This window comes from Musa acuminata, chromosome BXJ1-11, assembly GCF_036884655.1.
Source record: "Musa acuminata AAA Group cultivar baxijiao chromosome BXJ1-11, Cavendish_Baxijiao_AAA, whole genome shotgun sequence".
Classification (NCBI taxonomy): Eukaryota; Viridiplantae; Streptophyta; class Magnoliopsida; order Zingiberales; family Musaceae; genus Musa; species Musa acuminata.
The window spans coordinates 2,413,751-2,480,512 of NC_088337.1; the positions used below are offsets into that span (position 1 = coordinate 2,413,751).

Sequence of the window (66,762 nt, forward strand, 5' to 3'; positions counted from 1 at the left end):
GCTCACTCGGTCGATTGGTGTCTGATTTCACAGATATGAAATTAAAATTTCGAACATCAGAAGTACATGTAACTACACAAATTGATATCTAAATTATTGATGAAGATATGCAGAGTGTATAGTGACAAGGAGATCAAGTGTTGACGTTCTCTAATAAGAAATCTACTATCAGCTGAGTAAGATTCAAATTACCCACTATCCGTATGAGTGTACAAAAATTCAAATTTCTTTCTTTTCATGACAAGAAACATGATCACAAATTTTCTTCTCTAAAATTATAAACTTCTTTCTTCTTTTTTTTTTATAACAAATAACAATTGTTGATATTCTATAAACTGCAAGATGGGCAGTGCAAAATTGTTTCACTTGGGTTTGTTACTGTATTATCATGGAAAGTTTGATTGCACGTATGTTGGTAATGTATATTATTTAATATAATACAATATATTTTTAAAAATAGAATAGAATTTGCATAACATTAAATATGGAATAACTTTTTATTGAGTTTTTTAACACTAGTCACAGGTCATCAGTTGGCGATTGCCATAAAGTTAACATGGAGGATTGTCTAGCATCTGTCTAACGAGGGAGAGACTCCCCCGATCATTCCCTACTAGCCCCACTCCGCATGGGTTGGTACGACTCGATGCCACGTATAAATGCGTCGTAAGAGATACGATCGACTCTTATAGTCGTAGTTTCCTCATGTCGGCTCTGCACATATAAAAATCGTCCCCAACACCTAACGAGGGGATTAGTCCCGAAAAAAATCCCACCTGATATAGAACTAATTTTCCATCCGCTAACATAAGCATCATAAGGATTGGGTCGGAAATTTTACTTGACGTCGATATATTGTGCAGGGTCCTGGCGGAGATCGAATCTACTCTAGTTTCACCTCGGGATAACTTTATAATGGCCCTCGCTAGCTCTTGCTCAGTTTCATCCATTCCATCCCTCCCTCGAGAAGATTCATCTCGACGATTTCGTATCTTTGAGATAAGATCGAGCCATAACGATTAAGTTGTTAACAATTTCTTTATTAGGCTGCCTCATAAACTACGTGGCTATATCGGGAAGCGTAATAGGCAATCATACCACACCATCTCTGTGACGATGACGAAAACAGCTTACAACCACCTCGTCCTTTTACGGAGCTCAATGCCTCTAAATTTAACCCTAAAAGCTGGACTCGATTAATCCGTCTTTAACACCTCCTCATCGTACGAGCAAGCGTTACGTCTTCCATATCACGAAATCATTGTCTTCCGACCATGTCTTCGCTCCCTTTATATAGTTATACATTCATAGGTTTAGATAGCAGTGTAAGATTGAGTTTGAGGTCCATGGAGATCGTTCATGCCCTGCCGATGTGTCTTAGCCTCTTTGCTTTCGTTTCCTTCTTTTCCTATCCTTGCATGGTCTCCTGTCGCGAGAATCCTCATCGTAATACCAACCAGCTGCAGACGTATGTCATCCAATTGCAAACGTCGACCGCGTCCTTGGATGCTGACGGTCTCAACATCTGGCACAAATCCTTCCTGCCAGTGTCGGACGACGACTCCGATCGACGGCTGGTTCACTCCTACAGTCAAGTCTTCAGTGGGTTCGCCGCAAGGCTTACGGAGGAGGAGGCGAAGAGCGTGGCGAAGAAGGAGGGTTTCCTGCGTGTGTATCCGGACCGCGTCTTGCCTCTTCTTACTACCCACACGCCTGGCTTCCTCGGCCTTCAAAGTGGCGGAGGCACGTGGAGGGCTGCCAGCTTTGGCAAGGGGATCATCATCGGACTCCTTGACTCTGGTTTGGATCACGATCACCCTTCCTTCCATGATGACGGCGTGCCTCCGCCACCTACCAAATGGAAAGGCTCATGCAGATTCAAGACCGGCTGTAACAACAAGCTCATCGGCGCGAAGAACTTGCTCGGCGGCAGCAGCTCGGATGGGCCTATAGACGTTGTTGGGCATGGTACGCACACGGCAAGCACAGCAGCCGGAAACTTTTTGAACAACGCGAGCTATTATGGCTTGGCCGGCGGCACGGCGGCAGGGATTGCACCACACGCTCACCTAGCCATCTACAAGGTGTGCATAACTGGGCGATGCCAACTCTCCGACGTGCTAGCGGGGATCGACGCGGCCGTGGGAGATGGTGTCGATGTGATCTCCATTTCTATAGGTGGAGACGGCACCCCTTTCAATGATGACGTTCTGGCCATTGGGGCATTTGGAGCTGTCAAGAAAGGGATATTTGTCAGCTGTGCTGCTGGTAATAGCGGACCAGTCGAGCGTACCCTTTCGAATGACGCACCATGGTTACTAACCGTGGCGGCGAGCACCGTCGACAGAAGCCAAAGAGCGACCGTGAAGCTGGGCGACGGCCAAAAGTTTAATGGCGAGTCTCTCGATCAGTACCCGACCTCGAGTGGAAGTTTGCTTACACTTTTCCACATGGACACCGATCCCTATTGCAAATCCTTGAACAGCAGCCAAGTCGAGGGTAAGGTGGTCGCCTGCTTGGTCTATAGAACTCCCAACTACACAGCTACTCTTGTTAAGGCAGCGGGTGGCGTCGGCGTAATACTCATCTCCACTGAAATCGCGGGATACACTATCCTTGACAACAGATGCAACTTCCCTGCAGCAATAGTAAGCAACGAGGATGGCGATAGAATCACATCCTATGCCACTTTAGCGAAGCCTACGGTATCCATCACTTATGACGGCACCATTATCGGAACATCTCCTGCTCCGGTCGTCGCTTCTTTCTCGTCGAGGGGTCCTTCCAGAAATGGCCCGGGCATCCTTAAGCCCGATGTCTCCGGCCCAGGTGTCAACATTCTAGCGGCATGGCCTTCTGATGTGGTGGGTGGGGATGGGCGTATGGGTCGAATGACCTTCAATTTCCAATCAGGTACCTCCATGGCGACCCCTCATCTGAGCGGGGTTGCTGCACTCCTAAAGAGCTTGCATCCCGGTTGGTCGCCGGCAGCCATCAAGTCCGCGATCATCACCACCTCAGACGACAAAGACCGAGATGGAAATCAGATTATGGACCAACAACACACGACCGCCGGCTTCTTCGCGATGGGCGCAGGACACGTGAATCCGTCGAAGGCTGCTGACCCAGGTCTGGTTTACGACCTGGGTATCGACGACTACATAGCCTACGTCTGTGGCAAGTTCGGGAACAAAGGTGTCAGAGACATCGTTCGTGATACAACCGTCGACTGTGGGAAGATCAACAACATCACGGAATCAGAGCTGAATTATCCGTCAATTGTCGTTGCCCCAAAGAACGGAACCGCCGCGACGGTGAAACGGACGGTGACCAATGTCGGGCAGGCGAAGTCGAGTTACACGGTGGAGGTGGAGGTGCCGGAGACGGTGTCCGTGACTGTTAGGCCTCCGAGTCTAAGCTTCTCTGAAGTGAACCAGAAGATGAGTTTCTTGGTGACGGCAAAGTGGACGACGGCAGGGCTTCCCACGAGGAATGCGGAAGGAAACTTGAAGTGGGTTTCAGGTAAGCGTGTGGTGAGAAGCCCTCTCGTCGTCTCCATTTTATAGAGCTACCGTAGAGGCTGCTTTTCCTCGGCAATTTCAGATAACATAAATGTTCTTCACATGTCAAGAAAGATGCTCCGTGTACACCTTCCTGGATATACAATATGATGAAGAACTCAGCCGTATTATTCGTATGTATGAATTTGTAATCATTCACTGGCCTTTAAGAATTGACATATTATTATTATTATTATTATTATTCTTTTTTAGTCTAATTCATCCCAAACTCAATATAGTATGCCCAAATATGATCTAATGGATTTTGTCTTGTAAGAGGAGACTTTATTATAAGAGAGTGAACGTCCATACTGCTATACTGCTTACTGTGGTTGATTCGGTCATCCATCCGACGAAGGATTTGGGCTCGCACCAGTCAACGGAATTCGAGAAAAGAAAGCCGCAAATAGCATACTGCTCGAATCATTTTAAGATTCTGATTCGTTTCACCCAATCCAATCATCTTTGATTTCCCTCGAATTATATGGGACGGCAGAATTGTATTGACATATAAGTCGCACCGCGGGACCCAATGCCCCTTGCTTTGCACGAGCCCGCACACGGTTTTAGATTACAGAGAGAGAGAGACGTGCGACCCGTTCGCGCAGCGAGAGGATATTCCCCCTCCATGTGTCAAGCACACTGCACAAGACGTGGTCCCTCGTCCCCACCGAAAGACAGCCGCGGGTACGCGTGTCGTGTCCACCACGCGGCATCGCTCGGGCTGCCCGTGGAGACCACCATCGCCAAGACCACACGTCACCGGTCCCGGTGGGGTCCACGTCTCACACGATTCCCGGACTTCGGGCCCGGCCCGGCTGGCATCACGTGATGGACAGGTGGCGGCACGTGGACCCACCCTTCGCACTGGCTTCGATCCAACCAACGAACCAACACACGGGACCACCCGCAACCCCAGCCAACCCCGCTCACCGAGAACGCCCGCCACAAGAGCCGCCGACCCTCCCCACCCACCCACTCCACCGCCCCATACCTCGCACGTGCCGAGCTCGTGCTGTGACAGCGGAATGGCGAAGAGTAGTGGTATCATGGAACGGAGGCCATCGTGCTTTGCGTCGCCACTGAATTGGAAGCTGAACGGAGAGCAACAGCAACGATAAATAGAAGGAAAGAAGAAAGAAAAAGGAAGAGTAGGAGAGGGAGAAATCCCTCGGCTGATCCTAAATTCAATTCTAGTCTTCGGCGCTGCTGTCATCTTCGTCGTCTTCGTCTTCGTCGTCGTCGTCCACCTCTCGCGCTTGGCCGCGCTGAAACGTGCCAGGATCCGACATCAGTTGCAGCTCATGCTTCCCTCCCGCTGCCGGGGCTTTCGGTTGAGCGCCCGCTGCGGTCGCCACGTTGACGCCGGATACCCCGCTGGAGAACACCGTGTCGGTGGAGGCCGGCCGGACCGCGGCGAGGTGGATGATCTGCGGCGCCTGGGGGAACGTCCATACCTGCGACTGGCTCGACGGGCCTGCCGCTGATGATGGCGGTGGCAGCACCCACAGTGGCCCCGGCGGTATTACGCTGGCCCCTGCTGCGCTGCCCCCGAGCGTCCACATCGGCACCAACCCCTGCGCACCTGACCCCATCGGCGCCAAGCCCGACGACATCGTGATGGCACCGCCGACCGGGAGCATCGGATCCTGGACGGGGTAGTACCCGGCGACGACTGTGCCGCCACCCGTCCGCAACGGCTGGAGTTTCTTCCTCCGCTTTTTGCCCGCGCCCTCGTCGTCCACTGCCGTGTCATCCGCGGCCGCCGGGGTGGATGTGGAGGTCACTGGAGCGGAGGTCGGGGCCTCCGTGGGAATTTTTAGGGTTCCGCCGACATTGGTGGCGATAGCAGGGATGGTCCCGGTGCCAGTTGCGGCGATGATAGCCGGCTCCGCGTGCTCGAGGAGCCACTGTATGGTCTCCCCGTCGGACTTGTGCCCTAGCTCGCGCGTTAGCTGGAAGATGCGGGCGGCGCACGCCGCCGGCATCCGGATCCTCCGTCCGCGGCCCTCCACCTTCGTGTGCCGGTCCTTGGTCCGGCTAGCTGGCCTCCGGATTATCTGGAACGCCCCCATCCCCAACATCTCGAGAGGCTCCGGCTTGGGGACGATGAAGCGGTGGACCGGTAAGACCCCCGACGGCGGGACCGCCACCCCTCCTCCTAACACCCCACCGACGCCGCCACCGCCACCGCCTTCGGCTGTCTTCCTCCGTCCAACCTCTTCGTCGCGCTTCTGGGATTCCATATCTACTGCACCTTACCGTCTTCGAAAAAGCTCACATCTTTTGCCTTTCCCTCTCTTCTCCCCAAAATAACAGATCGCACGCACACTTGCACACACACCAACCCTAGAAGCCCACCCAACCCCTTCTTCTTTTATCAGCCATCCCGCGGCGAAATAACCGTGACTCGGCTCCGAGCTGTTACGACCGTCGGATCCCTGAGGGTCCACCAGATCAAGATTTAAGTGTACCCTAGAGCCTTAATAATTTGGGGAATGCGGTGAACGCGTATCTGTTTGATCGTTGGGGGAGGCGGAGGGGGCGTGCCGTGTGCGGATGACGATTCCGATACTGTTCCTCGCAGCAGTTTTCGTCGACCTGTTCGTTTCGTACTCAGATGACCTACCTGGCTTTTGAGTGGCGAAAGCTGTGACCACAGTTTAAGGCTCCGGCCTCCAATCACTAGCCAGGTAGGCTGCGGCTATTAGCCTATCACTTCCTTGAAACTTCTCTTCCTAAACTACGCTCGTATTTATACTCTCTTGAAGCACACTAACAGGACGCACCATCACGTGGGACCCGGATCCCTTAACTTGTTTGTCCTCTCCTGTATCACGTCACACTTTACTGTGGGTGGGGCTCACCACTACGCGAGCCGGGACCCATTTGCCGTCGCAGCGAAAACGAAGTCGGGTGGGGAGGGTTAGGAAAGGTGGGCCACTAGCGTGGGGCGGCTTTCGGCACCGGGGGGGGGGGGGGTTAGTGGCTCCCACCCGCATACGGTGGCCTTCAAACCATTGGGGCCCGGGACTCAGGCGAGCCGTAGGTGCGGCGCCGTGGAAGCCGAGCCTTGGGGCCTGGTCCCCCGTGCCAACTCTAGTCTATGCAAGTGGCGGGGGCAGCGTGGACCCTACGACACTGACGAACAAATGGTGGGGTGCGGGTTTTTTTTACAGTGATCGTGGGCCCGGGGCTGACACAATAGTGGGGCACCCGGTCCCACAATGGGAACAAGTGGCTGGGTGGTTCTAATTTAAATGGTGGGTCCAACTCGGGCCGACGCTAGAGCCCGAGTGAGACGGAAAGGTGAAGTAAAACACTCGGATCAGACGGTCATGGATGACGAGTTATGACAGCTGTAGACAACCGGGCGCGCGGCCACCAAGTCCTTGGAAAGGGTGAGAGGTGGACGGCAACAAACCGCGGAGCAGCTCTTCCGTCTTCTTATATCAAACTTCGCGAATCACGAAGTCGTTCTTTTTCTTATGTGCACTATTATGCTCTTTAAAAACTCTCACCAACCTGTCTTATCATTGGTGGTAAAGTCTTGGGCTCACGTGGGTCCCGATTCATTGTTGCCACCACGGGAATGGAAAGGTATCGAGAAGACAACGCCAGGTTTATTTGAGGCCGGTCTATCGTCATGGTTCCGGTGACCATTGGGTTCGTCTGTGTCCTTGTCGAACGGTATGCCATTGTTGACTTCAATTCGTGTTCGATTTCCCGGTTAAGAGGATCGTTTGATCGTACCAGTTTAGCTTGTGAGGAGTATTTAATTGTTGTTAGGTGTGAAGGAGACGAAGTTGCATATTTTTTTCTAGTCTCTGAAGGAACTTTCATGTGTAGCCTCCACCAGCTCCGTCTTCTGATCATGTTTCTCTAATTTGACGTCCAATTTATACGACTCGGACGAAGGAAAACGCATAGTTCAATTTGCTACCCGCACATGTTCCTTTTTAGAAGACAAAATTCATCACAGATTCCGTAATAACACACAACTCAAAAAGATAACGTTGTAAAAATCTATATTTGATTCTATTTTGCAATTAATGGCACAGTATTAAGTTGCTGCATGTTGGTTGGTGATGCCAATAGGTACCAAATCAAGTGTGATGATGGTAAATGATAGAATGATCTATGCCTCTACCATGGAAGAATGAGCATGATGGAAGAATAGCTTTAACCATCCATCTCGGAGATATACGGATGCACACATATGAATCTAATTGGATTTCAATTAATTTGTAGTCAAGCTTTATCTTCTATACAATTGATACAGAAGGAGGAAAAAAGATTTACAGATTAAGACAGTGATCGATTAATATAGAGTACTGTAAGTAAGAAAGGTGGCAACGATAGAGGCCAGACAAATGAGAAGAGAAGGGAATAGGGTGGCATTGAGGAGTTGGTCGTCACCCAAATAGCCTGCTATCGTTATCGTGCCATCCGCAAAAACCCGGGCCAAAGTTCCAGCTTCTGTTGACAGCAAGCCACCATTATACGTGCCACGGGCGAGCCGCGATGACATCACGCGAGATAGAAGTGATAGGTTAACCCCTGCATTGTTGAAACATATATGTTCATATTAGAACGAAGAAATAAATATTTTGTAGTAATAATGGTTGATGCATTGAAATCAATTACATGAACTGCAACTTCAAAGCAGATAAACAAAAAAAAAGGGGAAGCAGGGGAGCAAGAAATTGTAGTTACTGACCAACCAAACAAGGGAAACTGTGGTCCTTAATATCATAGAAGCCACTTAGTAATTTGTATTCATTTTTAAGTCAGACCTTTCAAGGTCCTCTATATTGGTTTGGGATGAATTCTTAGTTTTCTTTTTTAATTTTGTAAATTCAATTCAAAAAAACTGCTGGTTGTCAAATCCAAAATATCATATTTACTACTGGATTTTTTGCTAACCTCAGAACAAAGAGAGATACAAAGGAGCCAGTTTGTAGGTTCAATCCCATAAATATATTTTGCAATTTATCATCCATGTAAATTACCTTCGAGTACTTCAGCAGATACAAATATGATGAGCGCTGAGCTGACATATTGTGGCACAGAGTATAAATTGGTGAAGTGGAAGCTGAGCATTATACCAACCAATACCATGAGTTCAGATGCCAAGAGAATTTGCCTGCAAAATACAATAAATTTGAAAAAAAAAAAAAAAACATAAATATTCCAATTAAAAAAAGAATAAAATTAGTTGTCATTAAGCTATCGGGTAAATATATCTAATTAAGCACCTTCTTCAGATACTTATCAAAACAGATCTGCACATAGGCCATCAATCTTAAATGACATATGTCTGCTAGTTTCATATGTTCATTGCCAATATATTATGTAAACTTAAGGGCACAAAAGAGGAGAAATATTATCTTGAGTAAAAAATAATTTTTCTTGTGAAAACTTAAAAAACATGCATAAGAAAGGGAAAAAAAAACATCCATTTGTGATGCATAGCTAATGGTTGACTAGGGGAAGCATCACAACTTACCTCATTATATATCTTTAGTGGATACAGATATGCAAGGGAGCTTAGGAAATAAAACCTGGTTTCTCATTATATATCTCGTTAATACTATATCTGATGTAACACATAAGTAGATAATGACAGCTGATATTTGGAAATAAAACCTGGTTTCTCATTCTAAGGAAGCATAAGTTGGTATGTAAAAGATGAGGCATAAATTGTTCGAATCAACTCCTGGTATAGATAGCACCACGGTATATATGACATTAACCTCCACAGAACGCATAGTGGACTTCAGAGTTAATGTAATCACTAATAAACACCAAAGTTGCAGAGAATGAACATTTATGTGAAAAACATCAATATGTTTTACTTGAATCACAGTAATAAAATATACTAACTACTCTGATTCTCAAACAATCAAGTAATGGAAAAGCTAGAATATCATGCTTCTTCAGATACCTGTCCTCAAACATATTGGAAATGTAGCTTCCGACAACAGCATTTACTGGAAGAACTGTCAGTCCAAGGACTGCTAGAAAGATTGCTACTTTGCTTGTAGACCAACTAAAGTATATTGCAGTGATGACACTTGATTCTGAAAGTAATATCTCCATCGCATATTTAAGCATGAAATAGATTAACAACTGGACCTACAAGGTAGCAAGTCAGGTGAAGGTTATGCATCAACATTCTGCTTTGTCAAGATTGATATTGCAAGATATATTGAAACTAACAAGAATGTCAAGCATCATCAGCAAAATATAAATCAATAATGCAACATAGAGATTGAGAAAAAAATTAAAAGAAAATCTTATGGTTCCTCAACGTAATCTGCAGTGAAAAGTAAGCACCCCCGTATGCTTACAGGACCAAGTTAAAATAAGAGCTTCCATGAGTGCCAAAGGAGCCTTCAGCAACTATTTCTTCTAATGAAGCATGTTAATCACAGAATCGCTTATGATGGCTCCATCATGAGTCTACTTAGTATCATAATGTAGAGCCGGTTTGAATGGAAAAATCACAAGACTTCCATTACAGTTATATTCTTTATTTCTTTATGACTTGTTTACTTTAATGAGCCTCAGCTGAATCACGATCCACAAATACAAATAACTTTTATTAATTAAATAATAGTTTATCTGTACTATCTTATGCAGAATTGCATATCTGGTGTTGTTTTATGAGGCATTTTAAGAAATTTCATCGCTTCTAGCTTATAGCTTAAGCATCAGATATATACCTGAAATGGACGTAATACCAAGAAGTCTTGTAAATTTTGAACTATAGAAAGGACAATTTTAGTAAAATGTGAATTATTAAAGGGGTGTGACTTGACACCATGGTAAGCTTACTTATTTACTACATAGGTAAGGTTTTCAAGTCAAAAAAGCAACCTATTTATTTGCAAGGGTAAGAGACGAATAACAACAATCATCCCAAGTTGGATATTGGAGAGAGTTCCATGTGTTAAGCCACACGTCTAGTATCTAAATGTATAGTCTATCATTCAATTGATAGAACAATGGCTAAGAAATCAGAGTTTCATTGTTGCTAATGCTTGATAACTTAATCCAATTAGAGAATTCAAAATAATTAAAAAGAAACTAAATGCAACCTAATGAACCATAAAAAAGTCGAACCTTCACTGATGGTGTAAGCAATCTATAGGCCGAAGCAATTGATGTTACAGGCTTGTGGGAATCTTCAGATGATTCTTCGCTATCTTCAAAGTCTTGGTCTTCATCTTCATCTAGCTTATCTTTTGAGCTCAAGAGAAGAGGCTGAACAAGGCCATCTTCCAGGTTCTCAGTCTCCACATGTTCTGTTTTCGCAACAAAATGTACCAAATTTTGCATATCATATCGTAATTCTTCTTACTCACATTGTTGGTCTGATTTGCACATCTTTAACTATAACTGTTAGCTGACTAACATTCAAAATAAGAAACATGTCTTTATCAATTATTACCAGAATGCAGAAAGAAAATTCCAGGTGGTGCACATTAACAGAAAAAAAAAAAAAGATGATCTAGGATTAACTAACTAACAAAACTTGGACAGTTCCATATGAATTGAGCATAATTGTTTCGAGATATATAATTCTCACTAACCTCAATAATAGTCAATTATCAAGTCTATTTGACTCTCAACCAAGTTCTTCATATATTTATATCATCAACTAAGATGTAGACATAAAAGTATCACCAGGTTAATATAGTAAAGAAAATTCCTATTAATTTATAGAAGAGCCCAACCAATTGCAACTTATCTTAAAAACCCAAAATTCAACAGATAAATATGGAAGTGTTTGAAGCGCAGTCAATAGAAATAACATGCGAGGACACTAATCTTCGGATTTCTAGCTCCAGTTGGTTTCTTGGTTCATCAGCATTTTAACATAAACCTTCAAAAGTATATCAGCTTCTACATCAAAATTTTTTTCCAATATCATAGCTGATTATTTAGTATTTTAAACCACACTTTTGGAAAGGATTTCTTATCTCCTAAGGATCATCATTGCAGAAGAAAACTCAATCCACATGTCATATGCTAACCTTTGAAATAGACCATGTTTAGTTACATTGCATCTTTTTATTTTATTGGAGAATTTTCTGCTCATTTCAGCATATATTAATTTCTTAAACTGGCATTTAAGGTTTCTGTTTCCAAGTCATAGCACTGATTTTCTCCAATCCATCCAGTCTTCTAGAGCTCTCATCCTTTGCCTCTACTGTAGTTTGGGATAAGTTCTCTTCCTCAGCTTGAATCAATCCACTAACATTATATGGCAGCCTAGTGACTAGTTGACACTCGATGAGACGCAGCAATGAAATCTTCTTAAGAACAACATCTCCAGTTTTTGTAGAATATGTGCCATAGGAAGTCAAACGGCTTCTTGAACAAATACCAAAGAGAAATCCTAGGGCTAACTCTCTGTTACTGGATTACAACATATTGCATAGAAAAAGTAGGGTAACAAACGAAGATCACTTACCAGCATGTGCACTTGCTGGAATATGGTTCTCTTCTGCTTCATGAACTGGCTCCCGGAATGAAATCCACAAAAAAAGAAGATAAATAAGCCAAGCAAGAGCCATAAGCCACCCTGGTAATGTGTTTTGGTTGAATGTGAGTGTGTAGATCTTGAAATTTGTTTGAAGCAACCCAGCCAGAGCAGGACCACAAGCCATTCCAAGAGCACTGGCACTTACAAAACCTGCAGAAGCTTGCATGCGTATTTTAAGAGGTACACAATCGCTTATGTAACGACGATTTACAGCTCTTGCTGAACCTAACCTGCAAGAATCATAAACTGGCATATAATACAGCACTCGATGTACAGAGAAAAAGCTCAAACAAGATCATGGATGCAAAGCATTACAACACTGAGAATTTAAGATCACATGAGACAACAATTAAGATGATTCAAGACAAAACAATGGTAATCTTTTACAGCAGCCAATAAAAGATTAAGCATATCAACCATAGTCACAAACAACCTTACTAGTATGCAAGATGGCTACAGTTGATTGACAATCAAGAGATTGTAGAAACTTTAATACCAAAAGTTCATACGGGAAGACACGCATGCAGCAGTGCACTGTCCATAACTACATTACCAGTCAGGGTCTGCCATGAGTGTCAAAACAAAGCCAAAATTCACGTCCTTCAAAAAGGGTGATAAGTTTCTTGCATTTGATTTTAGAAGATGAAAATACCTTCAATAAACAAGATCTACAATGTCTCTTACCCGCATAAAAGACGACCGATAAGAAGAATCACTATTGATTTAAAGTCATAAGCCAATGCATACAGTATATTTCCCAGGAAAAGCATAATGCTGCTAAAGACTAGAGGCCTGAAGTATGACTTATTTGACCATGCACTGAAGTAGACTGAGGAGAACACTTGTGCAACAGCCATTGAGCCAATAATCACACCACATACAGTTGCTGCAGCTCCTAGGCTCAGTGCATAGTCGTCAGCGGTTGGGACAATGATATATGTGTTGACCATGTAGAGAAACGTATTTGTTAGATTTAAAATTAGAGATATAAAATGGTATTTGTGGTCATCGGCATGATCCTCTGCTGTAGTAGGTATGTCTTCTTGAAGAATAAGTGCATGCTGTCCTAAGAATTGAAGAAAATTTGTTGAATGAGTTAGTTTGTCCACTGATGCATTTATTTGATCTATAACAGGGTCCTGCAGTAAATACATACAAGGAGTTGTTAGTGCTGAGGACAAGTATTAAGGCCTAAAGTAACAATTTAATTGAATTTAACAAATAACCTTTAAAACTCTAGATGGCTGATCATAAATGGACGAGTAGCTCCCTTGGTGATCTTGAAGATCTGCAAGGTGACGAGACAGAGCACCCACAACAGCACCTATACCCTGTTTAGTCATCAATATGAGGAGGCCCATCAGAGTTCAGACTAGGTAATCTAATTGGAATGATGTGCTGAGAATCACTTCATTGAGCTCAGGGGGTATTATGAGCAATAGCTGGGAAAAAACAAACTGCTAGGTTTGTTTAGGTCAAACAAACATAGGGAAAAATAAGCTCGAGAGGAATAGTACCACATGCTTAAAGACCTGCTGCAGCTGAGAATAGGGGTGACTCGCTCGACTAGAAACATAGTAGTCTGTGAATCTAGAATGAAATCGTTTATCGAACTTCTTCAATATTTTACGAAGACCAGTAGCATTCATGTCCACAAACCTAAGAAGTTTAAGAAGATCATATCCGGTTGTTCTATAAGCTTCTTGAAGTTCAAATATTTGGGATATATCTGGCTTCTCTAAAAGAACTTTGTGCTGCTCTCCTAGTTCCTGAATCCTGCTTGCAAGAAGCCCTTGTTGTTCCAAAACAAAAAGGACAATCTTCTCAATCTGAAGAAACACAAAGGAAAAACTGAAAGATATCCCCAAGAGTATGCTATCTCATGAGAAACATTTTCCATAATCTTTATTTACAACATTATGTGCCAAAACTAGGCAAATTCCAGCATCCAAAATCTTAAAAGACAATTATCTAGCAACAGCAAAAATTGCATATAATGCAATTTCACGTTTCAGTCCATCTTCTGCATTGAAAACTTCAATAGCTATCACAACAAGAAGTGCTACAGTTTCATCAAGCAAGACACATTTTACTGAAAAATCACATCATCTGCTCTTATGTATACTAAGGTGACTAATCATGGAAATGAACTAACTAATGACCTATATAACGAAAGATAAAAAAAAGGGTCGATCTTGACTATTTGTTAGCCGCCTGTTCTCACATACTTCAAAAGTTCAAAACATTGTATGATTGCAGAACACTTCACTAAAAGAGTGTACTCCATTTGTGCACTCAACAAAATAAACAAACATATCCAAAAATGCGATATAGGGCTGTGCCACAATTCACAGTTCCATATGGTTGACAAGGAATAATATTTCAAATGAACTACATGGTATCTTGGCATATAAATTAAGAAAGCTAGTTGCCCAAGCACACCCAATAAATTCTATACTTTTCAGGTCAAACGTAAAAGGAAAACGGTTAATAAAAGGATCAGAAAAATATGTGAATGTCAAAAACATTAACTTTGTAAATATGTAAAATAATTACATTAAAAGAAAGGATTTATTTCTGAATGAGGATGCATATAATGGCTGATCATAAATATTTGAATAAGTCAAATGAAGTGAAATCATGTAGCAAGATCCAAGCATTATTTACCTAAGCACTTCCCCAAACCAACCACATAGAGCTAAATAAATTTCTTAAGCATTTCTGAACTAAAATCAGCATATGCATATAGAATATGCTACACTAACTCACACCGAGTAAATTCCTCTATGCTTTCATTGTTGTGCACGAGTATGCAAGAACACTTGCTAAAGGACTGCAAAAAAGCTCAAAAAAATACCATTTATCTTTTGTTCAACCTCCATCGGCCTATGAAGCTCGTAAACAATCACAAAGTAAAGCTGCTGAAAGTGCACAATATATAATGACTCCCGGTGAAGGCAAATAGATTGGTGATACCTGGTCATCTAGCATCTTGGAGAACTCTTTGATAACTTGGCGACGATCTTCCCTGCCTGCTTGAGTTTGCTGAACAAATTGCTTCAGTTTTTTCTTCATTAACTTGTAGTTAATATAGTACCTGGAAACAGTAATACCAGAAGGAACAAATGAATAAGAAACTAGAACAAGCATAAAATGGCAAAATAACTCTAGTATATATGTATATATATAACTTGTATTAAATTAGTCAATGGCACAAAACACTTCTTGGAATGAGATATCTCAGAATCACGTATGTGATTTCATGGATGCATCGAGGATAACTTTCAGATCTTCAACGAAAGTTAAGCGGAAAGTTTCTAATGAATTGGAAATTTTATTGTCTTCTAAGTGAAATTACACAAATTTATGGTTGAGACTAAGGTTTACTTGTTATTGAATCAAGAGAGATAAATGCACAATCATCAGAACAAGGACAGAAATATTGGGTTACTTAATATTGAGAAGAATATACTTTAAACAAGTACATTACCGTTTCCACTCCTGAATTTGATCTGCCATCAACTTTTTCCCAAAATTAACCATCCTGGAATTCTCTATGTTAATAACTGTGTCAAAGGAGCATCACACAACTTTCAGAGTCAGATAATATGATTCGAGTAAGGTTCCAAGAATAACAATCTGTGAAGGTATAAACGTTGTTACATTTTCTATAAGCTACACAGAATAAAAAAGGCTAACTCATTTGGCTTTCATCTAAATTTTTGCAGAAATCAAAAGATATGAACCACAGCAATAAATTAGTGACATATGCAATACAAGAATATTTGCTTGACGAAACAGTAAGATTGCTCAAACAAGAAAACAAAATGCATGGCAGAGAACATAGAAGTTCAATATCAACAATGTCCCTATCAATTTAGGTGCTTATTCTTTCATTCTGACGGCAAAATACATAACAAGTAATGATGATTTCTTAAAATCAATTGGTAGGATATATATAATATAACAAAAATTCTTGTAGACGATCTTGTAGCTTCGATCTTATAGACCATTTTCTAAAAACCATCAAGTGTCAAGGTTCCCCCAGCTAACAATAACCGTCCACATTTGAAGTATTAGAAACAGAAAGATTCATCTTGTAAGGCATTTTTAGCTTCATCATCATAACTATATCATCTTATATTACCATAGTTCATTTTCAAGTGGGATAATATATTATTAGAAGACATCCAGTAACTATTATTAGAAGCTATGATGGAAAAGACAAAACAGAACAAACATGTAAAAGGGCGATAAGTCATGGAGGTTTGTGTGTGAGAGAGAGAACCAAAAAACAGAACCGACATAATAGACAAAGAAAAGGCAATAGCTGTGGGAGCCAGAGATTTACGTGAAAGGAAGAGGAAAACCTTGTAATTTGTATATCTGAGGGTGTCAGAAAGCATCAGATAGAATGATCAGGAGGTACTTACTGATCACCGACAACATACAATCAGTAGAAATTCTTCCATTTTTCTGTTCATTTCTCGAGTGGACGGCACGTGCAGATAGGCAGGCCAAGAAGTTGTCCTTGTGCATTCAATGAAGCATTCAGATATGGACTGGGGTAAACAGGACTCTCAAATTTAACTCTTATTTAGCTGTACCGCTAACAGAGTGACCAACTATCTTAGGAATTATTACGACACGAATATGGAATCACTATCCTTCACCAAGAACTTCAAATTTCAAATCGCAATCGTTACTTTAGAACTCGATTTTGGTAACATATCTGAACCTAACTGGATCTATAGCAAGAGATTCTAGCATTAGAGTCAAACTCAGGTAAATCCTCACTTAGATTACACAAGAAACCAACATGATCGGAAAACAATGGCCATGGAGTTTGAGATCAGAGGTGAAGAAACAAGTCCAAGAGAAGGATAGTTAGTTAGCCACACTCCAGAAGTACACGAGAACCAAGGATTGAATATTTTGCATCCCCGAAAGCAGAGCCGTCGCATAGTTTACATAACAGTGGCCGGGACCAATCCCAACAACAAATACTCTATTGGAACCAATTCAATATCAGTTTCTACTTGACGGCAAACAAAATCAACAGTCAACTCAAGAACATTCGAGCATTACCAGGGACAAGATGAAAGATTCAGATCTTCCGCTCCGACGCTTCTTTGGCTCTTATTAGATGACCATCAACGAATCGCGAGAAAGATGCCGACCGCCGGAATTCAACCGAACATAAACCTAATTTTGAGAGGGAAGAAAGGGAGTAAGAAGAAACTGACACCACTCGAGCACAATGGGAGAGCGAAGAAGAGGGAAATAGCGAGAGAACGAAGTCGTACAAACAAGCCCATCTCACTAACCAACTGCACGACACGGAGAAACGGAAGGGGAACGGTCGAAGCACGAGGCGATGTGAGCCCGTTGTCTCACTCGTTATTTATAGGCTCGTATGCTGGTAGCGAGAGGGCGGGGGGCGGGGGGAAGGGAAGAGAGGGAGAACCACTCGAACCGTATCGGACGCGACGCGAATCTTGGTGTATTGTATGTATGTATGTGGAAGGGAAGGCAAGTCCCAACTCCGCACATCCGCATAAGATACCTCATGCGGTAAGTAACATCGCCTCATCGCATGTGACGTGTAATGAGACTCCTAAATATCGCGGACTCCTACCACTTCTATTTCGGGATTTCTTGTAAATTGGGTACGCGTCGTCAGAGAAGTGGCAGTCACGTATACGGGAACTGTGCGGGAATATGCGCATCCGGGAGCAACAAAGTCGCACGCCAGTTCGGCCGAGTTCTCCGAGCTGGTACACCAAATGGGCTTTGTTCATTACGGCGTTTCGGCGCGGGTTGGGTCGTCAATCAAACGGCCACGATCCATGGAAGGACCGACGGTCCTGATGTTCTTTGCCGGCGACCAATAGATGGGCACCTGTCCCGCGTGACCAAGTCCAAAACCTGACCCAAGTCTCGGCACCAGGTGTGGCGCCCGGACGTTGACCGATTTGACACGAAACATCAGCAAACGAGGACCGCCGCGTGGGATCAGGTAGCTTGGGCCACGTCATGGCATCCGATTGTCACCATCACAGCATTAAATAACACAGTTACAAACCGCAAGAGAGCTTAGTCTCGCCGTTCATTTGATGTGTCCAATCTCGGACGGTACAATACGATTCGGTGTCATACATAACAGATTGTCATGAATATAGCACGAGGAAGGGAAATATTATATTTATAAATAATGTTAAAATACTGATATATTTTATATAGTTTTTCTTTTTTTTGCATGAGTGTTGTGAGATAGTAAAAAAAAATTATTAATGTCCATTTTAACTTGTGATTTTGTTTATCGATCACTTAAGTCTTTATAATTTATTTATATCTAAAATAATTCTTATAGTTTTAAAAACATAATATATAAGTTCTACTTATCAAGTCTGAATAAACAGACGTTAGAGGCTGCTTACGTGATATATTAACTCATAATAAATTATTTAATATAATAATACGTATAATTTAAATTTTAAAAAAGATTCATTTTAGCCCTTGTGATTTTGGTCATGGACCACTAAAGCCCTTATAGTTTTGCTTATGTCTAAAATAGACTTTACATTTTTAAAAGCATAGCATATAAATTCCTCCAATCAAATCTTGGTTAACAGACATTAAAGTCCGTTTATGTGACACTAATAACAAATCATTAATATAATAATATATATAATTTAAAATTAAAAAATTGAGACCACCATCAATGACGAGAGGAGGCATCATCGTTGAAGCAACTACCAATTGCAGCACCTAGTTGTTGATACTTAGTTGAGTATTATACGCATATAGCCTCTCCTACATTGATGACAAGCTCATGAGCTTTCGATCTTACCTCATGTGGATATGTCGACTAGTCCAACGCTAGACATACAATGGTCTCATGGTCCTCTTCCTCCTTCTAGCATCTTTATCTCCATTGTCTCTCACTTCGTCCTCTCCTATACCCTCACCCTTCATGCCTATAATGTGGTGGTCCAGCTCTCCCTCACCTCTACTTTCAACATCTTCTACCTTTACCTCTCCGCCTTTGTCCATCGTTACGGTCTCCGTCACTTTCTCTTTCTCGATAAGATAGATATTTTTTTTAAACTTAAACTATATAGATCATTATATTAATGATTTATTATGAATCAACATATTATGTAAGCAGACTTTAATGACTGTCAACTCAGTTTTGATGAGACAAAGTCATAAGGGTTTAAGTAGTACATAATCAACATCATAAGGACTAAAATGAATCTTTTTTTTAAACTTAAATTATGTGTCATTATATTAATAATTTATTATGAGTCAACGTCTATTAATATGACGGGAGAGATTTATATGTTATATTTTTAAAAATATATGAATTATTTTATATGCGAGTAAAAGTTTAAGTGGTTTATAATCAAAATAATATTGGGTTAAAATGAATGTTAAGCTAAAAAAATTAAAATCAATAATTGAAGGTATCGAGGACAGCATTATGATGCTCTACCTAATCATACTCACCCAGCAAACTAAACCTCAATAGCGAGAGAGGCCAATTTCAAGGGATTGAATAAGAAGAATATGCTAAGTATATTCTCAACTCTCTCTACAAAAAGGTTACTGAACAGCAAACCGAATGGCACCGAAACTGTTGCAGATGTCAATCTACCAGTGAAAATAGAATATGCTAAGCATCTTTTCCTAAAGATAAATTGTGGCTACTGTGAGCAGGAAAAGTCTCTCTCGGGAGACGAGTTACAGACTATGACAGCACATGAAATCATCAACAGTGAGATGGGTATCGATTTCATGGGATTCAGTGGAAGAATATTCCAAGAATCATCCAAAGGTTGCAAAAAGTTGAGACTAGTGGTCATGAGATTATATATATATATATATATATATATATATCTTGGTTGGTTTTGTAGCAGCACTTCGTTTGATCACATGATGATCTCGTGCGTCCTCCTCTTTGTATGGATACGTCAATGTGCTCAGCCTAAGGACCGAAGTCTTCCTTATGCGGCGTGCTCATTTAGCCTATCAAGAAGGGTGATGAGGGTAATAAGACTCGGGTGATGTCAGCTACCCCAGATGACGCCTCGCACCTCTGTTGACCTGACAACATCTGGTCAACGCGGGCCGAAATGCCGACCAAGACACATTAACATCCTGCTCAAGCTCGATCCCTCACGCCACGCCAACGTCCATGTCAAACGCTACCAGAAGTACGATTCTGCTCCCTACGGGCAGGCACATCAGGCAACGGTAACCCCCACTATAAAAACCCTCGCGCTCCGAAGAAGGAAAGGACAAGAGAATAAGCCCCTACGACTATTCGCTAACTTGATCGTCGGAGGGGTCGGGCCGAGCTCTCCAGACCCGACTTGTGTGCAGGTACGAAAACGGAGGCCTCTCACTAAACACCCAAGCGAGGAGTTTCCTCCCGAAGGAAACGGCGACCCCGTCTCGATCGGACCACTGCAGTCTGTCGCCTCAGCGGTCCCAAGGGTCATCCTCGAAAGATCCCCTATCATCCGGACTCGAACCGAGCCACGTCGACCCCGAGGGTGAAGTCCCGAACCATCTTATTAGCCTTTTCCTTTCATTCCGCTGCAACTGTACCAAACTTGGCGTTCGCGAAACCATACAAGGAAACCATTAAATACATAAGTAACATGTGCGAGACCGAGACATTCCCCAATACCTGCCATGACAAAGAGAGAGAGAGAGAGAGAGAGAGAGAGAGAGAGAGAGAGGCACAAGCATCGAGTTTGGCCCGTCGATCGCAGCTCAAGTAATCGATAGATCACACGATGAAGAGGTAGGCGACTGTGCCCGATGGATCTTCTGCATTCGTTTAACGAGGCTATCGAAGAGAACGACAACTTAGGCGCTGCCGAGGGTGCTTGAATGCCCGGAAAGAAAAGCCCGAGAGGTGTAGGCAGTGAAGTGCCATTTTGGAGGTGAAATGTTAAATGGTCCTCACAGAAAACTACATACGTTGACGACCAAATGCATGACTATTGCAGTGAAGAAAAATGCAGCTCCAATCCACAACTTTGCAGCTGATGTTGGATCAGTGGAATCCTGTGTATGAAAAGCCCTTCCCACTCTGGGCCACATCACATACTGAAAGCTAGCAACCACTGCCATCCATAAAGTCTATGGTCCTCTACCTGTGCGGCCTTGAATGAAGTGGGATTCACGACCGACGGCGACGGAGCAACCACTGCCACATTTGCGATCCCCATCACCTACTGCGTCGGAATGTGGCTTCGACCGAAGGCAAGATAAGGACACCTGAAAGGGAAGGCAACACAAGGACGAACATGCGGGAGAAGAGGAGGAAAAAAGATCTCCCATTTGCATTTGATCGCGGCCATGCGAATCGAAGCGCTTTAGGTTCCTACTCGATGTGAAGTGCTGGCGATGATTGAGATAAAATTGGCACGAGTATATGCCCAGAGGCCGGAGCGATCGCCGCCACTGAGATGAACTGCTGCTGCTGCTATCTGGCTGGGGGGGATATCCTCTTTCGTCTGTGTCTCTCTCCTTGAAATGTGTGAAGCACATAATTATTAGAATCAATGGGTCTAACCATGTAAAGTGAAACCAGACAGTATGCCAGTTCGATTCGATTATTTGATGGAAGGCGTCATCTCGTGAGCAAGGATGATGAAATAGAAAACATTACGTCCTCTCCCTTATCAGACACACTAATCATTATATTCTTGTCTTATTAACCCAACAGAAACTAAGATTGGGTTCGTACATCACATTCAGAATTAAGAGGCCCGACCCAAATGCGGAATGGTTTTAGAGGCCGAATCCAACCCACTGGGGTCAAACACTCGGTCTGGGTTCGTAGATTTCTCCCCTACCAGCCATAACGTATTCAAGACGCAACAGAGAAAGCCTGGAAGAGAATAAGAGGCGGGAGAAGTGCAAGAAACTCGACAACGGTGCGCGGCACAAAGAAGCTCCAAACCCTTCCCATGAGACCCCTCTTCTCTCCCGTCCTCCACCATCTCGTCTCCGCCGATCCCTCTTTTCCCTTCTTCCGATCCCTGCCGAGTACGTACGGCTACGATCTCTTCTTCTTCTTCTTCTTCTTCTTCTTCTTCTTCTTCTTCTTCTTCTTGATCTTTGTTTGCCGATGCATTGTCAAAATCAATTGAAAATGTTTAAAAATCATATGGAACTCTTCTAAAATAATATTTATCATTCTTAATGTTATCGATAGTATGTTGTTCATTAAAGTTTATTTATTTCTATAAATATATTTTTATTTATTATACTTGGGCCCTACGAAATTTTTATAAGATTACACATATTGATCTATTTACTTATTAATTTAAATGAATATATATATATATATATATATATTTGAATAAATCATAAAAAAATATTAGAAGGATAAATTTATTATAAAATATTTAATAAATTTATAAAATACAATTTTATCAAACAAATGTTTTAGTACGTAATTAATAGATTAAAATGAAGTCTACATATTATTAGTAATTATTATAAAATTAAATCTTTTAAACTTTTCCTGATCATTTATCTTAATTATTTGTTTCATATAATTTTCAATAGTTAAGTCTATGATCCTTTCAATTGATCTGATCAAAATCTAGCACACTCAGCGTAAATTGTATATGCTTATGTTATTTAAAATCAATTAATCTAAAAATTATAGACCATTTATAAGAATGTAATAAAAGAAGTATCACTCTAATATAATGTTAATACTTTGAGTTTTTCAGTAAATATTAAACTATTGATATCACTTTGGGTATACAATTATATATTATAAAGATATCCAAAACAATATCATTCTATCCCATTATATAAATATTCGAAGCAAATTCTCTTTTGAAATTATCTAAATCTCATAATTATGTATGTCATTATGAATATTATTTTTTTTAAATATTATTTAAAATATTTTTTAAATATAATTTTATAAGTTATTAGTCTACACCACTTTGGTGGCTATAAAACCAATATAATAATTTAAATATAATTTAAAATATTTTTAAAAGATAAATATTTATTATAATTTACATTTCATAAGTTTATCATTCCAAACCACTTTGATAATTACTAGTCAGATAAGACTTAAGTATATAAGCTATAAATAATATTCATAAAATTTTTTAACCTAATTTATGTTGAAATAGTTTAATAATAATAATCATAATAATTATTGAATATTAATCAGAATAAAAAAATTATATGATAATTATAATCATAATGAACATAAATAATATAATTGTAGTCATAATGAACATAAATCATATCTCTACATGAAAAATAAATATTATTTCATAATTGTAAACATATATATGTGAATAACTAAACAAATATCTAAAATAATAATTAAAATTTTATCAATATTTCATATGAAAAAATTATTAAAAATTATAATTTATATTTTTTTAATTCTGCATGAAACCCTTATACTAATCAATTATATTTAATTGGACAAGCTAAGAATTAGTCTACCAAATTTTGGCTCATAGATTTAGAATAACCATTTGTTCAATTAGGCCCATCAAAATTAAAATTGATCAAAATTTTGACTTTCCTCAAATTTGATCGAAACTTAATTGATCGATAGTAGTCAAAATACAATAATGATCAAGTCTAATCAAAATATTTAATTAAAATAAATTTAATTAATTAATTTTATAATTGAGAACATAAGTAAGAATTTTTAATTTTTGAATAGTAAAACCATAATTTTGTTAGAATATGTAGAGAAAATATTCGAAGGACAGAATTATCAAAAGGATATAAGTTAAAATTAAAATATTTTATAAGGGTAAAACTATAATTTTAAAAATAAATCATAACTTTTCACCTTCGTAGCCTCCCTTGCAGACGCTGCTATTGTTTCCACCGTGCCTACACACACAATTCGATAATGCAGTGACCGTTCGTCCCTTACGCCTATGTGCCGCCCACTCCCCGTAGTGAGGCAACTTTCATCATGTGGTTGATCAAAGACCACAACGATCATCGTGTCGTACCGACATGTTTCTCATTTGTGGAATGCCTCCGTGGTGCACCGTTAATCGAGTGCCATCGACGGATCATCCCACCGGGCGATAATGCACACACGCCAACTAGCAACCCCCATGATCGCCACAACACATGGCTATGCTCGCGTGTTCTGCTATGCAGCCATTGGGAACCACATCCTTTGATATCCAATTGATGCCAATCATAGCCAGCAAGTGTTACTGTAACGGTATTGTTGCAACAATCACTGGTAGTAGTGTTACCGTAGTTGATGCATATAGCGACACTACTATTGTCGCATTGCTTAGTCGTCGCACCCCATGATACTTCCATTAAGTACGTAACCACTGCCTACCACTTGGCTGGTAGCCATCGAAGGTCACCACCCTAAATAATACTATTGCTAATAATAAACTATTGACAGCGATACATTAATCAAGCATGAGGAACCTCATATGAGATAGGGTTGATTAGATAAAAAAGTATATCAGCAATACAGATGAATTGTTCATAAGCAAACATGCTAACAAATAGATCTAAAGTACTTCGTTTCATAAATATAACTCTAATACCAATTGTAAGCATAAAAATAATCCTCATGCTACTTTTATACAAAAAAATTTAATGTCAAAAATCTGAAATCAAATAATAATATATCAAATTTATGATATGTACCTTTTGATCCCATTCATAAAGCTTTTATTTGATCTAAGAGTATACCATCATCGATTTGAAAATTGAAAACTGTAGCGATATCGATCTATAAAGAGAATAAGACTCACTTTCTCCTTTATTTCTATCGAACACGTGACTAAAGAGAATAAGACTCACTATGAGCGATAAATCAGAAACAAATCAAAAGAAAGATGAGAAAAGACTCTCATTAATTGATTCACGTGACTAAATAGAGATGAGATATCTATAATATCTAAATAATATCATATATCCATATATTTATATTAAATCTATAGAAGGTCGGAGTTAAAAGATCTAGGATAAATAATTAAATAATTCTTTCCGATGAAAATTGAATTATATCATAATTCATAATTTACCAGGATAACAAACGAACCTTTGCAAAATAAACGATATCACGAGGTCAGAAAGAGAGAGAGAGGAAAAGGGATCGTTAAAGAGTCAGAAAGATTAAGGAAAAAAAAAAGGAAAGAGAGATTATACCGTGGTGGCGATAACTATTCTCGCGCGGAAAAATGATTCGATTGGTGGAAACGAGAGGACCCGGTGGGACCCATTCTGTCGGGCCAAACAGGTCTAGTCCGTACTTGAAAGCGGGCGAGTTGATGGCATCTCACTCACCCGTAGTTCCCGCGTTCGGGTCCGCCGGGTATACTTGGTCAGGATCAAAGATAAGGCCACGAGTGACCACCAAGCTACTGGAGCCTCAAAATTAGCAGACATTGCTATTCCCTGCTGCAGAACTTAATGATTCTTCCTCCACACCCTTTCTCTTTCCCTTGCTACTTCGATTCTTTTCTGTGCAAACCAAATGAGTTCCAAGATCGGCCCTTCTCATCTTCCACTCTTCCACAAGTTGCCAGCCAAAAACCTCAGCTTTGAACCAGCAAAGCCTCTCAGATTCAGGTCCCGAGCATGCTCGCCCATCTCATCATCTTACACCGGCCCAAGCAAGCAGGAATCCACCGGAAGAGTTGTGCCGGCCCCCGATGCATACAGCGTCAAGTTCGAAACGTTGGAAGGTTGCAAACTGGGCATTTCCAGGTATCCGGACTTCGAGTACAACGCCAAAGGAGGCGTCGGCAATGCAGTGGGAAGAAAGGACAGGACCGATGACATGCTCTGCGTCTCCTTCGATGTCGGGACGCTGTACATCCCGCCGCTCACGGGTGCGACCACGAAGTTCTTGGGGTTGCCATTGCCACCTCTCCTAAAGATCGCGATTGTTCCAGTGGTCTTCCAGGGAACCATCAGCAGAAGGAGTGGGAAGGTGGTGGTGGAAACTACTCGTCAGCTGATGGTTTCGATTTCCAGCTATTAAACTTATCACGAAGCATGACTTGGCTCAAGAGTGATGACTGTTCTCTGCAGGTTGAGTTGATGTTCAGAGCCAGGTTCTTGTTCTCCGTGGGAAGCATCTACAGAGCTCCGCCCTTGATGGTGGAGACGACGCTCACGTCGGAGGAGTCCAGAGGATCGATGCGGGCAGGCAGGGGAGAGAGAATGGATGAAGAGGGACGGTGCAAGATGGTTGGTGTAGCCGTGGTGGATCCGATCAACGACGCCCTGATGAACGCCTTCCTTGGGCTGCCGACCGAATGCATCGCAATCCTCAACGCGAAAATATCGATCGCTGCACCTTGATGAGATGCCCCTGCAAATTACAGTGTGTTTAAAGTGATACAATCAATCTTGTTCATACGATTATGAACTCAAAATATACAGAAATTGGCGAATTCTAAAGCGACATTTGACAGGAAAGAGAAGAAATGTTTGTTCTTACATCAATTCTGAGACTTGGTCATTTGAATCTGGTTCTTGGTGCTAAAACGCTGCCTCTTTACTGAACTGGATGATGCAATCTAATTATTAGTTCTTCGCTTTCTCCATCAGAACCTATCTGCTGCTGACTCCACAAACGGAACAAGTAGATGCATATAGTAATAATAATCTACTATGGTTTTAAATCATAAAATATCCCAGGCATGATGAAACCGATTTAAGTTACAAAATGGACTACTAAAGCTGGTCTTGTTGACTAGAAAGTTGAAACAAAATTTCACCGTAGGACAGCTTCCAAAACAAACAATTTTAGTCATGTTTTCCATGAAGAGCAACTGTCATAGACTCAGCTTCATGCTACCTACAACAGATGCAGCGAGAACTTGGTTTTCATACCAGTTACGGAAAAGAATAATATCATCAACAACCTTGGGAATTGGGTTCGCATAAATCATATCTCATGTTACAGAACATTCTACATGTGAGAGCTCAACTACCTCATACTTTTAGTCAGATGGCGTATGATCTTTGAAAGCAGTTGCGAGCTTTGTAGTTTCTTCTTCGTTTTTCAACCTTAGGAGGTATGTACGAGCCACAATGTCCTTACTGTCAGCTCCGGCTCCATGTCCTCCACCCTGAGTCACACATATCATCAGTGTTGACAGATGGATTTAACTTGCAATTACCTAATCTTACAAAAGCACATCTAAGGAAAACAGGAGAATTCACAATAACAAATATATAGCCTGATCACTTATTGTCATATCAGTTATGGTATATGCATCAGTTAACAAAACACTTGCTCGGTTAGGGTAAGCTGTGTTTCTTTCACAAACGTAAGTGTATGGTAGATGCAAGTGCTGCCGCTTCACGTCAGTATGAAGTAAAAGAAAGCAGAGAGCGCCAGGTATAGTAGTAACTGGTATCGTAGTAAGTTACAGCACCAAAATTGAAAGTAACTTCATGATAGGTTACCGCTGTGTGAAATATCGAGGTGATGGTATTCTTTTGGATGTTCATCTTTATGCCATGATATATCAAAGCATTGACCAAGATTTTTCCCACCTGAATTAAAACAAGGACCAACTACAATTAAGCTCAGTAAGGAACATATAATTTCAAAAAAAGATGCAATGATGCTCTAAAACACATTAAAAAGAACCACAAAGGATAATTACTAATTTAACTTAAAACTGGTACATAGTTTATATGTTACACATACAGATATGAAACCATGTAAGTTACAACATGTAATCATAATTAAACTGCATTTCTGTTATCTCACATATCAATCAGCCATGCGATAATGATTCTTCTAGCATGATGAACTACACTACCAAAACATTGTCCAAAAATCAATTTTTCTTAGGTGGATTGCACTTGATTGTTTAAGTCTCAGGGTAAAAGTAATTCTATTTTAGAATATGGAGGGCACTATACCACCTATGAAGATTTTCAATAGATAAAATGAATCTAACATTAATTATCCAAACTTACGATTAGAAGAAGATTTTTCAGCAATGCTGCAATGCAAATTTTTCAGCAGTCTAGTGACAGACAGGTCTAGCTAACTTCAGCTCACCACAAGAGGAGCCTTGTGGCACTGTGGGTTCAGACCTGTATCAGACAAGAGGTGAAGCAGAAGGAAGAATACTTCTCAAGTTTCTAAAGTTCACTTCCATGTTAAAAGGCTCTCGCCAATGAAGAAAATCTCCAGAACAGGAGATGGAGTTTGGCAATCAAAAACCGGGTGACCTGAACCAGCCTCCGGATAGACCTGATTATAGAGCAATCCATAAAGCCTCCAAAACTTCACTTCAGCAGATAGCAATAATCCAACTCCTCGAGGGTACGTATCGGATTCTTGGACTCAAGTCATCAAAGGGAATGCCTTGGGAAAAATGATCTGGTAATTTCCTTTCATCATCTATGCAGGAGAGAATGCAAGGGTTCTTCAGTAGATTTTGTAATTATTGACAAACCTAAACTTGCCGAGTGGCGTAAACCATGACTTACAGCCCAGGAGAAATGTGTCTTAGGCGTCATCTGTCATTAGATGTGATATATGCTTTTCCGTTGATAGGCTATGGAACCTTCCGTCACCTCTTCTTATCTTTAATATGGCCAAATATTACTTCCCATTCCGGTTCCAAAGTAACAAAGGGTCAAGCTCCCAAAGTCCTAACCAAAGGACCATGGTCTACTAGAGGAGACCTAATAGCTAGTTCCACGGAGACCTAACCCGCGTTTGAACCCATAGAATATCGTAAGCAAGAATGTGCCTTTAGTCTAGCATTCTTATTAGGTCATTCTCTTCCGATAGATCTTTCTCGTTTGAATAACGTAGGTGCATTAGAGTCTGCAGAAATCGACATGTCTGTACCCTTTCAACAAGGAATTTGGATCAGTAAACCACAAGAAGGCATCTTTCAGGTGGCCTCATGTGAAACTGATGTTGATTCATTTCACTTGCAGTTGTGATGTTGAGCAGGCCAGAAAATCCCTGAATCTCCTAATAAACAGTCTTGTGGTTCATTTTAAAATGAGATAACAATAAAAGGTCTTGTTAAATAGTCTCCTGCTAACAGTGAGGATCTAGAGAAGATAAATGGGATAAATACATATTACTGTAGGAACAATCTATCTGGTGTGGAAAAAAGGGTACTCTGCCTGATAGTCTGGGGTACACATGTAAGGTGTGTGGTAAGCAACTTGGAACCCCTGCTTTGTAGCATTGATGCAATGGATGAAGACAAGTATCAGGGTAATTATGATGGAAATGATTTAACACTTGGCGACATAAATTCAACTAACTGGAGATCACCCAAGCACCTCTGGAGAAGGGGATTCCTGGTAAACCTCAACAAGATTAATAAAAAAAGGACTATGAAAAAAGAACAAGATTTGATCAGTTGGTTGAAAGAGTCAGCCCTTCACTCATGGATATTCAACTGTTCACAAAAGAAGAGTAGAGTGACACTGATAGCAAATTTCTCAGACTCAAATGAAACAAACACTTTCAAGCTAGATACGCACCAAACAAGGCCCAGCTTTCTTCAGGAGGAGCAGTGAAGGCTAATCTCAGGGCCATGTCTACGTTTCCCAAAAGAAAGAATTTATACCAAGCAAGGCCCAGCTTTCATCAAGACCAATGGTTAAGGCTAGTCCCAAAGTTCTACCTTTCTCAAAACAAAGAAACCATGCACCAGGAAACAACTTGATTTTCCACATGAGGAACTAGCATCCTCACTTGGGGGCCCTTGTCATGAGGGAAGTTCTTTCTCATTCCCTCCTGTTAAATTAAAATCAATAATTGATCTATAGAGGAGATAATCATAGACCTATTAAGGACTCCTTAGCTCAATGTATTTCAAAACATAATCCTAGCGAATTTGCTGTTGGAAACATATACAGACAAAATTAAAGCTGATCTCATCATTTGATCTATGGTCAAAATTGGAGAGGGTAAACAAGATGTGATTGAGGCATCAGGAAGTATCTTGCTAGATGGAATTCCAATACAATAAAACACCAGGAAAGAAAATGGGACATGTTTAAAACTTAAGAAATAATAGTTAGACTTCACACTCTGTACCTTTATTGTAATTTGTGGATCTGGAAACATGAATCCTTCCACTAAATCAACTTATACTGTTTTCTTAGTAAAAGGAATCTTCTTACTAATGCAACAAGTGCATGAGACTATAAAAGATTCCTATTTTGTCACATGTACAATATTTTTAATGGAAATTTACCTCATGAAGTTTACCATAGGCTTGTAAGTAGTGGTGTGACCCCATGAACGTTACCCTTATGAGTCGTGATGGGACTCGATTTGCTCTTAAGAGTTTCAAATCTCTTAGAACAAATTTCAATTTGAAGACTTCAAGTATGACATGTATTTAGGAGGGAAATAGACCAACTAATTAATTAGACAATTTTGCCAGAAGGTCAACTTGTAATTATGAGGGCGAACTTGCGTTCCAATTTAAACCCAATAATAAGCTCTAATTCACATTGTATTAGAACCTTAAATCAGTATATTTTTTCTTTTCTTGGAAAAAAATTCACCTCACTATGAAGTATAAAAACTTACATCATTTCGGATGACAATGGTCGGCCTCGAATCTTTTGTAGCTTTCTCCACACCTTCTTTACATTTAATAGAAAGATGACCCACACCCATATCTTTCCAAGCTTTGTCTGCAGGATCATCGGGCTAGATTTTGCAAAACGAGGAAAAAAGAGTTAGAAATAGGATTTGCCAACAACAGATGACAGCATGCAAGTTCTGACTACCTTATTAAAAAATATATATAAAAAAAGTGACATCAGATAAAAATAATGCAGTTTCCAACTAACTTATCAAACAGGAAAACAGTGAGTGACATCACATGAAAATAAATATCAAATTGCTTTTCCAATATCAGCAATGAAATGCTAGAACTTTAATAATGCACTTATAAGTTGTGCAGTTCTCTGTGGAACTACATCGATTTTTATTACATGGTCTCTGGGTTAAGCCACACCTTCTAAATGTATATTTCAATTACAAGTGATATAGCTCCACTTGGCATTATTGTGACAATTTCATTACATGGATTCACTACATTAGTGGTAAATTTTTAGTTATGCCTTTTGGACTTAGCTATAAGTCATACTTCCATTACTTTCACATCCAGTTTGTCTAAGATAACAAATAACTACATCACAAGCTTTCCTCGAAAGAAAAAAAAGGGACGTGAGTGCACAAATAGATACTCCAAACAAAAAAGAAGAGATGTGAAGCAATGCCTAGGTCAATTGATTGAAATTGGATCAACAATTTTTTTTTCTTCATTGCTTCTTAAAGTCGTGCAATTATGTAAACATCTTTCTTGGTACCCAAAAGTCTCTGATCACCATTACACTGGAAATATGTCGGCATATAAGAAAAACTTATTCTTATCAATCAGAATATTTGTGTATTGTAAAATACTTTTTGATTCACTGTACAATGTCAGGAGTCAGAAGAACTAGAAAAGCTGCAATTTTTTCCTCATTTTTAATGCATGCATGAGGTGTGAGGCCCAACCATTAGACTGAAAAACTATACTAACACAAGAATCAAACATGTTAATATTATCTCAATCCATGTTATCTATAAATGCATATATTGCATGGTTAGAAAATTTTACTAAACTGTATACATCAGTATATCTATAAATACTAAAATTGTATGTGTACATAGAGTGGTTATAGTGAATAAAGCCCAGGCATTTTAAGGATTGTTAAATACTCAGGCACCAGCACAGGCACCCAGGCGATCTCTTTTAGTAACAGCATTTGCAGCTAAGCAACACAAATATCACCACAATGAAAAAATAATCAATTTCTAAAAGAAAGTAAAATCTGAACTGTTGATCATACTTGAGTGATGATACCTGGAAATTCCTATATATGGAACAAAATATCATACAATGTGTGAATCCAAATAACTGACTGCTCTAGTAAGGGACATAATGTGCCCCATGCCAATAAGTTCATACACCAAGGCTTAGTTCAGGACAAATTTGATGCATGACTGTGTATGCTGTGAATCGACATGATGCAGCATTAGATACAACTAGCATGACAAAAACCACATCAGAAGCATTTTAATTTAGCTGGACCTTTAGGTCAGCTAAAAACTAAGGGAACAGTGTACCCTTCCAAGAGAACTTTTAGCAGTTCAGTTAAGATTGAAACCGGACTGTTAATAGAATTGGCTACCTAACCTTCTCTGTGGATGACAAGGAGAATAAGTTTTAACATGCATGAGAGCTACTAAACTTTTAGTGACTATGACTTTCCTTTCCCAACCTACACCTAAACTTTGTCACTTTGCAAGAACAAAACGGAAACTAAAATTACCATCATAAAAAGATGTTTTAATTTTTTTTTCAAATGGGAAGTGGTGAGGATGAGATTCAAACCTTTGACCTTTCTATCAAACAGTAAAGTCTTAACCAGCTGGCATCCTTGAATTTTAAATTAACTAAAATGAGGAGGAAAGAAACAACACTTAAAAATGCTCAATATTAGAGGATTATCAGATTATCTTATCTTATGATACAAAATCCATTATCTGCCTGATTTCTAAATGGAACAGAAAGAAACAATGCAGGAATAATAAGTACATATATACATACCCATAAGAAACTCAAGTGTAAAATAACCAATGATTAAAAAAGTGCAACCTTGTCAAATACCTTATGGTCTTCTGTCCATGAAAGGTTCAGAAACATACTTGAAACAAAACCAATAGATCTTGAATGAAGATCTTGAATGAACAGCAGATTTGTACATCTCATTCATCAATGAAAAATAAATTGTCTATCATCTAATAGAGTTGGTTGCTCCCATTAATTAACTTATTTTATTTTCTTCTTTTCTAGGTTCAAGAACAGAAAAGCAATAAGAGACTATATTACTATATTCATCCCTATATCTCCTTAACAATTAGAAATATAAGTTTTAAAATGTGATCCATTTTCCAAAGAAAATAATGGAATTGGCAGGCCATAGCAATCCAACAATGCCAATCTGCTCTACTGTCTCTCTAATATCATGCACATGAGATTATATATCAGATTACACTATGAAAAATTTTGAACTACAAAATATTGATCGGTTGTAAAGTACGAGTCTCAATTTGCAATTTTGCAGCAGTAAAATCAAAGTCACCAGTGTCTAAAAAATGAAATGGCAGAATTGCAGCACTCCGGCAAGCATAGCAATACAAGATTACAAGTACACAAAAAAACGCTGCTTTATAGATAGGTACCTTCACATACACCTTGCATTTGGCTTCATGAACAACAATAATTCCCTTCTCTTCAGCTTTCTCCAGAGAAGGACTACTTGGCTTCTTTTGATCATCTTCTGTTATTCACAAAAGAAAACAAAGAAAAGATATAAACAACCCCACAAACCACAATATTTCCAAACAATGTTCTATAAATTAACATACTCAGAGATTTATACATTTTAAACCTAAAGCCTCAGTAATTACATACAAATATTAGCCCGTTGATCCATGCACTTGGCATGCATTGCATTAGCAAGTGCCAATCTGATTCGTTTGGTTGTCTACATTTGTCTACATTTGTCTAAGTCGCATATAAAGATAACAGCCTAACATGTTGGAAATGGCACATCCAGCATGCGGCGTAACTGTCTTTTCAACATAACCCCAAATGCAGCACAACTATAGGAGACTTGTAAATGCTACATTTGTAGGAGAAGAAACCGAACTACTGCATTTAGTATTAATATGCAACATAAATAGATACACCCATAATATTTAGCAGAAACAGCTAACTATGCAGGGAACCAAATGCCATATCGTTCAAGTAAATGGAGCTTTGCATTGTCAAGTTTCTTTGATCAAAAATTAATATTTCCTAACTGTTCTTCCCCTGACAAGTAACAACCGAGTTTATACTTTCATGAAGACATCAGCTACAACAAATTTTTACTACCATATGTTACTTTAAGCAAGATCATATGCAAAGTCATATATGATCTAATGTTATGTTGCCCTTGATTTTCAACAAGTTACTATTTCCATTCTTATAAGTTACTATTTCATTCATGCAGGAATGGTTGTAAGAAGAAGAGACTCTGATACTAATAGATATTTCATTCGCACTCAATTACATTTTTACTTCATACAATTTCTTATAATATTATTACTCACAGAAAATTGTTGATAATCTTGTGTAACTTTTTAAAAGAAGTTGTTGTCAAAATGTAAATATTTCTACCCAAAAAAAGATTTAATATATCCGACGGCTACTCCCCCTACTGTCTCATGTCTATTATAGTAGCATAGTGGCAGCATGGATACAAGGTTCACTATTGGCCTCTCTCCTCTTCGTTATCTTCTTCCTCTCAATGTGTCTACCAGTTAATCATGTTGGGACCTTTACCTATTCCAAATGCAGTGATGTCTAACATGCAATACATGGAAATGCAACAATCAGCGCCTAAACTCCAAATATAGGTTGAAGGACTCAATAAGCAGTTCAATATGCAAATCATAGCACAATATTAACCAGCCCAGAGCAATTAGCAAAGTCATTGACACACCTAGGCATGCAATTCAGTGATGCTGGATAGCACAAGATGTGCATTGTGCCATCTGAACAATGGCATGGAATATCATATGCCTTTTGAGCTATTATGATTAATGACCATCGCATACTCTGTGTGTAACAAATACCAAAGATCAAGATCGATGTAACTATTGTTTTAAGGCCTTAACATCTTCACTATATAGGCCAACTCCAACTCAAAACCATCGCCAGATTACCACTGCATAGGGCTGACACATATGCTAACACACTGTACTTGCTAAAATTTGGCCAGTGCCGACTAGCATGACCCCATATCACAAGAATGCAAGCTCCATGGAAGAACATTTAGGGCCACATTATGCTAGTTATCTTTGGTTAAGCTAGTCTAGCTTAATTTCCTTGAATCATGTAATCCAGCAGTCAGTTGAGATCGGGACATTGGAATCCCATTGAAAATCATTGAAAGCCCCCTTTTGTCACCATGTACATGATGGGCTTTTTGTAACACTTCGAATATAAAACTAGTAATTGCTATGATACAACATTTTACTTAGAACAGAAATTAGAACTGAGTTATACCGTCCATATTGAATTTTAAAAAAAAAAGATGGTACAACCGAAAAATTGACGCCAACCACATCCCACAACATACCATGCCAGCACCAATCTAACATGCGGGGCAAGTACACTGTCTACCTTCACCCACACATGACAAGATGCATGCAGTATGCAGTGCTGGTATTAGTGTTTAACTGATAAGTGCAAGGACATGACATTTAGTCCTGGATAATAACACCTACCCAAACTACTGATTAGCAATAAACTCAAATATCTGATATCTCTGACATGTAAAACCCATGAAACAAACTTCACATTTACTACTAAGTATAACAATTAGATTGTAGTCCTTTGTCTAACCTTCATCATCCACATCACCAGAAACTTCGACTTTTGTAGCATCACCCTGCATTCCTGACAAAAAAAAAAAAAACAAGGACAACGGTTATGCAACTCAAGAAAAAAAATGCAAAGGATCTACAATAATTGCAACAACCATGAGAAAAACTATCTTGCTGGTGTATATAATTAAATGCATTATCCTTTTCATGGTCCTGATGCAGATGGCATGAGGTGCCTAATTTGCTTTTAGACCAAATTTTTGAATTTGATAACACATCTACCTTCAAATAAAATTGTTAAGTAGACAAAGGGGCACTTTTGTAGCATGTCATATTTCATCTCCCTATATAACAGAGACTACAATTTACCTGAAAAGGCTGGTTTTTGACTGAAGGAGAATAGACCACTGCTCTGCGAACCCGAATCATGAAAGCTTGGAAAACTAGCGGGTGTCATTTGTTTTACAACCCCGTTGGTGACATCTGTTGCTTTATTGCTCTCTGATACAGTGAACAAGCTCTTCTGACTACTAGACGAACCTGCAATGCATTCATTAAAATTGTGTATTTTACTAATAATTACAAACAGTCATGCTAACTTCATTGTAACAGAAAACCTCAATTACAATAAAAACCAAGAACCAACCAGCAAAATCTGGTTTTTGAGAGAATGAAAATAGACCAGAACTCTGTGGACTGGACTTCTGCAAACTCGGCATGCTAGCTGTTGTCTGCTGCTTTGCAAACCCATTGCTTATATTAGAGTGCATCAACTTTTTATTATTCTCAAATACATCCACCGTGTTATTATCGTCAGTTGTTGATCCTGCAATTGACACACTTTTTTGCTTTGCTGATTTTGCCTTAAGCCAATCAACAACATCCTTGAAATTCTCCTAAACAAGAGCACAGAAATTAAAAACCTTTAACCTGAGAGCAGTTTCAATGACATCTGTCATCAAAATCAGAATGAAATGAAATGAAAGGAACTAGAAAAGCACAAAAGATCAGTTGTTTATGAAAAGGATTGCCTAAAAAACATATCAAGATTGACATTTGAAACAGTGCCATGAGTGAATACAAGTATACAACCCCCATAATAAATACATCAGTCTACCACATCAAAGGTAGCCCAACAACTTACCCTAGATCATGTCAATCTCAAAACTATAATTTAAGTGAAACAGAAGACATTATATGAATGTTTTATAAAGATATAAAATTTATACCTAATCTCAGGATAGGTAAATCCTTGCATGCCACCACGTCTACAAAATTTCAGTTGCTTGCAGTTGTGAATCTCTCCATAAGGCAAAAGATGGTCTTATGGGTGGGCATGATAAACTCGTAAGGACTATATATCTTAAAAAATAATCCAATATTGAGAAAGATGCTCCAACTAATACTAATTGCCGAATCTAAGAAGCCTGAAGTTCCAAGTTGAAAAACAAAACCAGCAACACATATAACAGGGGGCCGAGATAGTCATAGTCTCCTTTACATACAGAAGAAGCTGTTTGTGCATCACTGCCTCATATGGTATATAATGACACATATGTAGTCATTCAATTGTGTTGCATGGACATATCCAATATGAGCCTGTACTTATACTTATGATATGGCAAGTAAAAATGAAGACACAAGCAGACCTAAAATGATTATAATAAAAAAAACAAATATAATAGACTGTAATACAGTGAAAATTGTGAAATACTGGAAGGTAAATTAAGAAGCCTTCAAATTAATAAAAAACCAACTCTTACATTTTAATATTGTATATAATAGAATAGAAAGATTGAAGAGTCTGACTTATGGAAGTATGGATATATATCCTACACAACATGTGGCTATCGACAAGAGTGTTTAAGTATAACACTCGATTCAACTAGCAAAACAACTTAGTGGATGACAGGTTTGATCGAGCACATCTAAACCCTGGGTCAAAGCATGGATCAAGAAAATGTCAACGTGACCGAACTCAAGTTGAGCTCAGTTTAAAGATCGGACAACCTGAACAATTCAACACAAGTTAGCCTAATAGATGTGTACATATAGAGATAACATATATGCATACGTATACTGTGTAAGTTGCCATTAATACGAACATGGTCCCATTTCAGAGCATAAACCCCCTTTGTGCTGGATTGTTATCAGTGGTTCACAATTAGTGTTGTGGTTGTGGAGTTGTCTTGCATGATATTTTGTGGAATCTAATGTAAATCGTGTTATTCTGTTGATCCAATACAAGGCCAAGCTTGTCCCAATGGAAAATCAGATGTTTGAGTTTCGGTTAGGCTCAAACAAGAAGGCGTAAATCAGGGAATGGTTGGTTTGGGTTTAGGCACAAGGTCAGGGTAGTCTCTTTGGACTGGAAATATGCATAGCCTGAGTTGCACAACTAAATTCAACACCATTTAGTAAAAAGCATAGCATAGGTTGGATGGCCAATTTAAATTTAACTTAATTTAGAGTTCAAATACAATGTCCACCATGGAAAAAAAAAAAAGGCGTGTTTATTGGTTTCTACACTACTCATCCCAAAGAAGTTGAAAGGGAATCCTGGAACCCTGGAGCCCATTTATCATAATCAATGCAAATTTCCCTTTTTTCTTATGATAACATGGATATGGGAAACCAGATTGAGAAATCGAAATATCCCCATCTCATTACCTTTTAAACTGTAAAATAGGCTACCTACCTTAGCTGGGCTCAAATTAAAGTGGTTAATATAAGGGGAACATAGTAAAAACAGGAACTTGCATTAAGTGAATGTGTATTTTAAACACTGAAAGGCCAACCCCACCTATCATAGCATGAGAATCACAGAGCTATATCTCTCACAATAATTGTGCCAGTATCGACATTTATAGTAGGCCTCCATTGTACTGGTTTGACTACAATACAACAGTAGACCAGCCTAGACAGACTTGGATACCAAATCCTAAAAGATGAATCATAAAAGTGCAAGGTTTTAAAGAACAGCCTTCTTGGCCGTAAAATCTGATCAGAGAACAGGAGGAAGTATACACTGGATGCCTGTAGCAAAAGAAACTGAGGATGGTAACAAATTCTAACAGACTATAAACAACTGTACTGGAAATCTTAGTATAATATGCCTATCGACTTTCAGCATATTTAAAATTGTAGATAGACATATTACAAGACAGAATTATTATATTAGCACAAAAATTAAGTTTCAAAAATGATTAATTGACTGGATATATCCAAGTAAAAAATATCTGAATAAATTTATTGTGAACTGAAATCGCAAGTGGTGTATTGAAAACTTACCATTATGTGAGAAGCATGGGATAGATAGTCACTCACACCATCTTCCCAAAGCTCATCAGGATGACTTTGTAACTGTAATTGTACCCAGCTGTTCAAAATTAACAAACAAATCCAATTAACCTCAGAGAAAAATGTATAAGATATACAAAGTACCTTGACCAGCAATCAATGGAAAAAGATGAGCAATCAAAAGACCTAGTAAACATCTCAATAAATAAAGAACAAAAGGGAGAACCAGATATCAGAAACACTTTTCCTTGAACTTTAACTCTATCCTGATCTGATAAACCTGGAAAAATGGCTAAATCTTTCACAGGTATACAAAAGAAAAATGCCCAAGAGAAGTATTTTATACATCCAGTTAAGAAAAAGATGAACAAAAACAATCCATGTGAAGCTGTAAATAGACAAACCAAATATATAGATCAACCAGGAAGAGGAGGTTAAAGTAGAAAGAAGTAACACCTTGCAAACTGAGAATTAAGAGCCCTCACATGCCGATGCGCTGATTCTGCACGTTGTGGATCTAGTGTGGGTCCTGCCATCAGATGCTGATGGGAAGACTCCACCCTGTGAACACCAAAAGACGGTGCGTCCATTACTCTTTTACTTTGTAGCTGCATTATTTTGAGGATAGAAAAGGGAACCATTTCACAAGCACACCCAATGCAATTTAGAAAAAAGAAATACTATATGCTTCACATTCTTCACAAGTGATTCTCTCGTGGCACAGACCAACAAAACAGCTAGTCAGCAGAAATTTGTCCCTTGGCAGAAATTCAACATAATATTTGCTATCATAATAGGATACTATGACAACCTGCAGCATTATATAAAAAATTAAGCAGATCATGTACATCATTCATAAGGTGTATGAAGTTTCGAAAAGGTCAAGTTAGCGATGCAGAATATCTTATCCAAAGAAAAACTAATGGAACTGACACATGCACTTTTGCTTTTTAGATGCATTACAATTTCCCTAAGCTTTCTTGTGACTGGCAAAGAATGTCAAGAAATAAGACAGGGATAGCCTCAGTCCATGTCACAAAGAACTAATTGGTTTTAAATCTAAAAAAAATATAGATTTCGTAAACTATAATGAGTTTTCATTAAAAAAAAATTGCTCCTGTATCAGAAACTTTAGCCCAACAACCAAAGCATAAGAATCTCATGGTTTCTGCAGTTTACAAGATCAGGAAAACGATATAAAACAAACAGTCTATAGAAAAACGCATAAATGTGATGGTTTTAATCCCCAGAATGTCAAACTAAATCAAACAGAAATATCTCATGGATAAGGACTGGAAACCCTAACTAATAAAACAATTGAACTGCAACGGAGCATTTAACGCTCGACTCTGTTTACCATTGGCGAGAACAGCATCCATATTTATTCTTAGCGTTCCGCAGACTAAACAATCATAAAATAATATAAAAACCAATCAAGATTAGAAAAGAGGCGCAAATATGACACTTCTGATCTTCAAAATCCCAAACTATATCAGCCGGGGTTATGCTCTCACAACGGCTCCAATTCCGCGGATTGGGACCGGAAACCCTAACCGAGAAACCTAATAGAACTGCACGGAATATTAAAACTCGGTAACAACGGCGTCAACAAAACAGGATCACAAGGGGGAACTAGAGCTCAGGAGTTGCGAGAATAAACAGGAGAGAGATTTACGCCAGCATCGGCAGAGGGATCAGAGGTCAGGGCAGCGCGTTTGGCTCCTCTCTTCATCATCGATGCAAGCAAGGGTGTCGAGCAAGCGAGCGATCTAGGGTTTGAATCAAGCGGGCTCTCAAGAAAAAGTGGAAGAAGCGGCCCCTGAGAGACTCCTGGGCGTGTGACATACCAAGCGAGGAGGGATCGAATGAGGACGCGATGTCTTTCCAAAGGTTGATTTCCTTTTACGGCGGAAAAGAATGCTTCACCGGTTCGTTCGTACTCAGAAATCCACCGACCTTTTCACTAGCGGAAGCAACGGAGCCCACGCGGGGCCCTGCTGCAGATCTCACGTTATACCCACTCACAATGGGAACGGGGTACGACAGGCAGGTACGTGGAGTCTTGGTCTTCAGGAACACCACAAGTTTCACGCCCGCGACATGGAGCGGTGGATGTTGTCGGTCGTTTTCATGATGGAGGTCCGAATCCGATAGGATTAGGGCATCTTATTGGTGACGAGGGGAACCCGGGTCGGCGTTTGGATTAGACCCATGATGCAATATCGGATCTGGTGGGCTTATTGGATTCAAATAAATGGGATCCGTATCAAGTTTTCCGGATTGGATTGGATAAGAAGGAAAGTAATGATCGACAATGACCTTTAATTATACGACAAAAAATCACTATGATTTGAAGCATTTAACAATGTGAATTATGATGCATCTAAATATGTTGTTCATAATATAATTATGAATTTCTATTGAGCTTAAATTGCAACTCAGTTGAGTCTAATTTTTAATAAAAAGGTAAATATAAAAAGGTCGATTCGATCAAATATTAGGAAGGGACCGGAGCCAGGGAACAAGACGACTCACCTCATGCCGGCGATGGGACCCAACGAGGTGGCCCACATCTACCCGAGGCAACGCATGCCGAACCGGGCTTTGGACACCGCCGAACGTGGTATCGCGGCCCGCTGGCCAATCCGCAGAATCCATCCGTGCGTCCCGCCTGGGCGAACCGGCGCCGAAGACCCGGAGTGGTTCACCACGTAATTTGTCCCCAATTCATGGGCTGAATTCCTAAAACGTCGCCGTCGTCTTTAAAATACTCCGCTGGTCTGTCGCGAGATGCACCGAGTGTTTACCCGATCATGCGCCACTCGTGTGGGCCCGTAGTAATCCTAATCATTAAGCAGGTAGGAATAGGGGTGTGTACGGAAGCGTAAGACAAGCATCGTCCAAAGATTATTAATACTAAGGTCAGAAATAAAAATACTCCCCACGCGTTCGCTCGTGGTCTTCCAACGGGTTAAAAAAAATCCGCTACTACCACGCGTGGATCGGACACCCACTTCGCTACCCTATTCGCAAACCACTTAAATTGTGGGACCCAACCTGGGATGCGCGCGTCGTGGTTTGGGTTTACGAAACTAGTGACGATAGGCATCGTCCGTCAACTTGCAGCGACGAACAATAAAGGGCGAAACAAGAGGCCGGGAGGAGGAGAGCAATCCCAGGCCTCTTCGTTGCTCCCAAATCTTTCCTTTTTGCCCCTTTCTCACCCGAACAGCGCGTTGGAGAGGGGATCTAATGATTCGATAAGAGTTCTCCTTCGCCAAATTATGATTCTTGATTCGTCCGTCGCGTAGCAATCGGTCACATCTGTTTTTAGCGTTCCGAGTTCATTAATGGATCGCTGTTGGCTGTTGGTGATCTTCTTATTTGGGTGTCTCTTTGGAGCTACTGATGCCAGCGAGGGCGACGCCGATCCGCTCTATAGGTATGTTTGTTTCTATATGGAAAACGGTCCGACGAGCATATAATTTGCCTGTCGCATTTGTGAGGTTACTGTCTGATTTGTTCCACCTTTTGGGAAATTGGAAACGAAAGGTTCTTTTTTTGGATCAAATAGTTGGATGTTATGGCTTTTGTCATTGTTTTAAAAGACATTTAGCTTCGGTTCTGCTGGGTTCTCTTGGTATCTGTTAATAGTTAGCTTCTTTCACCCTAGAATATGACCATAATAGAGGTAAAGTGGTTAACGCTGCTTGATGAGTCTCCAATCAACTGTAGGTCAGTCTTTGGTTGGATCTTGGATCTCCTGGAAAGATGAATGACTTAAGAAACAAATTCAACCTAAATTTAGGAGATGTCAGGTTCTGTGAAGTATTGCTATTCCTGCTAAGTTTTTGGCAGTATCAAAGATAATTTCAAGAGGATCATCTCTCTGAAAGTGGTCCTACAGGAAAATAACTTCATTTCTCCATTTACAACTTTCTAGCTTCTTTTTCTGGGTTTCTTATGGTGTAGAAAAATTTGGCCAAGCAACATTTGGTTCATTGGTGGCAGCATAGGGTTCAAAGTTAATGCCTTCTTGTCTTTTATGACAAGAAATTGTTATCATGCATGATATAGCTCTGTGTTGGTTGGCTTCATGTTACTCCAAGATTTTGTAGAAGATTAACAAGAGATATACTTAATTTGCTGAACATGACCTCATACCTTTCTTAATGCACATTTGAGCGAGGTTACTCTGCTGTTGTCATTATTATTTGCAGATACAATACTTGGATTCCATAATCAGGTGACCTAAGTTAGCATTGACAATTATACTGTGCATGCAGACATTCCTCACTCATTTGTCAGTATAAAAAGGATATACAAGGAATAAAAAGTTACATACTGCTTTATGTGCCTTATAGTATTAGCTCAAAAAGAAGATTGCTTAACAAACTACAATTAAAGAAATCTGCAGATTGAGTGGCAAAATCGGAGTAGGTAAAATGGATAAGATTACTGGCAGATTGAGCGGATCATAAGATTGTATAATGATTAAAGAAGAATAAATTCCCAACAGACAACTTTTTGGTAACATTTGATTTAAGCAAATGTATGATATGTCAACTATGGTGCATCTTTGGAAAATCGGTTGACCTTTGAAAGCCATAGCTAAACAACATAAACCAAGCAGGAATAGCGACATTGGTAAGGCACCAATAAGGTTGAAAGCATATCCTGAAACTGTGTTCCAGCTAATTCTATAGAAAGCCATTCTGAAATTGTGTTCCAGCTAATTCTACGGAGAGCCACCGCCATGCGTAATTGTTGTTGGGTGTATGAATCACAGTGAAAATGACCCTTTAAAAGTCTCTTGTGCATGTTGTTACTCGTCATCATTTAACAGTTGCTTGGTCGCCGAGAAAGTGAGTAGCTTGTTCCTGGAGGGACAGAAACTTATTTTTTGTCACGAAACCACCTTGCGGTTGCTGATGGAACCTTTTAATTAGGTTATTTTTATTGTAGCTGTTATTGATTATTGTGCCAGCTTACGCATTTCATGCTGACATGATGCCAGCAATAATACCCTTCTCCCATTGTAAAATTAAGGTTGTCAACAATGCACCAACTGAGATCAGCAGGAAGCTCCATATTAACTTTAAGTTAACGAGGCAACCAATCGATGCTGAATTAAACAGGTCCAAGCCAGGCAGGTCCCCTGTCATATAGCTGTTTTTTCCCTTGTACTAGTTTGCTGGTTGCATGCTTTATGCTTTGCAGCTTTCATCAATTCGTAAATGAATCGCATAGATATACCAGTAGCAAGGAAATCCTTCAAGGCACATCAATGTCTATAAATTTTATCAAGTCTTTGATTGTTTTATGTCTTCCACATGGTTTCATATATAAAAATATAAAAGCAGCCAAGGTAAATGTAGAAAGAACTTGGACTAGATCGTGCATCTCTGAGATTTTAGTTCTTGGGAAACCTTTTCTAATATCAACTTCTGATTAAGCAAATAAGAATAGTGTGCTAATAAATTAAAATTCTTTTTTTATAACCGTTTGATTTTTTTTTTTGTAGAGTATGTATTGAACAATGTGAAAAAATGGGGTCTGTTGGAGACATCTCAATCCAGCACTGCCAGTTTTTATCTGATGGTGTGCTTGCTGACAGTCCATGGTATATGCAAGAGCCACTATATGTTCAATGGAAACAGTGGAATTGTAGGAGCGACTGCCAATACTTTTGTATGATGCAACGGGAAAAAGAAAGGGAAGCACTTGGTCTCAGACCTGTTAAGTATTATGGTAAATGGCCCTTTAAGCGTTCATCTGTTCTTCAGGTACGTCATTCTGTTAACACTAAATAGAGTACCATATCATTTACTTTGTGGTAATGATTCCTTTGTGTGTGACCCTTTGATAATGCTGTTTCTTTGTCAGGAACCTGTTTCTGCTGTCCTCTCTGCATTAACACTTGTGGTGCAATTTAACGGATGGTTATCTTTTTTCCTCTTATCATATTATAAGTTGCCGCTTAGGCCCCATAGTGGGAGGACATATTATGAATACACTTGCTTGTGGCATATATACGGGCTGTTATCAATGAACGCCTGGTTCTGGGGTGCTATATATCATACTCGGTACGTGTGATTTTTTTTCTTTCTTTGGTCTTTGTCTTGAATCAAACAGAAAAGATCCCCTTTTCATCATTTTGTTGTTGACTGCTCTTGGTTGATATCTTCTACAGATGTTTTGATTTGACGGAGAAGTTGGATCATTCGTCATCTGTGGCTTTAATTGGGTTCGCCCTTATTCTTGCTGTACTACGAACTTTTAATGTGAAGACTGAAGCTTCAAGGGTCATGATTGGAGCTCCTTTGTTGGCCTTTCTGACAACACATATCCTGTATCTCAACTTCTATAAACTGGACCATGGTGAGTGCTCTTCTCTCACTAGATCTTCCTTAATAGTCAGAACACTACACCTGTAGATGCATGGAGAGGAAGAGTCTGTATGTCTTATTAATGGTGGCTATATTTTTAGAGACAGTCGAGTACTTCGATGTAATACAGCCAGTATAAAAGTGTTTCCTGAAACACTTGGTTTTTGATAGATCTTCTGTTTCAAATTGGGAGGCAAACTCTTTCTTCTCTTCCCTTCTCTTATTTGGTAGCTATAGATGACTTCTTGAGAGCTCTTCCTAAGCCGAGAGCACACTTTTCTAAAAGGGGCATGAGCTTTAAATAGTAGCATAATCATAAACTGAGATCTCAGATGCAGCAGACTTCTAGCTTTGGATAGACGTCTGGTAGATGGCTTATTGATAATAAATTTACTGAGTGGGAATAAGATGTCTATAAACAGTAGTGTGAAGTTGGTACTTCTATTCTGCAGAGCTTAACATGAAAGTTTGTGTCGCCATGGGCATCGGTCAAGTGCTCCTCTGGTCTGTCTGGGCTGGGGTGACACGGCACCCTTCGCGCTTCAAGATATGGGCGGTCGTCATTGGTGGTGCCATGGCCATATTTCTGGAGTTATACGACTTTCCACCTTACAAAGGTTATGTCGATTCCCATGCATTGTGGCATGCCACCAACATACCTCTTGCATATCTCTGGTGGAGCTTCGTCTATGAAGATGTCGAGTTTCGAACATCAGCCATCACGAAGAAAGCTAGGTAAAGGAGCAGTACAAACAAAAAACCCAGTTCTCTTTCTTGACTTATTGAGCTGTAAATCTACTTTAATTTTTTTCTCTGTCTATCTGTTAATAGTTGAAGAATGTCACCCTCCACCCTCTCCTCGTTTTTCAGTTTGCATTCTTACTCTTTTCTGAGTTGATATCTGAGGAATTCCTTACAGAAACTCATGTGACATTGCACTGTATTTGCTGAAAAGCATTCTTCCTCTTCTCGAGTTGATATTTGAGGAATTCCTTTTGAAACTCGTGGCATTGTACTTGTATTTGCCTTTTTCCGAAGGCAACATAGTCGGTTTTGTGCCACCAGTTTTGTGGTGTTTGTGATGCACCTTTTGGGGCTTTACCAGCAGCAGCAGCAGCATCCGACCATGTCGAAGCAGCCATGCACTGCTGAACTACTTGGTTTTGCTGCATCGTTAATGCATCAACGGAGTGGGTCATTTCAATTCTCGTGCTTTGAGGTCATTTTTGCACTATATTTCTAGCCAAGTAGCAGCCAAAACATGAGTTTGTATACAGGTCCAATCCATCGTCCACGTATTATATGTCCAACATATGGTATATTCCGTATATGTTGTTCTCAACGGGAATTAGATGGAGAGGGCAATATATATATATATATATATATGAAGATGCGGACATTGCGATTCTTCAATGTGAAGCCCCGACGGCTACGCAGAGGCTTATCCACGCTTGGAAAAAAAGATTCACTGCTTTGATGCTTGAGATTGATTCAAAGATTATCTAAGACTTGCATTGAGTGAGGACAATTATACTCCATCATATAAGTTTAGATTTTGTGGCATAATAACTTGAAACAAACATTCTTGCAAGCTAAACACGAAAGTGAAAATGTCAATCATACACACGAGACTACACGCTATCTGAAGCGGTAAAGCTACAGACCCAACTATTGGTTCCAAATAAAGAAGAGAGAGAAGAAATATCTCACACATAAAAAACAAAAAACAAAAGTGGCAGCGTACTGTTGTATCGGCTTAACTTACACATGGTACTTAGGAAGAACGCCTCCTTTTGCGCCAAACAAAGCCATGTCAAGCAGTGGTTTCTGATGAGATCGAAGCAAGAGCACCATATGGCAATTAATCTAGAGGGCAATCGCGATTGAGGTAGCAGAGACACAAGCAGATGGTTCGCCATGAATAGTCGTGAGAATAGTCAGGGCATCAATCCGAGATCCTTGAAATAGTCATGATCCAGAGCCTGTCGAGCTGTGATTCTTTTGCTCGGGTCCAAGTGGAGCATTTTCTGAGAGCCAAAATGGTAATTAGATTGATTAGAGATTGGCCATATTAGCTGTGAAACAAATGCGAATCTCTCCTACAGAAACAAAGCATCTATGCTGATGATTACAGTTTTGACATGATTTAGCAGCTAAAGAATTCTGGTCTCAGAATCTCAAAACTAGATATAACAGCAAACTAACTCCAGAATCAGAGAAAGCGGTTGAACTAGGTAAATCTGATTGCATATGCTTAATGCCATCACTTATTAGAATCAACATAGTGTCATGGACGATCATCGCTCAGCTGCAACACCTTTGTCGACGGACCGTTCGTCGCTTTTGTTTGCTTGTACATATATTTGGCAACGTGTTTTGCATTGTTTTTATGTTTTTGCTTGAAAACTGTGAGCAGAAATAGTTTGCAGGGCTAGAGACCGACCGCTCACCAGAATGGACAAAACTACCCCAGAATGGTTCGGTTTTCGTGTGCCATGGCCTATTTTCTACAGACTACAGTGAGGTGCGAAACATCAGCCGTCTCAGCACCCTAGAACCACCCAGGTGGCACAAGGTTAGATGGGGTTTTCGGATTAGTCTTGAGCATTGATTAGATTCACAAGTTCGCACATAAAGCTTATGGGGGCTTGCCAATGCGCCCGACACCCAATGAGCAGTTGTTTGTGGACTTGCGACTGTTCGTTTGCCTTCCAAATTCATTGTTTTATCCTTCCTCTCTTTTCTCTATTACATACCAAGTGTTTGCTAAATTGCTCATAAAGCTGCCCTCTTTGTGAGACATCGAGACTTGTTCGTCGCTCGTTTTCTAAACTAATCAATTTGCTCTTTTAAAGGTCCTTCAGGACTTGAACAAGGTTGCAACTAGGCTGACCCTTTGCGGATGGATAACGCAAAGGTGCCTCATAACTTAGGCAATTCCAGCTAAGTCTAACATTTTGGTATTAGAGCAAGCAAACAATTCGAGCAAATTGCGAAAGTTCGCGATCTCGCCATAGCGAAGCACCATGAGGAATCAAGCAAGATGAGACAAGTCAGAAGATTGCCCCAAACAGTCGCAAGTGGGCTACAAGTGCAAACTCGCTCTCAAGCTGTTAGAGTCGCTCAAGAGGAGCACGACAACGAAAATGGCGAGCGAGAAGTTGACTATTCTCCATGTGCGGAGGAAGCACAACCCAAAGCGCCAACCGAAAAGAAAAGCCATAATGAGAGGCTTATAACTGCAGAAACCCGCCTTGATGTTCTTGAAACGAATCTAGAGAAACTCTACTAAGACCAACGAAGGCTTCTTGGAGTAGATAACTCACAAGGGAGGTAAAATCTCTCGTGTCCAAGATTACGTTGCTCACGAGGGCTTTTAATGCGGGAGAGAACATCACCCTCGTTGCTCCGTCATAACCAACGTTCCGACTACATTCTACACTCTAATGAATCAACTGTTCAAGGAGTATCCCAACAAGTTTGTGATCATCTACTTGGATGATATCGTTGTCTACATCCAAATGCTCGAGGAGCATGTCAAACAACTTCGAACAATTTTCAAGATTCACAGAGAGAGAACACTTTGTTCGTGAAAAGAGAGAAGTGCTACTTTGCCCAAACGGAGATTTTACTCTTAGGCCACCGAGTCAACGGAGGATCCATTCGGATGGTCAGATCGAAGGTGCAGGTTGTAGCGAAGCGGCAAACACCAAAGAAGGTACTGAAGCTAAGATCCTTGATTTCGTCAACTATTATCGACGCTTCATAGCTGGGTACTCAAAATGCACAGCTCCACTAATGGAGTTGTTGAAGGAGCAGCCTTGGTGATGGTCAAACAAATGTGAAGTAACATTCCAAGACATAAAGGTTGTTGTGTTAGAAGAACCAATACTCAAATTTTCAGACTATTGGGAGCCTTTTAAAAGTCCACACAGATGCTTCGAACTTCACTATCGGAGTACTTATGCAGGAGGGTCACCTGGTGGCCTACGAGAGCTGCAAGCTCAACAAGAACAAGTGACGGTATCTGGTGCATAAGAAGGAGATGACAGCAATGGTCCACTGTCTACGAGTATAATGACACTACATTCTCGAAACGTGATTTGTGCTAAGAACAAACAATATCGCATTAAGTTACTTTTAAACTAAAAAGATTTCCCCATAGCAAGCACGATGACAAGACTTCCTGGCTGAATTTGATATGGCAATGGAGTACAAGCCTGGAAGAGCAAATGTCATGGTCGATGCATTGAATAGGAAAGTGGAGATGGTGAATGTTGTGCAATTGGAAGGCAGAAGCCAAGCAAGTCAATTGCAATCCAACTTTCTTTCAAGACCAGGAATGGACTGTACAGTGATCCCCAAGCAGTAACCATGATGCAACTGATTAAAGAAGACAAGGCACAATAATTTTGAGTCCAAGAGGGACTCGTCTACACTAAAGAGAATAGAGTTTATGTTCCCCGAGCGAACAATTTGAGGCGTGAACTCTTAAAAGAGTGTCATGGTTCCCTTCGGGAAAGACATCCGAGTATTCACCGAACATTAGCTCTCGTGGAAAGGGCCTTTGATTAGCCGAAGATGGGGACTAATATGGAAGAATATATTCGGACGTTCCTTACTTGCCAACAAGATAAGGTAAAGCAAAGGAAGCCAATGGGACTTTTGGAGTTATTGTCCGTACCAGAAAAGTCGTGGGAGAGCATTTTTTTGGACTTTATATCAAGCTTACCAGTGGTAAGGGGACTTGGATCGATACTCATGATGGTCAATCGATTTTCAAAGTATACAACATCCATTACTACACCTTTACATTGCTCAACAGAGGAGGTGGCCAAGTCGATAAAAAAGAATGTAGTGAAGTATTTATTAGGGGGTTTCGCACAATGTCATCAGCGATCGAGACGCACGATTCTTGGGACGATTTTGGACCAAGCTATTCAAATTGCTGGGATCCAAGCTATACTTCTCCACAAGCCTCCACCCTCAAACGAATGGTCAAACTAAAAAAATAAATTCGCTCTTTGAGCAATATCTTTAGTATTACGTGAGTGCCAACCAACGATGACTAGGTGAAGTTATTAGACATAACCCAATTCTCCTATAACTTGCAATAGAGCTCTACATCTAAGAACCCCTTCGAGATCATTATTGGGCAACAACCGTCAACTCCTCACACCTTAGTGATCAATTATATCGGAAGTAACTCATCAGCATATCGCTTTGTAAAGGAATGACACCAAAATGTAGATATTGTCTGGGTTTTATTGGAGAAAACGACCAAAAGATGAAGTAGGCAAATCTAGGGAGGCAACCACAGAAATTCAAAGTCAACAACTTGATGCTGGTGAAACTCAAACTAGCATCACTCCAGTTCTTTAGGCATAAAGTGCACAAGGGATTGATGCGTAAGTATGAAGGATCCTTCCCAATTATTAGCAAGGTAGGCAATATCTCTTAAGTTGCAACCAGTGACATAACTCAAAATTCACAATGTCTTTCACGCAAGCAACTTGAAAGCCAACCACTCAGATACACAAGATGCTTCCCGAAATGTTCCAACTCAGTTAAAACCCCTACCAAAGCCTCCAACGAAAAACAAGTAGAAACCATTTTAGTGGATCGCAAGATAAAGCTACCGAATGGGGCAGAGTAGATCGAATACTTGGTGAAGTGGCAAAAACTTCCTCAGATAAAAGCCAATTGGGAGCCTAAAGATGCCCTGCAACATGAAGTCGTCATCAAAGCCTACCAACAAGCATTGACAAGTGCATTAATAGTTTAAATGGTGGAGAATGTCACGGACGATCGTCACTCACTCGCAACACATTTTGTCAAAGGATCGTTTGTCACTTTTGTTTGCTTATATATATGTTTGGTATCGTGTTTTGCCTTGTTTTTATCTGTTTTTGCTTGAAAACTGTGAGCAGAAACAATTTGTAGGCCTGTAGAGTGACCACTCATCAAAATGGACAAAACTACCCCCAAAATGGCCTAGTTTTTGCATGTCATGGCCTATTTTCTATAGGTCGCAGTACGGTGTGAAACGTTAGTCATCTTAGCATCTTAGAACCACTCGGGTGGCACAGGACTAGATAGGGGTTTGAGACCGTGTTGGGTATTGATTGGATTTCAAGTTCGCATGTAAGCTTACGAGGACTTGCCAACACGCCCAACACCCGGGGAGCAATTGTTTGTGGACTTGCGACTATTTGTTTGCCTTCTAAAGTTCTTGTTTTCTCCTTCTTCTCTTTTCTCTCTTACACACTAAGTGTTTGCTGAATTGTTTGTTTAGGTACCCTCTTTGCGAGACATCGGAACTTGTATGCTATCTGTTTTCTAAACTAATCAATTTGCTCTCTTACAAGTCCTTTGGAACCTGAGCGAGGTTGCAACTAGACTGACTCTTTACGGACGAATAACATAATGGTACCTCACGACTTAAACAACTCCAGCTAAGTCTATGCCAGTAGAGTGCAAAATGTTGCATATGACCAGTAACACTTTACTAAATGTTACAATGTCTGATTGTTCAAATTAGCATTATCAAAAATTTGAAATACCAAAGCAAGAGATCTTTGAAATATGCATATATCAAAACTGGAAGAACTTACCGATAGAAGATCAATTCCTGCAGCTTCAAGATTTGGGACTACTGTTGTTAGATCCTGCACAACAGAAATCCAATAAGCTATATTAGCATTGACGTATGCCACGAAGGCAAATCCAAAAATATTAGCTCTCATACGCTTAGGATTGCAATACTAGATTAGCATCAAGGAGTTGATCCCATGTCTAAGCAAGGTATGAAGAGGGAAAGGGGTGGGAGAGAGTCCTTTATCAGATAATGCAAGTATCTTAATGACACAGGAGTCCTTTGTCATACTTGAATAACTTCCTTCTCTCATTTATCCTAACAACTGGGTTCTCAAATATGATATAGGCATTCATAAATTCCCTAACAAATGACTTTATTCATTCAGCCTTACCAAGAAAAAGATTTTGACATGTGAAAGCAGATATAATGTTCTTTATTCATACCTTGGGAAGCCACTTGGGGAAAGCAGATTTGAAGTCAGGTAAGGAAGTAACTCCAGGCCAAATTTCTTCATTTGGAGTACCCAAGATTCTATGAGAATAAATAGCTTTTACATAAATTAGATACAAAGTATCATTATCAAATACAAGAAAAGCATGTTTCAGCATACATTAAACAACAAAAACCTGAATATCTTAAATAATTCATCAATCTCAGAGTCTCCAGGAAACAAGGGTCGCTGATTCGCCATTTCAGCAAAAATACAGCCTACTGACCACACATCAACAGGTGTTGAGTAATTTCTGGACCCGAGGAGGATTTCTGGTGCTCTATACCAAAGTGTTACCACCTGAAGGATTTAGAGAAAAGTACAGATGAGATGAGATTTTGGAAGTCTTTAATTCAAGGGTTAAATTTCTTGCAAGTATTGTCCTCAGGCATATAGCCTGAGATACACGAGCATGATCTGGACTCTAGAGACCTTATCAGAGGCATTGGGCAACTTGCACTAGTCCATATTTAACATTTGTTGGTTGTAACCTAAGACTTAAATCCTCTTAATTTAACTAAGGATATTTCTTTAATATAGTTCAATTGCAGCAAAAGATCCATGGTCGACCCTAAATAGTTGAAAGTTTCCAGCTTATTGTTCTTGTTGTTGTTTTGTTTTAACCTAAGGTCTGAACCTGCCTGATCTTAAACAGAACAGCTTTTATGATAAAAGCTGGTTGAGCTTTTATAATAATGGTCGACACCGACATATTAAACACTTTTTATTGGTATATCATGGTTATTTTCTGCCATGCCAGTATGAGCATGGCACATTGTCATGTTGGGGAAATGAGGTTGTTGGCAGTACCATAAACCATATTTAGTCTACAAATTATCTGATATGGTATAACCATCTACAGAAAAAGTTAATGAAGAACCTAACTCCATAAGACAGCAGTCAAACCAGGCATTACCACATAAAACAGAATTACCAGATGGCTTTGAAGCAATGGTAACAGTCACTATGCTGAAAGATAAATTTGATCTAAAACAGCATTTTATTATTTTTTCGAGAAAGATATAAGATAACTTCAGGAGGTCAAGCCTTGTGACAACAAAAATGTTACTTCTTTCTGACCTGTTGACTAGGATTTGACTCACAGAAACAGCCTCTCCATTTGCAGGGAGAAGGCTGTATACTCCTCTAACCTGCACTAGGAGGAGCCTTGTACCCTGGGTTCACCTTTTTATATAAGAGAGCTTCAGGCATTTGTGATCAACATCAATAACTTATCTACACTAAGCATGAGTATAAATTTAAGGCTGACTATGGAATTATAATAATGCAAGACCTCATGTGTGAAAGTTCGGACAGGAATGCCAAAAGCTCTAGCAAGCCCAAAGTCTGCAAGCTTCAACGCATTTGTACGCCGATCAATTAATAGATTTTGAGGCTTCAGATCTCGATGAAGGACCCTATGTGAATGACAATAGGCAATGCCACGAAGTATCTGATACAGATATGTCTGCAGGTGCAAAAAGAGAGTAAGACATAAGCTTCCAAGATATGGATATCATAAACCCAGAACACATTTCTATACTCATCTCTATCGTTATGAGCATGTATACACTGTAACAGAAAAAAAAAAAAAAACCACCACTTGCATCATAAACAGGGCCTTTTTGCAATTTCACTTAGAAGCATTGACAGTTTTTATAAGAATACCATAATTTTGAAGAATATGAGCCTCAAACAAATAAATCACCTAGGTGCCGGAATCATTGTAAATCATGGATCTTTAAACAAAACTAAAGAAGTTGTTTTCTGCATAAAAGATATTTATTTACAAGTCATACATGGTGTTGAGTAAGTATTGCATTATTACTTTAGAAGAAAATTTCTGAAAAACTGATGAATTGACCAGATCATCAGATTCTGCAATAAAACAAGACAAATCCCCTGACTTTTTTTCTGCAAAACTACCTTCAGCTAACTTTCATGAAGACGTTTTCTCTACACTTAATGTACATGGTGAGAGCTATATGAAAGCATAGTACTCTTACAATGAATAATGTAGGATATATTAAGATAGGCTCTACAGGAAAAAGGTGCTCACTTTAATTAAACGAGGATCTTTAGCAAGTTCTGGGCAAGAATCCATATGCTTCTTCAAGTCCAAGTCCAGATACTCAAAAACTAAATAAATTCGTTTCTCACTGTGGACTACATCCTGCAACCTGTTGTGCCAATAGAATGATATTAAAATCACCAAAATCTTGAGTTTTTGAATTTCATGGCAGGAACAATTATGAACACAGGTTTTTTCTTGTCATGATGGCAAGAAAGAAAAAGCAACATAAGATCAAGAAGAAAATAATCTGAAAAATCACATCTATCAAAAATGCATAGGTAGATCTTCAACATTTGATATAATCCAGAGTTAAATGTCACGTAAGGTAGCTTACAACATCATATAAAGTTATCAACATTTTTCACATCCAAGAAAACTACAGGACAGTGTTGTGGCAAAGTCATATTAGGTTGAGACTTGTAAGGTAGAAAATGTTACTGGAGTAGGAATTTTAAGACTTTGTAGCTGCTGCTCCAAATGGTTAGTTTGTATAACTGAGTTCAGAGGTAGATGCCAACACAGAACTTTCAGACAAATGCAACACTCACATACACATGATTAAAAATAGACAATGCATCTCCTTGTTCGACAAAAAAGCTATGCTAATCTATGACCAGATATCATATATTGTAGCAGTCAGAACTGTCAATTTAGGAAGCCCAAACATCAATATCAGCTTCTATTTTTGAGCTTATGGATTGGTAGTTGGTACATGGTTTGTGGGATTGATCAATCCCAACAATATACAGCTATCTGAATTTAGACATTAGGACTACATGAAATTGGCCAATCTCAACACTCCAGGCAGTGTCAGCTATCTGAATTCTGCTTTGTATGGATCCTAAATCTTCTAGCCACTCCTAAAACTGGTCCTAATTTTGCATATATCACGTTAGTGTGTGGATATGAGAGCTTTATCTTCAAGATCAGCCGGGAGAAATCGAAGATATCAAATTAGATGTGTGCATCTAGGAAAAGTAAAATTAGATGTCAGCTTAACAACTCTTCCATCCCAAAGTAATTTTATTTGAATAAGTTCAGCCAGAGACCTCCGAAAATATGCTTTTATTTTCACTTTTAATCATCCATACAGATGACAGAGAACTCACAGTACTCCAAAACCTCCAACTAAAACATACTAGCTTACATTCTCAATAAGGACCGAAGAACCACAGTCAACTCCTAATAGTAGACGTACTTATACAAGAATCATAAAAGAATTTCCTTTAAAATAAATTCAGATTTCAGAACAGAAGACCACAGCTATCCCCCCTTTACTATGTGAATTATTCTTAAAAATGAACGAGATCAGGAAATGTTGTTTGCATATTCATTAAAGTAGGTGCAGAAACAAAAATGCAACATTATAAGCATTTCAATAGCGTAAATGTGTATAGTAGTCAGTGAATTCCCCCAAGTTCCTGTATTTCTCTGGCAACATCTCCATAGACTAATGCATACTGATAATATTCCAGCACTTCTGAGGAGCTAAGCAAGGGATGATGATAACGAGGAAACCTTGAGAACTAGGGTGGATTCATGAAACGTCAAGTTCTAGACGAATTAATTCTTTTCAAGGAACATTAAGTTTCAAATGGAAGCATTGACACAAAAAAAGTAAAGTTAACTGAGATTATGACATAGCTGAAGAAGGGAGAGTCGGAATGGAGTTACCTAACAATGTTACTGTGCTGCATTTCCTTCAGGAGAGATATCTCTCGGATGGCGGTGCTCGGGACCCCCTCATCCTCTTGCTCCAGCCGGATCTTCTTCAGAGCTATTGTCTCGTTGGTGAGACGATCCCGAGCCTTGTACACCACCCCGTAAGTCCCCTCCCCAATTTTCTCCACCTTCTCATACTGCAACCAAAAACCCTCCTTTTACAACTTGAGAGAATGATAAAAACTACAAAAGCGTTCATTTGCGAGGAGCACAGCAGCACTCACCTGGTCCATTAGATCCTCGAAGACCACGGCACGCGCCCGCAGAGGCCAATCACGACCTAGAAATCAAGAAACAAAAGCAAAAGAAAGGATTCTCAACAAGCAAAACAACACTCCGTTGCAAATCGATTTTGATTGGTACAAGGGACCGCATTTGGAGCAAAGCCCTAGCGGTATCCGCACTCCAAAAGCAGGAATAATAAGAATCAGATAGAAGGGGGTACCGAAAGGGGATGGATGATGGGAGAGGTGCGATTGGATTCAGGAGCCGTATGCAAGAGGAAGAGGGGGCGGAGTAGAGAGATTGAAAGAGAGAGAAGAGAGAAGAGGCGGGAGAGGCGGGCGGGAGCTGCCTCGCTTTCTTCTCTCTTCTTGCTTTGGCAGCGTAGGCGTGGCCGCTGTCGGCTTTTGGCCAGAGAATTTGGGGGTCGGAGAGGGGGGCGGAGATCCGGTCTTCGGAGTCAAGCCAGGAAACAGCTACTACTTCTGCTTCCAATTTACCCTGGGTTTTACGATAATTGTGGGAATCAATTATCTCAAACTGTACCTTTGCTTGTGATTGGTGACAGCAGAGAAGATCTTGTGGGGACATGTCCGGTTCCAATCAATAGGCAAGAGACGTCCGTGGGTAAGATCTCAACAAATCAGAAGAGGACCGCTTAGCTCACTCGGGCGCGGGAAACGTGCTTATGTGGCCTCTAAAGGGCAATGAATCTGTTTGACCGCATCTTTGACTTAAGGTCACGTGAAATACACGTGATTACCAAAATAATACTACGCGAGCAATTTCGACCTCTCGTGCTGTGTCTTATTCTTCAAATAAGTTACTGTTTTTTCTTCTAAATTATGTGGTTCACGAGAATCAACTTTGAATATACGACATATGTTGCATATTTTTCCCCAATAAAAATTAAGATGAACATATATTGTTACTCGTAATTTAATGTGAATCATTCGAACATTCATTTCTCAATAAATTTTCCTTTATACATATATATATATATATATATATATATATATATATATATATATATATATATATATATATATATATATATATTCATCGCATTAATCAGCAAATAAATTTTCCAACGGTTGATTGGGAACACACATCGATGAGTTTGGGGCCCGAGAGATCAGGGCTCGAGTGTGAGGCACGTGACGCGTGACTTTTTGTCGTGTTACAAAGCATTTCTGGTTTTTCTAGATACTTATATCCCACGTGGCATCGAGACACGTAAATGGACAGCGCTTCCTCTAGAGTAGGTCAGGAAAACCAATCCAAACCGGAGTTTTCGCACCACGGGCTCCTTGGAAGGTTTCCACAGGTCGAGTTCAATGTATCTCATTTCCACGGGACCCATGAAAACCCAGAAGCCGCGTCAGTGGATTGTTCCGTACCCAAAAGATTCCGCCGAAGAACCTTCCGAGGAACCCTCTCGTGCCAACCTTCCTTGAATAGGTGAGACCTCTCAGACCATATCTGCGGAAGCAGCCGACATGGACATTCCAGAATCTTTGTTGAGATAAGGATATTGACTAAATGAGGCGCTCATTCTACAGCACGGATCCCGCGATGGACGGTGGGTCCTTTTAAAGCGTGATCGTGGGGCCGCTTTCCTCGCCAATGAAGCGCTGCCATCTCACCTACTTTTCCTTGAACGTTATCTCAATAGACACGACCAATAGTTGCCGCATCCCTTATTGCCGAAGAATGTAGAAGTCGGATTTGCTTCTTTTCAGCAAGAAGCGATAATAATATTTCACTTCTAATGAATCCCCCAAGACAGCTCTAACCATATATTGCTTCTTGACAACTCTACTCAACTCTGGCCTTGTTTCCCTCCCTCCTTTATTTGAAAGACTTCTTTGGTATATGTTGATTCTATTTTGTTTATGCAGTTGTTTTCCTAACGTAAACGAGGCAGTGAATTGGCCACCAATTCCGGCGAAGCAGCAATTTTTGCCTATGCTGTACAGGATGCTTCCCTCCGGTCTCAGATGGAATAGCTCCACAGAGACACGTTGCCGTCGCTCTCGTCGTCGTCATCGTTCGTCGGCAGCGGCGGTGGCGGATCGATCAACAACCCCTCCGCCATGTCCAGGTACCCTTGCATTCCGAAGTTGAGACCGTCTTCCACGAGGAATGGATCACAGGCTGCCGCCGACGTCCCCGCGGTCTCGCACGACGTTGTATTCTGGTCCTGCATTGGCTCGGGAGCGTCCGGGTCAGGGTGCGGCAGGAAGGCCTCGGCCGCGCGGGCCGCCGCCCTGCGGATGTCGGCGGGACTGGACGACTCCGGCACGGGGAGCCGCAACGGGGAGTCGGCGAAGTTGAGGCAGGCGGAGCGGCCGCGCAGGGCCATGGCGGCCACGTCGTGAGCGCGGGCGGCCATCTCGGCGGTGGGGAAGGTGCCCAGCCAGATCCTCGACTTCTTGTTGGGCTCCCGGACCTCGCACACCCACTTGTCCCCGTTGCGCCGCCGGACGCCCTTGTACACGGGGTGCCGCGTCTCCCGGAACTTGGTGCGCCCGGCTCGCCGCTTGGGCGGCGCCGACGACACCGTCGCGTACGACATATCCTCGTCCGACGCCGCCGACCTCCGGGCCAACGGCGAATTCGTCGAGTCGCTGCTAAAGTTCTCCATTCCCAGTCGGCTGTCTTCTTCTTCTGTCTGCTGCTGCTGATGCGGGTGCTGTGGTACGTGTGGTGGCGAGCCTGGACAGGGTCAGTGATGTGTTTGACCGACGAGTGGGAAAGGCGTTGGAAGGAAGGGTGGTATAAAATGGCTTGGGGGTTGGGGGTGGGGGGTGGCGGGAAGGGGTCGCTGTCGAACACGGCACACGGAACGCCAGGTTGGGCGAGAGAGAGTACAAATGGGATGCGGAGGACCCAGCTGGAGTCAGACCGGGTCTTCTCCTTTGAGTTTGTTCTGGACTCTCCTCCCTCTACTCTTTTGCCAATATGACTAAATTGGCAGCGTCCTCAGTCTCCGTTTGCTCTCTGAAAACCAAAGGCACAGAAAACATAATTTTGGGTCATCCGAACATTCTTTTCTGACCGTTCTGCATGAAAAGATTGAACCAAAATTGACCTTAACCTGTTCAAATTGGGGGGTAGATTATGGTGGTAGGATTACCGGTGGATTTCTTAGAATCAGATGCGGGTCGGTGCTCATCCGCAGTACAATACCAGAAACCGGTCCCCGGTTCAGCCTTATCTAAAGCCGAAGGATTAGCGGTACGTTCCCCATCACAGGCCCTCAATGCATAAAGGAAACTGGCACGTTCCGTTATCCTTTTTATTCGAGTGCATCATCAGCTGGTCCGTCGTGGCCGCTCTCGCAGGAGAGTGGCGCCGGCCCACGAGAGTGCACGAATCTCTTCGACACGCTTCTGATCCAGCCGTGTGATGACGAAAAAATGAGGTGGCAACTAGATATTTTACCTGTGCAAACAAGCCGGGATCAGTCAAGTGGCGTGAGAGCCACGCGGCCCAGGCTCAGCGCATAGAACAGGAGCGGGTACGTACTTTAAGATTCACGTTACGACCTGAGCCACGCATATCGAACCGGTCATTAAGTTTGTTTGGAACGAAGGTGCGTGCTCCATAAGCCCACCTTTCGTGGCTGGTCGAAACTCCAAACGCAATCCCATCACACGTGCGCACACGCACATGCGAGTTTTAAGAACTAGTCAAAGGAGAACTGGTTAAGATCATACAAAATAGTCATATAATGTCAAAATTAAGAACTGGTTCTAAAGAAGATAAAATTTAAAAATAAAAAAATTTACCTAAAAATATTAGTTTGATGATCATATCAATAACTTACTCATCAATTTGATGATTCAAAATCTCAACATCTAGCTATTTAAATGCAGTTGTGTCCTGTAATCAAATCCTACTTGTCTTAGTGATAAAACTATTAAGTCCTACATTAATCGAGGAGTATGGGAACCAATGACTCATAAATTCGTCATATCTTTTTTATCCTCAAAGACGTCTTTTGAAGTTCACATGCTCCGTAAAGATAAAATCGTGCGGGTACACCTTTTGCTCAAAATAGATAATTCTTTACGAACCTACAAGTCGCACCAATGATCGATCAACCACATTGTCCCTTATCACTTAGCAAAAAAAAAAAAAACTTATTTACACATACTTTTCCGTAAAGTTTATTCAAAATTTTAACATCATGAGAACAAAACACAAAATAAATTAAGAATTGCTGAAATGAAGAATGACCAATTAACTGGAAAATAGGTCCATAGAAAATTGATAAATGATAAACAAAATCAAAACATAAAGAGAAGGCATTTACACTAAAATAATCTGCATCTTTTCCACTCCATATTCTTGATGAAGATTTTTGACCCTTTTTATCTTTTGGAACATAGACATGAACTGCACAACAAGTTTGGGCTTTTCAATACTAAATTCAAACTTAAATGAGTCCATACACAACTCAATTCAACTAGTTAAGCAAATCTTCCATAAATGAAAAAACATCTGGACTCATGCTGCTTCCTGGGCTCAATCAGATCATCAAAAATTCTGGGCTAAAGATTATCCATAACACTACTTCAGTAATAAATTACAAAGGAAAATTAATAATTCAACCACTTTTTGCCACTTTAGAATAAAAAAACCTGTTCAAATAATGGCCAGTTAATTCTCCACAAAATAGACCTGTACAAAACATATAAGAACTCACAATTCCACACACTTACCTATTGATGAAGTTCATAAAGATCACAAAATACTAACCCTGTTCTAATGTGAATGACTGCTTGATCTACTACAGAGCAAACGACGCACGATATCCAACACTATTTAAATATATAAATTATCATACAAATAAAATAATCTTGAAGAGCACCAAAAGAAGTGTAACATACAATGATCATAATGGTTAAAGCATATGCAAATCAAGAAAGAAAAAAAGACAAGAGTCATTTTAATTTACATATCTAAATGATTTCTAGCTCGCCTAGTTGAAGAAAAATGATTCATAACTTAGGGCTTTCACCAAGTACATTACAAAGAGAGATTAAACAGAGGCTCATCAAGATCTGAAGTAAGGTAGCTATTATCCTGTTTTTTAAATTGAAATTATTCCTATGGTCACACTACAAAATATAGAAACAAGATTCCCTCTTTTAGCCCCCCAAGCTTTAATTCTCTTCTCCTGAACAGATTCTTATAATAACCAGTGTGTTTTCAGTAGGACAGAAGGAAGGCATGACACACCAGGGGTCGATTCCCTGCTTTTGATGCTTTATTGGTCCAAACATAAAACATAATTCGGTTTAATTTATATATCCTGGTCATTCAAATTACTTGTGATCACAATATATTGGTAGCCACCTCGATTCCCTCATCCTCAATAATACAATAGAAAGTGAGTGCAATTATTACTCTAAGATAAAAATTTAAAGCTCAAATTCTTTTTTCCAGCTTTCCTTCCTCGACTAATAAAAGACAAATGCATGATAAATCAGACCTTATATTAATGCTCACCAAACATTAAGCAACAATCATGAGTCATATCGTCAATCTCAGCAAACCAAATAGGCTTGACACTTGCCAATTGGGCCAGCTTGCGCAAACCAGTAGCATCGTTATCCAAAAACCCTAATGAGGAAACCCTAGTTTGCGGGATCAAACCCAGAAATCGGAAGGAGGGCGAAGATGGAAAAAGAGGGAGGGGAAGCGCAAAGAAGCACCTGCGGGTGACCCTTGCTCGCCACGCCGTCGCTCGACTATCAAAAGGCACGCGGCGGGCGGGAGACGACCACCATCGTCGATCGCCCGATTCTTCTGTCCCCCTGGCGGTTAGAATCCTTACGAGGAGGAGGGTTGAGATACCGATACCCTCGGTTTGTTTGGCCTTGGAGACTAACAAGAAGATGGTAGAGCTTAATCGAGTGAAGCTTTAAGGGCTGGATTATGATCAGATTTATAAGAGCCCATCTTTGTATGATGAAACACCGATTCAATTCCAATTATTTATCCGAAATAACATGCTGAAACAAAAGTTAGTATAATGATCACAGCCTCAGAGATCTTTCTACATCATCAAGTTAGTTAACATGTTAGTTTTGATCTGTTAGGATTTTAGTTGAGGTTGTTATGCTTCAACAAAATATTTCATGAAAAAATAATTCATTTTAATCCCAAATATCTTTAAAGTTTGTTACTGCTACTCGAACTCATGACTTGTTGGATAGCGGTCCCTTAGAAATGCCCCATCAGGTCCGTTCGTTAAATCTTCCAAGAGTTATGATGATCACGAAATCAAACGTGGGAGAAATCTCGGTATGGGTGTGCATGGTTGTCTGTATAGGCGCGTATTGAAGAGAGGGATCAGTAAGTCTCAGGTGGGGCTACTGTTGACCGTGGCACGTAGGGGAGAGGTGGGGCTAACATTGACCGCGGCCTGTAGAGAAAGCTTGGCGGTGTACAGAGAGAGAGAGGAGAAGACACGGTGGTGGGACCGGCGTCGACGGCCACGGCCAATTCACCGAAGCATTTATTCAAACGTACGAGCGAAGAACAGCGTCTTCCTTTTCCATGCCCGACCAGCCCACCAACACCTGCTGCTTTTAGTTGGTGCATTGCGGCGCCGACGCCCAACTACTGTAGCGTATGGATCCCCTCATGGGGGGTTTCATCTGCCCCACCACCTCCCTCCTCCACGAAGTGGATTCTTCGCCACCACATCCTTCCGCCTCCGCTCTGCTTCGCGGAACCTGCAGCCTTCTTCTCGAGCATGCACGTTTTATTCGTCGGAGTAGGCGTTGCCATCAGATTTGGTTTCTTGGCCCACACCAAATCTAAGGGAGATCGCTGGAGCGGCTGCTTCGTACACGTACACCCTCTTTGTTTAAGGATGAATCCTCATCGATGGAACGTCTCTATCCGTAGCTTATGGCGACGAATGTTCCAAAGGCAGTTCTACGTGTATGTATCCATCGTCGCACAAGCTACAATAAGGACTAAGAGAATGGAAGTTGACTATGAGGAAGAACAGATTAAATGCCTGCATGCAACATATATATATTTCATTACTGCCTCTTCTACCACCAACTGTAGCTTTCCACCCTCACATCGCCACCCATCAAATGCTGGCGTTGAGCATTCGCAAAATGCTTTCGTTCCTCCTCCACCTGCATGAATGCATCTCATCCATCCCATCTATGAAATATCGGATGGTTAATTTAGAGAAGATCGATGCTTTGTGGATTGCTAATGAGGAAATTGTTAGTGGTGAAAACAACACCATCGTTGGCCATAAACCTAATGATAGGAAGCGAATTATAAACACACTTCTCTTTATCATGGTTTGCTTCTTATACTTAATGACGAAAACGATGGAGGTATCATCGGTTTCGTCATCATATCTTTAAGTTTTATTGATCGATTAACTATGACCTTTAGCTGCATGAAACTTTCGTTGATCGACGATTAAAGATACCTCAGAGAAATTAGTCTTGAGATGAGCAGTGTGGTTGGCGAGTCGGATTGATTACATCGATGTGTAAACAATGGCTTTGTGCTTTGGACCCACAAATTTGTCGCTTATGGTTGGATGCATTGCAATGAACCGTGGATAAGATTAGCATAAATGCATCACCTCACCTCTTTATATGGATGAGAAACTAAGTTCATCTGATCAAGAAGGCACAAACTCTGTATCTTTCTCATATATTTTCTGTGATTCTCTCACTGCAAAGTTGTCACGGAATAGAATAGAATGTGATAAAAAAAAAACATTAGGACGATTTTAAGCTTTTATATTTATATATATATATGTATATATGTATGTATTATAATATATAATATTCGGTTATGTCTTATGTTTAAATTAGGACTTGTGATAATAGTCTTTTACCAACCAAGTTTAAGAAACTGGAAAGTAACTCAATAATAATAATAAAGGGATCACATGTTCGACTTTTAATGAGCATAATGATTCGTGCAATATTCATGATTGCTACCTGGCAAAATGGGTAGTGCTCTTTGCGTCTCACGTTGATATCTTGAGACATATGACTGCTCTTTGTGAGCTCTGTGAGATCGCCACGGATTGAATCATTGAATAGGTTTGACTGTCTTCCGATAGGCCTCCTCCTCCTAATCACAGAGGGAGGGGGGCGAAGGACAAAAAAGGAGTCTTTTGGAAATAAATCAAAGCTTTCTTTTCTGGTCAGATTCTTTGCTCTGATCACAAAAACATTATCATCAAACGGTGCATTATAATTAAGTTCTTTGCATTCAAGGAGCATAGATATCCATCTCAGGATCAGTTCGTAATGATGATCTCCAAAAGTATCCACTATTGTTCACCATTACCAACTGTACTTGTTTATGGGTCGTCGACATAAAACATTTCCTATTTGGTTTCTCTTCCATCACATCTTGAATCGAAAAGGAGGGGGAAAACAAATATTAAATGAGTTAAGTGGCAAAAAGTCTATTATTAGTTCTAACTTTGAGACAAAGAAAGAGAAGGAATCCTTCTTAGCAAGTCTGTCGAATCACTTGTCATTATTTATCTTTCAATGTCTTTAGCTTAATTCATATCACTGGCCGCCATATAATCCTAATTAAGGATGGAAGCTAAACCTTTCTGACGTTAGTTAATCACGCGCATTACAAGTAATGTCATGGTTAACTGCGTCGCTAATTCCATCATTAGCGGACTCAGCAAGTCCGAGATACTTATATTAAACATACACATACATACATTAATATATATATATATATATATATATATATATATACCATAGCAATGCAATGCGAACATCTCACAGAGATCGATCCGTAGCTGACATAATTCTAGCGCTCTAATTCGAAACGAGGTGTTCGACGAAATGCTCACGGATAGCTCCACCTCCACAGGCTCTCGCCTTCGTACACCTCCGGCAGGTCATCGGGTCCGCTCGGGCTCAGCCTTGGCGGGCTCATAAGCATCCCCTCCGCCATGTTCACCAGCAGTTGCGGCATGTCGAAGATTTCATCCTCGTCGATGTACTGCCCTTCCGACGGCCGCTGCGGGACGGCATCGTCGTCGTCGGCGGCAGCGATTCCGGTGCCCCGCAGCAGTAGGGCGGTGGCCGCCTCGGCGGCGGCCGAGCGGATGGCGGTTGGGGAGCCCGACGCCGGTACGGGACGAGTCGCGATCTCGTCGGGGAAGTTGAGCACCGCGTCGGCGCCGCGCAGCGCGTGGGCGGCTACGTCGTAGGCCACGGCCGCCATCTCCGCGGTGGCGTACGTGCCCAGCCATATGCGGCTGGCCTTCCCCGGCTCCCGAATCTCCGACACCCACTTACCGCTCCGCTGCCTGATGCCGCGGTAGCTGGAGCGCCGCGGCGCGACCTCTCCGCCGGTTCCCATGGGCGGGCCTGTGGAACTCCCTCCATGCCCATAAGGACACGACTGTATCAGGTCCCGAGGCGGTGGGGGCCGCGAGCCGGGTCGGCCGCTGCTTCCCACGTGCGAATATCTCACGTGGCGATAATGATGCACGTGCGAGGGTTGGTCCGCCATATCAGACGAAGGGAAGAAGCACTTAAAGCCGATGATGGTTCACATGGATACGTTGAAAAGAAGCACCAGTAGTTTGTTTGCTGTCTGCTGGACCAGAAGGGGCAAAAAAAAAAGGGGAAGAACGGAGAGGGATTGGGCGGGGGAGGTGAAGATTAGAATGGAGAGAGCATTTAAAGGTGAAGAGAAGAGAGGATTGCAAGCGTGGGGATTTCGCGGGGAGTGAGTGTTTCAGTGAAGTGAAGAAGAGCTGGCTGTGGCTGTGGCTATGGCTATGGGACGGGACGCGGCTTTGGGGGCGCCCGCTTGCGATGAGCTGTTGCTCGGGGAGCACACAAAGTTTCCATGTGGGAGGATGGGGACGTGGAACACTTTTGTCCGCGGTCTTACTGTTATGCGGTAGTTAATTAATGTGATGATAGATAGGATAGGGCAAGTGGAGGAGAGGGTGGAGTTAAAACACAGGTGATGGTGCGGTCAGCGTCGACGGAAGTGGATATGAAGGATCTCAGGTTGACTAACTCGTCCATGGTTTGAAGCGGGGAGTGGGCTCGCTCGCTACGGCCTTGGATAAGCAACAACATTGCTTTTGGAGGCTTATAATATTATGAGAAAGGAATGTTTCTCGCTTCGGTATCGGTGGAAACATTTCTGCATAAGGAAATCGTTGGAATATTAAATTATTATTTTTAATTTGGCATTTATTTTGATTTAGGAGGGCGGAGTGTCTTTCATGATTGGGGTCACAATCGGAGTCAGAAGTTTTGAATTTAATCCTCTATTATTTTTAATTAGAAAAATATT

General features: G+C 40.7%; 9 protein-coding genes across 12 annotated transcripts; 3 read left to right on the forward strand and 6 right to left on the reverse strand.

Moving 5' to 3' along the window:
• Nucleotides 1-1,059: 1,059 nt before the first annotated feature.
• LOC135596541 (subtilisin-like protease 4) lies at nt 1,060-3,646 on the forward strand. The gene has a single exon (XM_065088592.1). It carries the CDS (start codon nt 1,275-1,277, stop codon nt 3,564-3,566), a length of 2,292 nt encoding a protein of 763 aa, XP_064944664.1. The 5' UTR covers nt 1,060-1,274; the 3' UTR covers nt 3,567-3,646.
• Nucleotides 3,647-4,605: 959 nt separating this feature from the next.
• Nucleotides 4,606-6,261, reverse strand: LOC135596839 (transcription factor PCF2-like). Its single transcript, XM_065089046.1, has one exon. The coding sequence runs from the start codon at nt 5,804-5,806 to the stop codon at nt 4,754-4,756; it is 1,053 nt and encodes a 350-aa protein (XP_064945118.1). The 5' UTR covers nt 5,807-6,261; the 3' UTR covers nt 4,606-4,753.
• A 1,519-nt stretch (nt 6,262-7,780) lies between these two features.
• On the reverse strand, nt 7,781-17,560 carry LOC135596838 (SPX domain-containing membrane protein OsI_17046-like). 2 transcript variants are annotated; one of them, XM_065089044.1, is made up of 12 exons: nt 17,421-17,560; nt 17,203-17,319; nt 15,605-15,680; nt 15,091-15,211; nt 13,632-13,943; nt 13,341-13,445; nt 12,799-13,253; nt 12,043-12,344; nt 10,689-10,870; nt 9,508-9,698; nt 8,573-8,706; nt 7,781-8,120 (listed from the first exon to the last, which is right to left on the reverse strand). In XM_065089044.1, exons 3-12 carry the CDS (start codon nt 15,655-15,657, stop codon nt 7,882-7,884), a joined length of 2,094 nt encoding a protein of 697 aa, XP_064945116.1. In that variant the 5' UTR covers nt 15,658-15,680; nt 17,203-17,319; nt 17,421-17,560; the 3' UTR covers nt 7,781-7,881. The 2 variants fall into 2 exon arrangements, with proteins under 2 accessions (XP_064945116.1, XP_064945117.1); XM_065089045.1 differs by having other exon boundaries at nt 17,442-17,556.
• Nucleotides 17,561-25,555: 7,995 nt separating this feature from the next.
• On the forward strand, nt 25,556-26,622 carry LOC135596840 (uncharacterized). Its single transcript, XM_065089048.1, has 2 exons — nt 25,556-26,104; nt 26,206-26,622. The coding sequence occupies exons 1-2, from the start codon at nt 25,646-25,648 to the stop codon at nt 26,476-26,478; spliced, it is 732 nt and encodes a 243-aa protein (XP_064945120.1). The 5' UTR covers nt 25,556-25,645; the 3' UTR covers nt 26,479-26,622.
• A 291-nt stretch (nt 26,623-26,913) lies between these two features.
• Nucleotides 26,914-40,779, reverse strand: LOC103970290 (uncharacterized). 3 transcript variants are annotated; one of them, XM_009384007.3, is made up of 10 exons: nt 40,590-40,779; nt 39,371-39,522; nt 38,906-38,993; nt 36,261-36,510; nt 35,984-36,154; nt 35,634-35,687; nt 33,422-33,519; nt 30,713-30,835; nt 27,592-27,681; nt 26,914-27,251 (listed from the first exon to the last, which is right to left on the reverse strand). In XM_009384007.3, the coding sequence occupies exons 1-10, from the start codon at nt 40,647-40,649 to the stop codon at nt 27,123-27,125; spliced, it is 1,215 nt and encodes a 404-aa protein (XP_009382282.2). In that variant the 5' UTR covers nt 40,650-40,779; the 3' UTR covers nt 26,914-27,122. The 3 variants fall into 3 exon arrangements, with proteins under 3 accessions (XP_009382282.2, XP_009382283.2, XP_064945119.1); XM_009384008.3 differs by having other exon boundaries at nt 39,371-39,475; nt 40,590-40,753; XM_065089047.1 differs by lacking the exon at nt 40,590-40,779 and adding an exon at nt 40,272-40,463 and having other exon boundaries at nt 39,371-39,475.
• A 1,290-nt stretch (nt 40,780-42,069) lies between these two features.
• Nucleotides 42,070-46,304, forward strand: LOC135596841 (uncharacterized). Its single transcript, XM_065089049.1, has 5 exons — nt 42,070-42,356; nt 44,439-44,700; nt 44,801-45,000; nt 45,108-45,295; nt 45,756-46,304. The coding sequence occupies exons 1-5, from the start codon at nt 42,265-42,267 to the stop codon at nt 46,040-46,042; spliced, it is 1,029 nt and encodes a 342-aa protein (XP_064945121.1). The 5' UTR covers nt 42,070-42,264; the 3' UTR covers nt 46,043-46,304.
• Nucleotides 46,305-46,873: 569 nt separating this feature from the next.
• On the reverse strand, nt 46,874-56,881 carry LOC103970292 (cell division control protein 2 homolog). Its single transcript, XM_009384012.3, has 9 exons — nt 56,633-56,881; nt 56,412-56,467; nt 56,140-56,324; nt 54,451-54,571; nt 53,686-53,859; nt 52,528-52,691; nt 52,345-52,432; nt 51,918-51,971; nt 46,874-47,330 (listed from the first exon to the last, which is right to left on the reverse strand). The coding sequence occupies exons 2-9, from the start codon at nt 56,418-56,420 to the stop codon at nt 47,241-47,243; spliced, it is 885 nt and encodes a 294-aa protein (XP_009382287.2). The 5' UTR covers nt 56,421-56,467; nt 56,633-56,881; the 3' UTR covers nt 46,874-47,240.
• Nucleotides 56,882-57,476: 595 nt separating this feature from the next.
• LOC103970293 (dehydration-responsive element-binding protein 1G-like) lies at nt 57,477-59,178 on the reverse strand. Its single transcript, XM_009384013.3, has one exon. The coding sequence runs from the start codon at nt 59,054-59,056 to the stop codon at nt 58,406-58,408; it is 651 nt and encodes a 216-aa protein (XP_009382288.2). The 5' UTR covers nt 59,057-59,178; the 3' UTR covers nt 57,477-58,405.
• Nucleotides 59,179-65,076: 5,898 nt separating this feature from the next.
• Nucleotides 65,077-66,123, reverse strand: LOC135596842 (ethylene-responsive transcription factor ERF024-like). Its single transcript, XM_065089050.1, has one exon. The coding sequence runs from the start codon at nt 65,959-65,961 to the stop codon at nt 65,290-65,292; it is 672 nt and encodes a 223-aa protein (XP_064945122.1). The 5' UTR covers nt 65,962-66,123; the 3' UTR covers nt 65,077-65,289.
• Between the last annotated feature and the right edge of the window lie 639 nt (nt 66,124-66,762).

Bases quoted from the DNA above. Each gene is read 5' to 3' on its own strand.
- LOC135596840 (XM_065089048.1), top strand. From the start codon at position 25,646: ATGAGTTCCAAGATCGGCCCTTCTCATCTTCCACTCTTCCACAAGTTG. The intron at 26,105-26,205 runs GTGGTGGTGGAA...TGTTCTCTGCAG, and splicing joins TCAGCAGAAGGAGTGGGAAG to GTTGAGTTGATGTTCAGAGC.
- LOC135596841 (XM_065089049.1), top strand. From the start codon at position 42,265: ATGGATCGCTGTTGGCTGTTGGTGATCTTCTTATTTGGGTGTCTCTTT. The intron at 44,701-44,800 runs GTACGTCATTCT...TTTCTTTGTCAG, and splicing joins AGCGTTCATCTGTTCTTCAG to GAACCTGTTTCTGCTGTCCT. The intron at 45,001-45,107 runs GTACGTGTGATT...TATCTTCTACAG, and splicing joins GGTGCTATATATCATACTCG to ATGTTTTGATTTGACGGAGA.
- LOC135596842 (XM_065089050.1), bottom strand. From the start codon at position 65,961: ATGGCGGACCAACCCTCGCACGTGCATCATTATCGCCACGTGAGATAT.
- LOC135596839 (XM_065089046.1), bottom strand. From the start codon at position 5,806: ATGGAATCCCAGAAGCGCGACGAAGAGGTTGGACGGAGGAAGACAGCC.
- LOC103970292 (XM_009384012.3), bottom strand. The intron at 52,433-52,527 runs GTTTTTGTTGTT...TTATTCTCATAG, and splicing joins GAATTATTTAAGATATTCAG to AATCTTGGGTACTCCAAATG. The intron at 47,331-51,917 runs GTAAGTTCTTCC...TTTGGCTCTCAG, and splicing joins CAGGAATTGATCTTCTATCG to AAAATGCTCCACTTGGACCC.
- LOC135596838 (XM_065089044.1), bottom strand. From the start codon at position 15,657: ATGGTTAATTTTGGGAAAAAGTTGATGGCAGATCAAATTCAGGAGTGG. The intron at 9,699-10,688 runs GTTCGACTTTTT...GCTACCTTGTAG, and splicing joins TGCTTACACCATCAGTGAAG to GTCCAGTTGTTAATCTATTT. The intron at 8,121-8,572 runs GTAATTTACATG...TCAACAATGCAG, and splicing joins ATCTGCTGAAGTACTCGAAG to GGGTTAACCTATCACTTCTA.
- LOC103970290 (XM_009384007.3), bottom strand. From the start codon at position 40,649: ATGATGAAGAGAGGAGCCAAACGCGCTGCCCTGACCTCTGATCCCTCT. The intron at 33,520-35,633 runs GTTAGACAAAGG...TGTGAATAACAG, and splicing joins TGGTGATGTGGATGATGAAG to AAGATGATCAAAAGAAGCCA. The intron at 27,682-30,712 runs GTAAGTTTTTAT...GTTTTAATTCAG, and splicing joins CCATTGTCATCCGAAATGAT to GTGGGAAAAATCTTGGTCAA.
- LOC135596541 (XM_065088592.1), top strand. From the start codon at position 1,275: ATGTCTTCGCTCCCTTTATATAGTTATACATTCATAGGTTTAGATAGC.
- LOC103970293 (XM_009384013.3), bottom strand. From the start codon at position 59,056: ATGGAGAACTTTAGCAGCGACTCGACGAATTCGCCGTTGGCCCGGAGG.